We start from the raw sequence: 72,089 nt of genomic DNA, 5'->3' as shown, positions 1-72,089 counted from the left end.
ACGATATATTTGGGTCATAGCCTTAAACACGCAATTTTTTCTGTTAAATATGAATCCGCTTATAATAAATAGTGTTGAATTAATAGACAAGCTGCATATTCCTAGCTTATTAGGTCTATTTATTTCCATTTGAGTCATTATGTTGATATCTAATAATTTTAAAAATTTGCGATAGCTATTTTAAGGATACCCAGAAAAGTTAAAAATGGCAAACAGGAAATGTAAACATTTTTTGATTTAGTTGGCAAATAAGTATTATATATCCTAGGAATCTTTTTCTAAATTTATACTTATGTTTTGCATTTTATTAACTATATTGATTAACTAAAGAACTTTACATTGGGTGGTTAATAACATTAAGATTTGATAATTTATTTTTCAAGGATGATGCTATTATCTATTCGTCTATAGCCCCTGATAATGCTATGCTGGCATTGATATATTGCTTAAAAATGTTAATTAAAAACAAGCTATTTGATCTATTAGACAATGTAACTATTTTCACATCTTTTTTAGCTACATGTAGAAGATCCCTTTCTTCTTATATAGAAATATCATTCAATATTAAATTAATATAATGAGCAGCACAATAAATATAAAAGAGTTTGTCCGTTTAAAGTATATCCTCGTCATCAAGTGAGATCTTTAAATAAAAAGTGAAACCATTAATAATAAATAAAAAAAGTATAAATTAATTTTTTGTAAATTGTAAACTAAACTAGGTAACTAAAATCTTGCTAAATTATACCAATCAAACTCGTTATTTTAAGATTTAAATATTTTGTTATATCATTGGTATTGTGCCCTCCTCTGTACTAATCTCAACCTCTATCTGCAGTAGCGTCACTAGAGATTTGAATAGCCCTCTTACCGAATAATTATTTTAATGGCTCCCTGGTAGCCCTCTTAACGAAAAATAAATTTTTGATACCTCACTGAAGCATTTTTTACAGAATTCTATTATGTATTATAAATAGATTTGGCATATTTTAAAAAAAATTAATAAGACTATATAAATTTTTATTAAATGATATATAAATAAATTATATTTTCACTATTAATAATTGCGACAATTCTGTGAATATCAATATCACTCATAATGTCTAAATATCAATCAAGCATTAAAAATTGAAGTTTAATTGATTTAATAATATTTAAATTATTTTATAATCCCTTAATATTTTTATTTGTGTTAGCCGAGAAAAATCACTAATCAATTATATTATTCCTTTTTAAATTTAATTATGATTCTTCCTAAGAAAATTTATTAAACAGTATACAAAACTTCTTTGTTAAAACTCGAAATATATTTAATTAAAACATCATTTACTCATTTACTTTATATTTATCAGATAAGGAAGGAAGAAGAGATTGAGTTTGAGATGAATGTTTTGAATATTTGTAAGCAATATTGATGTTGATGATATTTTGACAGAAAAGGAGCAGACAATGAAGGAGTTATAGTTCAATAAAGTACATTTAAAATACACTTTTTAATTTCAAACTATAATTTAGATAATTAAAGAAGTTAAATTATAATTCCGAGAAATAATAATAATGGAAGTAAAACAGTTAAAAAGAAAATTAGTAAATTAATTTATATATAAGATATTTTATAACAATAGAAACTATATGTGAGGAATTTGAAGATATGAATTATGATAGTAATCATTTTTTAAAATATAAATAAAGATAAAATTATAATATGAATCTTACGAGGATGTTATGGCAAGTCTGAGTGTTGACAGCAACAATCCATATAAAGGTATTAGATAATAAATGAGTGTAGTTCAACAAATTACAACAAAATTTTTTTAAACCAATCTTATATAAATTTTTTTGTCAATGAAAAATGAAGAATAATTTTGAATGATAGAGATATAAAAAATGGTTAAAGAGTATTATTTGCATGGCTTTATCAATCTGTTTTGCTAAAAATTATATTCCCTTGTGTGATTTTTGAAAACCTTTATCAATTGAGGCAGTGTAGGAATAAATAAAATTTTTTATCACTTTTGTAATTATTTAGTTACAAATTTTTTTATATCCGCAATCACAAATATTTAATAAGTAATAAAGCGTTGTAGAAAATGGATATTTTTATACACTTTTATAATTCTTTACTTGCAAGATTTCTTTAATACTCGACTTATAAATATTTCATGCTCTTTGATGTTATAGTTATAATATATATTCTGCAATGTGCAATCATGAATAGTTAATACTGTAATAAATAGATTAATATTTTGTATTAAAAAATATTATCTTTAGCTTATCATATGTCTCGTATTGTTTTATTATCATTATTTATATGCTAATAGTGTGTATGCATAAAATGACAAATTACGAAATTTTGAATACTAATTTACAAATTTCAATTTAGAAAGTAAAATATATTAAAAGAAAACCTGCCCCCTTCGAAAAGCTACAGAAGGCCTGTAAATTAAGGGGTGAGAGCACTTCCCCTCATATTTTTTTTAGTTTACATTCCCTGAGATTGAAAAGGCTAGGGACGCCCCTGACAATCTGTGATTTAATGTTGACGTGGATGCTATCTATTTCAAATAACATATATAATTTAATACCCTATTGAAACGGGTAAGATCAGATTTTCATCTACGTCGATGTTATATTCTTCCGAGTATCAAATCTAACATGTTTTCGATATATTTTTTTTACTTCATTAATTTATTTCAGCGATAACATTCTCAGTTGTCGAAATTTTGGTATTAAAATGTTAAAATTTTATGGAGCCTTTTTTTAATGTTTACTTAAATGATAAATAAATAACGAATGAAAGTTGACAAATTTTAACCAGCCCACCCATTGTATAAATTTCCCGCATGCCCATTTTTTAAAATAATTTAGTCGCTCGCCCACTTTGATGAGCGCCCGGGCTAAAAACCTTTCTAAAAACCTGCTATTTGTAGACCTCTAATCACTTCTTCCCTCATAACGCCCCTGAAAGTCATATTTTCATATATTTTTTGGCCGAAAGAGAAATTCAACCGAACTATTACGATTCATTCAAGTAAATTTATAATAAGCCGATTCAGGATATGCCAAAAATCAAAATAGACCTTATCTAGAATCTTCCTCAACATATCGTGCCGGTCAGGCAGGTCAATATATGATCATCCACATCGAGCCAATTAATTTTGTTCTGAAAATTATAAAGGTTCGATTTCATGAATCTGTTCAGTTCGATACTCTTGGTATCCTATAAAACGTTTCATTCATCTTTCCTTTTCAAAATAATAAGCATTATGAACCTTTTATTGCATTATATATTTATTTTCTCCTGGGCTAGTTTTCAAAATAGGGGAGACCGGGCATAGTGTGTTCCCGGAGTAGGTATTTCCTTCTCGAATAAAAAGATTAACAAAATTTAAGTTTTAAAATTGAAACCAAATATGTATTTTAATAAGATGCTTAAGTAGGTCCAGAAATGTTTTAGACAAAATTGCTCATGAAAAATTTTAAATGCAAATTTAAATTTTAACATACCAAAAGTAACTTTTCAAAATTTTACATTTTCAATAATAACTTTTTTATAAACGTTGTTAAGACTTAATATTAATTCTATATGATAAAGAAATATATATTTTATCATACATAAAAATATTGACACAATTTATGGTAATTTAATATCTTAAAATTAAATTTTAATTAATTGTGAAGACCTGGAGCAGGTATTGGCGGGGTACGTATTACCCATTTTTAAGCAGGGATTATTTTGAATAAAAAAAATCCAATTAAATTTATAAAAACATGAGGATGATTGACTTATTTTTTGTAATTATATGACAGATTTAACAAGTACTTTCGGGTGATATATGTGATATAGATGAACCCTAATAAATCTAACATATTTGACAATTTATTTTTATTTATTTACTTAGAATCAGCACTTTTATATAAATTTTTTTTAAAAATCTAAAAATAAAGAAGCGCTATGACATGTAGCGTGAAAGTATAATAGGTACCCTGGGTGTTATTCATAAAACTTAAATTTTCATTTTTTAAAATTTCGTATTAATTAAAAACTAAATAATTTTTTTGGTTAAATATTAATTTCTACCCTAGAGATATATGTAAAGAATAAAATTACGTTAAAGCATTTTAGAAAAATTGCTTTGTCTATTTTTTATAACACTTCAATTTTTTATGGACAAACTGTCCCCGGTCTCCCCTGCTATATATATTAGACTTGAACTTTGCCAGAGTTGTTAAAATACTTTCTAAGTAAACTTTTATAAAAATTATCACTATCTATCTATATTTTAAAGATATCTGATTTTGATATAATTTCATTCTACTTTTTTATATTAAAATAATCAGTATTTGAATTCAATTCATAAAATATTATGTCCGAGTTTATTTGATTATAAAAACAAATTAGACAAATTTTATTTTACACAATGATGACGACAACATGGTAAATTTTAAATTTGTTGAAATAAAGTTTTCAACTAATAAAATTTCTCTTGGTTACTCTCTAAAAACCGATTAACGATTCAATACTATAACGTATAGCTTAAAATAAATCTATATATAATCTATTGCTAAATTATGTTTCTATAAGTATCAGAAACATGGGCCATAATAAAAAAAAGTATTATTAAATTAACAAATTGTATTTTTGACATAAGGCACTTCTGTAGAAAGTTTTTTTGGTCTAGTGGCTTATTTTTGGGGACAAACCAGCTTGTTCTTAAGACACCAGTTTTGAAAATAGTCACTTAAAATTATTAAACCCAATTTTTGATGAAAAGCAAATATTATATTGTTATTTACATATTTTTGTGGTGGAAGTTATTCTTTATATAAATTCTATTTCATTTTAAATTCCTTTGATTACAATTTTAAAATCGCAATTTTTTTTATTATAATAAATAATTTATGAAGTAATTAGTTACTTTTGCAAATAACATAACTAATTTTAAAGTAACTCTAACTAGTTGCAAGTACTTTTAGAACAATGTAACTAGTAACTGCAACTAGTGAAATTTTTAAAAAATTTTCAAAAGTATTTTAACTATACTAAAAAAATTCCCTCAAAATAGGGATAAATTCCTAATAAGCACTTCTATCAACAATCTCACTAAATTCGAGCAATTCTTATTACTCTCTTGCTTTATAAGAGAAACAAATAGAGGCTGGCTGCTAGCAGCCATATGCCTGCGCCTACCCCTATTTCATCATTATTTCACTCCAGAACCCTAGTGTGTGCAATAACTTTCACCCTTCTCAATGCTATTCATGAACAGGGACATCCTAAATATTGTTGATCCAAAAGACTATATCTTAGATCCATCGGCGAGTGATTTAATCTATATAATTCTATGAGAAAGAAGGTAATAAATAACGGAGATACCTAGAAAACCTGCAGATAGTTGATTATAAGCAATTTAAGGTCGAAAATGATAATGATCAAAAAAATCATGCTAACATAAATCATAATGATGTGTAATAGGTTAATTAAAATTGACTAATTTTCTTCCAGTAGAATTTTTTTCTCTTCTTCTTAGGATTAACCAAAATACCAAATTTTGTCACAAAGGTTTTTCCCAGATATGGTAATTATTATAACCTATGAGATTAGATATTGAATTATGTAATTTTATCCTTATAAATCTTATATTCACCTTAAGAATGAAATCATTATGATAATTGAATGTACATTATCAGGAAATCTAAAAATATACCTCCTTTTATTTAAAAAAAATAGAAATTTTATATAACGATATTTATTGATAACAAATAGATATTTATCAAACATGAATACTATTTGACTATCATCGAAAAAAAAAATTTTCAAGGTGAATATAATTAATTATATTTGGTTTAAATATATTCCTACCTTTTTAAATCGAATGATATGAATTTTTTTTTAATAAATAGAAGGGAGTTTAATAATAATATATTTCATTCAACAAGGTTATAAAAAGTGTTGCTAGATCTATCATTTTAGGCAATTTTAAGCCTCCGCTAATATCTAAACAAGTTTAGAGTAGAACACGCTTTAACGTCAAGCTGATAGTTTTTCAACATATAACCATGTATTATTGAATGATAAGAAGAGTTAAAAAGGAAAAGTATAAGAGATAGAAAGCTATAAAAGTATATATCTTACCTCGTTATTTGAATTTGACAATGTAGCCAAAGGGAGAGGAAGGGAGGTAAAAATGGTTTGAAAATTTATATATATTTATTTTATTAAGCTAAGAAAATTATTCCCGAACACCCCAATAAATTAATATAGTTATGTCTGAAATAATATATAAAATTTTATATTTTTTTTAAAAATTTTTTCTTTAAACGGAAAACCAAATCAAATATAAACTAGACAAAGGCTTTCAAAAAGAGGAGCTGAAGCCTTCCAATTAAATTTAACAGGGGTCTAGTCACTCAAAAACTAATCCCCCTAATTTCTGGCTACATTTGTGATAATGATCTAATAATTAAATACAACATCAATAATCCTAAATATAAAATAAGAATATTAGTATCATTGTCCAATATTCAGGAGGTCGCATATACATAAAAATTTTCTCTAGATAAAGACATTAATATTTTGACACAGTAGTAGAATCTATGTTTTAAACAAAGTGTTTAAATTATATACTGGCTATATTTGGCACGATTTTTCATCGGAGGGAGGGGGGGGGGGTTTAAGTTTATGAGAAGGCTTCCTTTCGAGCACCTTTGGTCCTGCAATCGGATTATGTCATGTCTCTTAAGTCGTGCAGTTTTAACTCACATATCTTATTTTAAAAAAAAGATTGTAATTCATATATTTTTTATTAAAATTTTGGGTTTCATTTATTTTTACCAATTAAAAACCTTCTTCGGTATTTTATATAAATTATTTATTTTGTTTTCTTTTTTACTTCCAAATTAATTAATAACTTAATAGTAATATAAACCTTTATTTTTGATGACATTTTTTTAACGGGTTTTCTTCTTTCAAGAAGGTTTTAGATGATTTAAAATAACATATTTTATTTAAAAAATTCATTTTATATTTAAGGCGAAATAAATTTCTAATAGAGGGGAAAATTTTATTAAAAAAAGGCATTAAATAATAATCCCATAGCATTTTAATTATCGGTAAAATCAGGGAATAATTTATCCAATGAGGGGAAAAGATCTCTCCCTCCTCGTGTACTCCTTTGAGTGTAGATGAAGATTAACACAAATTTTGTATTTATATTCTTTGTAATATTTTTATTCTAATGGTAATCAATATTATTAATGTAATTTATTTAAGATGTTGATATAGACATGATAAATTTATTTTTTGAGTGCAAGAAAAGTCAATTTACTTAATTAGGTTTATTAACACGATTCATTCATCTTTGTCGATTATCTTACGTTAAAAATAAGTTTTTATAATGAATTTATTAATAATTTATTTTAAATTTATTATGTTTAAAATGAGGCATTATAATTATATATATTTTACTCTAAAAATAAGGATTCTTTTAGTTATCATATAAAAAATTTTCCTTTTACTGCCCATATCATTTTTAAAAAAAACTAAGGTTCTTCTTGACATGTATTATGACTATTTTTGTTTAATTAATATCGCCTTTAAACATTTTTTAAAATTTCTTAAAAATAAGTGCTTTATTATGAATTCTCAGAATCCTGGACAGACATGGCCAACAATACCACAATTTTAGAAGGAAAAAATGAATGGAAATGGTGGGGAGGGAGTTCGGGCCATGCTCTTTGTTTTTTTATAAAAAAAATTTATTTGTTCGCCATATTTTTCTTACTTATTAATATAGAACTGTATTTTTTTAAAAAACAAAGCCACTATTATTGAAAAGTTTGGATAACTCGCATTAAGTTATCAAATTATTTAAACCTATAAATATGCAACTTTTGTCATAAACTCTTTTGTGGTTCAAAAAAATTAAGTGCAAATAGCTCTGAAATTCACATGAATAAATTCTAGGTTGACCTTAAATGATTTAATAGTATTCTGACAGGCGCATGATAATATTTTTTTTATGAAGGTGAAAGATATATATTGTCCTAATTGTAAGCTTGGCCGGGCTTTTGAGCATAGAGCAGGGAGATGAGGCTAACCTATAGTGTAAATATACTTTGTAAACTTTCTACAAGTATATATTGATTCAATATTTGAGATATATTTTTGCAAATATCACCACTATGAACAAAATCAAATATCTTTTTATAAAAAAAATCACGTTTTTTTTCCCCTGTATATAGCATAAGGCAATATAATTGAAAGACAATTCGCTTAATTGGACACTCAAGTTTGTAATTATTTTAAAAATATAATTGTCGATTCTAAACACCATAATAGGATGCATATTTTTTTTTAATAGATAAGTTATGGAGAATAAAAAAATAATTATAAAACGATTTTGTTAGATTTAAAATATCATTATTTAAACATTGCACTTTAAAAAATAGTTAAGAGAAGTAGGATTTGCCATAAAATTCCTTGTCTAGTGAATTAAATAATAATTTTTTTAAAGGTTTTAATGTAAAAAAGCATAGTGTTTTTTTTATAAATATACTATAAAATAATTTCTTTAGAAATCAATCTACTAATTGTTTTTGTTAATGCCAGAATGCTCGTTCCCGCCCGTTGAGTTAAATTTTTAAAATGATTTATTAAAAATATTTAAATAATATCAAATCCGAATTTTCAGTTTTGATAATTAATTTTATTCTTACCTTAGAAGATACTCCGCCCTGATTTCCAAACTTTCAAAAATGATGCTTTTATGAGCGTTTTTCGGTATCGGTATAGTAAAAAATAATTATATATATTTCCAAAATCGATAATAAAGGAAATTATTTTGAGACTATATATATGGATAGTGTTAATCCCAATAATATTTTAATCAATAAAAATCATCGAAAAAAATATATTATCTGAAAAGGAAATAAAATAAAATAATACCAATTAACAACCCACAAAGGATTAATAAAAGCATACTTCTTATTTGAAAAATATCAAAACAAAAATTTTGATTAAAATATAAGATGTTGTTTTTTTTTCTAAAGTATTTCAAGTTTCGGTTAATATTAAAAATATATATTTTAAAAAAAAACAGTCTTCCACTTTTTCCACCCTTTCAGTTTTAAATCAAACGACATACGAGAGTTCCGCTTGATTGAGTTGCTATATATAATTTTTTTTTTCTTAAACTCAACAATTCCTATTTTATTGGAAGATAATATGATAACTATATTTTAAAAAAGAGTAGTTAGAAGTTTTCCTTTCTTAATATTTGTCCCTACAAATTTTCTATAGGTTTAACACTTACACATAACTCATTTCCAAGGTGATGGATGTTAGCAGGGTTGTACAAGGTGAAAATAAATGGTAAAATGATGGAATTCTAGCCACTAAATTATAAGTTAAATCCATATCCCCAAATATAACTATATATTGTAAATCCTTCAAAATGCAATCTGAAAAATAAGTTAATTTTCCTTTATCTCTACACTTCTCCCTCCCTCTTCTTCTTTTCCTTCCTTCCTTCCTTCCTTCCTTCCTTCCTTCCTTCCTTCCTTCCTTCCTTCCTTCCTTCCTTCAATGATAAAACTAGCCAAATTTTGGCAGCACACTAATGCTATTATTAATATTGTATAATCTTTTAAAAACATCGATGAGATTTATAACTAAAATAAGTTCCCCTGATTCATATCGACGTCAATGTTTAGTTTTTATTTTTTTAAAAAAAGGATTATCATCCAATTTTATTTAAAAAATATATTAAAATTTTAGAAAGGATTATCAATTTATAAATATATTTTTTATTTTAAAAATATATTAAAATTTTTATATTTTCATTTTATTAAATTTATTTAATTAAGTGTCTATATTAAATGCCTTTACAAATATAATTTTGCAGACAGGTATTTTTGTAAAATTATTTTCCTGTTTTATAATTTATAGTTTTCAAACGTACAATAAAAATATTTTTTATGTAGAAAATATGCTTGATATGTTTAATTTATTCTTATTTAAAAAATACCACAAGGACTTCTGCACCCTCCTCCCTCCCTTACTCCCATCTACTTCCCTTTCCAAAATTAGAAAAAAAAAAGAAAATACAAATCAAAAGTAGAAAAATAGGAAATCTAAATCAAAACTATTTTTCACCCTTCTACCCTAAACCCCCCTTCTGATTTCAATGAAGATCTTGTGTCAGCTCCTCCAGCGACAGTCCCTTCCTATTCTTTATAAATTATTGATATATTAATTCTCATATATATTATATAAAATCTACAATATTTTTCCATATTTATTAAAAGAAACAGGAAGGGGGGTTAAGAATTTATATTATAATAACTGTACTCAAAACATTGCAATTTAACATGGGGGGCTCAAGTAAAATTTTTTAAACTCATAGATATTTTATGGTGTAGTGGGCTATAGAATCATTTGAATCTCTTTCAAATTTGAAAAATAAAATTTATTCCAGCACATGTATTAGACATACCTCTAGACCTAAAACGAGTTATTCGTTATTCGATATTCGATTCGATTTTTACGAATAACAAAATTATTCGATTCGAATTAAAAGGAAAATATATTATTTGACGTATTATTTTTTATCTTGTAGTTAATCTAAATATGGAAAATAATATATTATTTGAAGGAATTATTTATAATATTTTTATTTAATAAAATTTTCTAGTGGAAAAAGAAGCTCTAAAATTGTAACAGCTGTTTTTATTCGAATAACTTCTTAATACTAAATTTACTTCCGAAAATTGTTTTGTGAATTTGAATATGATGGAGATGGACCAAGAAAGTATATGAAAGTTGTCTTTCTGGCCAGTCAAAGCTTAGTATTATTGACTATCTATTTAACTGGCCATAATATATTATTTAAGAATTTTATTATAAATATGAAATACTTCCAAAAGGCTATCTTATATATTCCTTCATATTTTAGGTATATAAATATTCAATTATATACAAATTTAATTAGTATTAACATCTAAATTTTTTATCATCCATTTTGTTAATATTTTATAAATTAATATCTTAATTATCCTTTTGTTAAACATTCTTATTTCTATATAAAATTAATCACTATATATTTAATGATTTTATAAATTATTATCTTAATTATCTTATATATTAAAATGATTATTTTAATAATTAAATCACAGCAATTAATAAATTTATGAAGCTAAATAAACTAAATTAGACATTAAATTTTTTAAGAATTTTATAAGAGGAAACAATCCGAAAAACTTTGTGTTTAAAAAATTGGTTGTTATCAGATTTTTCTTGATATATTGATTTTTCTGCATTATATATATATATATACTGAATGTATGTTTCTATTTTATCTTACTAATAAAATTTGTTTATCTTCCTTCGTGTTAAATTTTACAAAATAAATTTTATATTCGATCTTTTTTATTTATGGATAAATAAAATTTTCGAATCGAATCGAATATTCGACGAATCGAATCGAATAATTATTTAATTATTCGTACGAATACGAATAACAAATTATTCGATTTAAACGAATACGAATAATTCTACTATTCGATTCGAAAATACGAATAGAATACGAATAATCTAATATTCGATTCGAAAATTTTGTAGGTCTACATACCTCTATGAATTCCAGTAAATTTTCGCGAAAAACTTTAGTGTATTTTTTATAAGAAAATAATATATATTATTTAATACAAATTAAGTGTATTTCAATATTAATTAAATTTCAAGGTGTTGGATACTTCATACATGCCCAGAATACATTTATCGACAAAAATAAATTATTATTTTTTAGATAGAATTTGCGTAAAATTTATATTGATCTGACCCCATGAATTCCAAATCCTGCAATGACATTACCCTGCCTTCATAGTTAACCCGACATTCTTAGAGAAGTATACAAAAAATGAGTGTAAAATTATTATATTTTATATTATATTCTATATACTTCACCGCGAATTCGCGCTAACCGTGAAATACAGTGTTATATATTTCGATGCGAAAATTCAATATTTGTTTTAGCCCAAATTTTATTTTTTTTTGAACCCGAACCTGGCTCGGTTCTGAAATTTCTAATTAAAAACAAACTAAACGCATTTTTAAAAAAATCCAGAATTTTCTTCGATTATCCTTTTTTTTTCTTTAGGTTGGAAGGATTAAAATGTGTCCAAAATATATTCCCAGAAAATTTCAAATAGTTAACATATGATTTCATTAAATTTTCTGAAAGTTTTATAACTTTTAGATTTTTTTTAGGAACAAATTTTGGACGCCTAATTTTTAACAAAATTTTATACTCGAACCCCGTCTCGCCCGAAAAAAAATTAGTCATGCTTCAAGCCGGACTTCTATCCGACTTGTAGACCTCTCTAATTTGGGGTTTCATGAAATTGAAAAAAAAAACTAAAAATCTGTTTAAGTTTTAAATATTCATGGCATATGAAATCTTTGTAACTTAGCAAAAAATTCAACAAAATTATTCCTTATAATTTTGATTATCCTCTCATGCCTCTTTAATTTAAAATATCCGCAAAGCATATTATTCAGGATTTCAAAATAATCGAAACAAACTCATCATTTATTTATTTTTTATTAATATGTAGTATAAATATCCAAATAATTAGTTATTTATTTCATTCAATTTTGGTCATTAATTCTCTATATTAATAATTTACGAATCATCAATTTTTTACTATTGAATTATTTATAATATATATATTTTTTTGAGCAGCATGGTCGATCCAAAAAGTTAAAACTTTTTAAACCAGATAACCACAAAGTAAATTTTTTAAATCAAATACCTTCCTCCCCTCAAATTAGATATATTAATTATGTAGGAAAATAAAACTAATTGTTATACAGATATTTTTATCAATTCAATTACGTCAATACAGGATTGAAAAAAAAAAGAGTTTTTTTTCCCTTGTATTTATGTTGTTGATGAAAAATAACAAAAATGGTCTTTTTTTAAATAAAAAGAAAAAAAAATATATTGATTATTTTTTTTGGATGAAAAACAAATTTTATCTTTTGATTTTTGCCATTATTAATTTTTTTTTTGTTATGTTAGTAACTCTTTAAATTCTCGAAAAGTTATACTTTTTTTTTAAATATATTTTATTGAGGGAAAGGAATGTGTATGGAATAATAATAAAATTATTTTTTTAAAAAAAAATATTTTAAAAGAAAAAATATAGACCCTTTTCCAATTCTCAAAAAGCAAAATTCGGGATTTTTGATAATTGATAGAAATTTTATTCGCTTTAGTGTTATTGGGAGACACTGGGAATTTTTATTATTAAAATAATAAAAGTAGACGGACAGACAGGTTAGAAAAGATAATTAAATAATTATTTTTTTAAAAGAGATGATTTTCATGTATTTATTATTAAGAAATTACCCTAAATTCACAGTTAGCGCGAATTCGCGGTGAAATATACAAATTTGAGATGAAGAATACAAATGTACAACATATTTTGAATACCGCAAATTGGCGCTAACTGAATTCAGGGTCAGGCGCCCTCAAGTTTGATATAAATCAAAAAATACAAATAAGCCAAAATGTCCGCCAATTCGATGTTTAATTCTTCCAACTCTAATTAAATGATCCCCATGAAATTTTAATTATAAAAAAGTTAAATATTGAACCATATTATTATGTATACTTTTCTTAAATGCATATTTATAAATAAATTATTAGAACATTAACAAATCCTAAGAACATGATTACCCGGATGAAAATCCCAGATATCAAATTTTTTAAAAATATACACACGAAATATATTCAGGAGGTGTTTTTTCATAGCTACAGATATATGTACTGTCCAAAAGGTTAAAATTTTAAACCCCAAGTCTAATTCTACCATCTGCGGCCTTGGAGGAAAATAAAACATCCTGTAAATTACTACTTCGTTAAATCTTCCAATAACTACTTACCATGTTAAATTTTTATAAATTAAATATATCTTCTTATTACAGATAAAAAAAAATATCACTATAAGATTTCTTTTAAAAAGTATTTTTGGTTAAAAAAAAGATACAATAGCTAATATAAAATAGATCTATGATAACCATGAATCTTTGAATAACTTAAAATACAAGCGATTGCCTTCAAAACTAATTCTTTTACCAAAAATGTCCTCTGCGGATAAGGAGCACTTTTAGTGTCTAAATTTAAAAAAAGAATGTTGTATTGGGAAATAAATTCCATGGGGATTCGGAGCCCCTCAATTTTGAATTATTTACTAAGGACTTTGATAAGAATTGTATTTTAGCATATATAGAGTACCCATAATGTTAATTTCAATCAATTTTGCCATGAACTTTAGAATTACTCTTCTATTTATATTAATTTTTATTTGTAACATATAAAAATAACTAAAATGTCTGGCCAAATTTGGCTGAAATTTACAGGGCTAATACTCTACACATGCTAAAATTTCCGGTTAAATCGGATTTCAAATTTTTTAAAATCGCCTTCGGCAAAGGATTCAAAATAGAGAGATTCCGAATCCCCACGCTCCCAATATGACATATATATAGTTTCCTATGCGAAAGAAAACGAGAGATTAAATGACTTGTATATATTTGAAAGTATTATTTTCCCCCATTTTGAAGAGATTTTTTTTTGTTTAGGAAATTTTAACCTTATTTTAACCATATTTGGCAAAATACCAAAGTGTAAAAAAAAAGAAGAAAACTTAATAACTTTGCATTTATAATTGCTTTTTTTTAAAATTTAACTTTTTTTGGCTTAATGAAATGTGATATAAAGCAAACAAATTTAAGTGTGTTATAATATTTATTTAATTATTTAACTATTTATAATTATATACTATAATTATATAATTTTTCAACATAACATTCCAGAATTAAGTAATTTCTAAACAAAAAAAGGTGTTTAATGTAAGGAAATGACACAGACTTAGAGTTTCTACTTGCAGATGCCATTTTTTTGTCAGCATATAACTAAATATCGAATATTATAATGTTTCAAAGGTTATCCTAAAACTGAAAAAAAATTTCAAAACTTAATAAAATTTCATTTTTCGATTATATTTTCATTATAATTATCGCCCGGGTGGCCCAGTGGTGTATGATGTAGGCTTGGAAACAGAAGGTCCCAGGCTCAATCCTGGTGAGGAACTAAAAATTTTCGAGTTTTTCTTCGATGAAGGATGTGTAGACATATGATATGATAAATTTCTGAGTTGAGAAATGCCACCCTTGTCACCGACATTGGATAGCCGGGTACTAGGATACTTGTCCAATAAACCAAATAAGACGGCCAGCTGAACTCGTGGGTCATTAAAGGATGATAACGATTTTGTGGCCAGCGCTAGAATAATGGTGACCTCGGGGGCCGTTCAAGCTCAATGTCTATCAAGATACAATGGAATTGATAACGATACTCGGTGGGAGATCCATCGGGATTGATACTCCGGTGGAAGAAGTGGAATCGATAAGAATAATCCGGTGGGATATCTGTCGATTTGATACTTCTGTGTGCGGAATACTCAGGTGGGTTATCTGTCGATATAAATATTTCGGTGCAAGATCAAGATACTATATCCTTGGCCATGATAGCGATACTCCGGTAGGAGATCCAAATGGAATCGATCAGAAATACAAATTAGATAAAAATAGATAGCATGAGTATTAAAGTGGAGAAGGAAGGATCTTACCACCTTAAAAAGGTGAAAGCTAAAAAGAAAAAAAAAATTTTCATTATAATTATCAAAATTTTAACAAAAAAATCACATAACCAATAAAAAAAATTAAATTATAAAAATCTAAAAAATATAGTATGAAAAAATAGAATGATAATTTTTTCGATCAAAAATCATAATGTTTTTGTCAAAGTACAGACCACAAAATGGCACCTACAGCTGACTCTTCTATATGTCTTTTTTAAATATATTTTAATAAATGAATCGTGTCTAGACTCTAGACTAGTATATGAATGTCATTGAGGTTAAAAATAATATAATTTAATCTAATAATAATGATTCTTTAAAATCAAATTTCATTTCTTATCTTAATTTTGATGTCATCCATTTAAGTAGATTAGAAACATCTTCTACTATTGGAATTCTTTTTTCTCCATTTATTTTCTGTTCAATGTTCTTTCCCGCTTCCGTAGAGGCATAAATAATCACTAATATAATCTGCGTTTTTATGGTTCTAAAAATGGTTTCGAATATAATAAAGAACTTCTAGAAAAATATATTGGATTTCCTTCGACGTATATAATCGATTCTAAAATATATTTAAGAAAAATATTAGATTGCTCAAATCCGAGCACCTATAGGAGGTGCAATTTATTAGATGTTATCAAATTATCTGAAAATTTTATTTCATAACCCATAAAGAACATGTGTTAAGTTTTTCTTAAATACGAATTATCCGTAATGCTCATGGAAATATTAGGAATCTCTCAATTTAAAAAAAAAATCTATGAGAACGATTTTTAAATTTAAAAAAAAATCGATTTTACTGGAAATTTATTGAAATATGTGATATGGGAATATGAATTAGCGGTATACACCGTCCTGCTCAAAACTGTAAGGCCTCTAGCGAAAAAATATTGGAAGCGACCTGTGAAAATTACATTTATAACTCGGCCTATTCGGAATTTTTTATTTAAACCTTAAATAATGCAAATTTAACGGGGGAGTAGTAGCAAAATATTATTCGCGCCAGGCAAAAATTTAGAAAAAATTTATTGAGCGATGGGTTTGAATTGGGCATGCATGCTGACTGTCAATTTCTAATAGGAAATGCCAGATTTTGGGGATTTATGAGCAATATATATTTCTCGTCATTCTGGGTGTGAAATTTGTATCTAATATTGTTGCTTAATGAAAAATTAAATATTTCATTAATGATTCTTGATCAAATCATGAACTCAATCTAAATTGATTACATATTATCTATTCTAGATACAATGAGATTGGTGAGTCATTTATTAAATGCATTTAAAAGTGTTCATACATGGAAGTCAGCCATAGCCCTGTTTTATGGTTTGTACATCTATTAAATGACATCAATCGTAGACACCTAGTCGACGTGAAAACCATAAAATGACACTACAGCCGACTCCTAAGTATTTATACTTTTAATTAAGGAATCGCCCATCTAGTAGTTTATATATATCTTTCTTCTAGGTATTTGATTGAATGAGCACAACGGTAAATTTAATTCTCAACCATTAATTTATATTATATGTCGTGAAAAATCCAATAAATTGCTATTTAAACCACAAATATTATGAATACAATAAAAATTGTTTAATTCGTATATATTCACATTTAAATAAGTATCCCATATGTGTCGTAAAAAACTATCATTCTTTATATGATTTTAAAAAAAACTCATAAAATTTATTTGGACAATATTTTTTAATTAAATGATCAAGAGAGGATATGTTTCATAAAAATTTTGGTTATAATATATTTTCTCTGCCAAGCTATATTATTATTTATAGAAAATATTTATTTTAACAAAAAGGTTCATAACTATAACTAAGTGGGATAGGGCAGGAATTTGGAGACCAAACTAACTAAGAAATCTCTGGTTATATAAACAAATTTTTTGGATATTTCAGAGTTTATAATGTATTTTAATTTTTTTTAAATAGCACAAATATTACATAAAATTATAATTATCCAATTCAGTCATTTATTACAAATTAATTATTTATATTTTACTATAATATATTGCATAGCATAATACTCAATTTTATATTCTAAGCTCCTTTATGTAATTTCCCATTTTAAAAATGAACCTAAGTTTTATTATCACGTGATAGGATAGAAAAAAAAATATGATCGAAATATGCAATTTTATTAACAAGTGCTTGCCTCTGTACTTTGTTGTAGAGGTTAGTACAGCATTTTATATCAAGGTCTCAATTCTACAGAATCCTAAAAAATGACTCCAACCCGAATTCGATATGAATGAACCCGGATACCAGAATCGGATTTGGACTCGGATCTATCCGTGCAAAAATTTCAAACTGACCGATTATCATAAAAATGTTTAAATTTAAAATGATACTTTACTACAAGTTGAAATATTTACATAGTAAAATGTATAGTTTATAGAGATTGAAATGTGCTCTTTTATAAAATATTAACTACAAATGAGAGTTTTATTTATATAATCTCCAACGATTTTTATTCTATAATAATTACCTCATAAATTTCCCCCCTTTTCATTAGGACTTTAACTATGTAATAATTTTAAATTGCTATATTACTTAATATTTTCCAAGTTTTATTTATTCAATAACCAAGATATACTTAACAAGGCTTCAAATTTTTTATTCGTAGAGATGTCACACTTTATCACAATTTGTATCCAGAAATGAAAGATTTAATTATTAAACAAGAAATGATTTGAGAATAAAATAAATAGGCTTATTAAAAATAATAATACACAAAAGAAGAGAGGACACATCTATCTAGATTTAAAGTTGTTGCAATGGATATGGTAAAAAAAACTAATTTATAGCTTATTCTTCAAAACAAAAGGAATTGAAAAAGAACATAATAGGTTTAAAATTGTAGACTTCGTGAGTTAGACAAAACAATTCTACATTATCTTTAAAAATATAGGAAATTGAAAATTATATCCTATTCTAGCTGATAAAATTAATAAAGTACACATGCGAAAATTGATTGCTAAAATCTCGAAACGGGATATTTTTCAAGATTTTATAAATAATGTTTTTAGTTTGTCCATTGTAAATATGCCAAAAAATGTATCACTTTGGGAGTTAAATAGCAGCTAAGAATGTAACATTTTGGGAGATAGATAGCTGCCAAAAATGTATCAATTGGAATGAAGAGGCCAAGGGCGACCAATAATTCCAAAAAAGACGTTTTTGAGTATTGTTTAATAAAAAGATACTCTATATAGAGTAGTTATTTTAAATATTTAATTTTTTTAATCAAATATTCTTAAAACAAGATAAAATAATTTAAGATCAAGCAAGATCTGCTCAAAAAATGCTATAATTTTAAATTTTTATATATATTTCAAATAGAAAACATAATTCTGTTTTAGAACTTCCAGGACTGATTACCATTAATTCTCTTTGAATTCATTTCACATTATTCTTCATATTAATCTATTTAGTTTCGGTTTCCGAACCTTTTTTTTTGATCGATTGCAAAAAGAGCATTTTTATTTTTAAAAAGAAGAATATTTTATTATTCTTTATGCGTATATGATTAATATAATATTTTTTTTTTATCTCTTTGTAAAAATTCATCTTTTTTTGGAATATTTATAATTTTATAATTGACTTCCTCTATTATTTTATTTTACCACATTTCATAGATTTATAAAACGAAACTCTTATAGATTGCAATGAGACGTATATGTAGTAAAGGGATTTGCCATCTATGGGGATTGAGAATCTCTCAATTCTTTAATCATTATTAACATGGCCGTGCTAAGACTTTTAGCGGTCCGAGATAAATTTGTAAAAGCCTAATTACTGAAGGTTATTTTAAAATATTAAAAAAAATCTGAAATGTATTCTAGCAAATAATTTTAGGCCCGGCTTGGGTATATTTAAAAAAGGAAAATATGGCCCGGCTCTTATACCGGGCCGGGTCTGCAGGTCTCTAGATTTTTCATATATATTATAAAATGCAAAAATATTCATGACAAAATAGTTAGAAATTTACGCGAACTCTATACATGCCATAATTCAAATTTAAAAATAGCACTCAGATATTAAGAATAAGATATTCCGATTCCCCATAGGTTTGATATATCATTACTACAAATATATGATCATCATTTTTATTGGTTGAATCCGTATCACTTCATGTTCCCGATCCTACATAACTCTTGATAGCCGGCCTTGACAATTTGAAATTATATAAAACATAGCCTTATATTTGATAATGTTATAATAAAATATTATTAATTTAAATATAATTCAGGGATATACAAACAAAGTTTCTTTTTAGAAAAAGCTATAACTATCTAAAATTAAATTCGCCACACTCGAATTGAATAATAGTTTTTTTAATTATAACAACAAAGTAACCTATTTTAAAAATTAAACAAACGAACAAGTTTACATAATTTAAGAAAGGAAAGAATTTTGGTTAATTTTCGAACCAAAGATAGAATCCGTAACGAATATCGGTTCGGTTCGGGGTTCGTAAAAACAATAATATCGGTTCGGTTTGAACCCTTAAGAACAGGTTCATACCTTTTCGCATAGAAACATTTTAGAAATATGTTTAAAAAATTTTTTTAAATTTTTTTGTACCTAATTCTCTAAAAAATATTATTTAGCCAATTAAAATATTTTTATAATTGACTTGTGTCAAATTATGTCTATAAGGAGGAAGAATAAATTTTATGACTGAGGACACTTCTATATGATAACTTGGAAGGTGGGTCAAATAGCAATATACAAAAATATCTAAAATATTTAGTAGTCAGAACCAAATTTAAAAGAATTAAAATATTAAAAGGTTCAAACCCGGTTTACGAGTATGTTGAAGGTTGGGTTCAGGATCGGAAGAAAATTTTTTTAATGGTTCAGAAGATAAATAATCATGTTTAATACCGATAAAGGTTCTGTTTGAATCCTTGTAGAACTCATTTAACAAAACCTTAAATTTGGTAAATTCTTCGATCTATCTTATAAGCTTAGGCTTTAGATATAATAATTATCGAGTGAGGAGTGAGAGGGGGATGTATAATATTGCTATGTGATATTATTTGGAATCTTAGAAATATTATATATTTATTCTTTCTTTTTTTATTCATGATTTAATAGCCTAATAATATAAGAATTGATTTTAACAATCATATTTGTTAATTCTTTATTAATTATACAAAGATATAATATTATTAGACTGACCCGACTTGCCCTGATTCTAAGAAAATAATTTAGATTATTAAAAGAGTTAGCTTACATTAAAGTTTATAATGAGGAAAGGTGATAAAATATTTTATGCCCAGCTATATATATTATAAGATCTTATTTTAGATTGAAAATCTAAACTCTACTCTGTTTTTTTTAATAAATTAAAATTAAACGATAAGCTTCTCTGGCTGACTATACGCATTTTCTACCTAGATTTTATATATTTTTTATTAAAGATTTTATAAAAATAAAAAATTTACCTATGAATATCACTAAATTTAAATAATAAATCTTTGAAAGGAAATAAAATTATTAAATCAAATCATCATATATTTAAGGCAAAAAAAATCAATTTTGGTTAAATTTATTTTTAGACAAGATATTTTTTGATTTGAACTTTAAAATAATATTGTATTTCATAATTTTATTTCAATAATTAATTATATCAATTTTTTTTTTTAAAAAAAAGAAGAATATTATTGCACAGTAAAAATTTAGGAAATCATAATGGAATTGAATTTTAATAAAATGTATATTGTTTATAAAAAATTATAAGAAATAATTCATAAATAAATAAAATGTGTAAATACTGGTTAATAAAAATAATTAGAATGTGGTAATGGGATAAGAAAGTCATTAGGATTCGGCTTCTCTCGATTTTAAATCATTTATTGAATGCGATTATTAAATTTGAACAGTGTTGTTAAACTGCTCGATTTAAGTCGATTTTTAAAAACAGCTAACTCATCAATGTAGCCGGAAAAATATTGTTAAGCCTTTGAGATTTCGCTGATACATGTCCAAACCATTGTGCCATCTATGAATAAGATCTTCAGGCTTGCGTAATATTATTCTAGATAAAAGATTAAGTCAGCCGTTTTTAAAAGTCGGCTCAAATCGAGTCCTTTGACAACACTAATTTGTGCATAGGATTTAAATGTTTTGAACATGTGCAGAGTACCCGCACTGCGAATTTCAAATGCTTTTAACGTAAACTTATGAACAACTCTATATATATTTCAAATTTTACAGAGAATCATCATATAAATGAAATAATACACATAAGTTTGAGAAAAAATTGTTTAAAATTCACAGTGTGAGCACTCTCCATAAGTTGAAATACATTTCCGATCAAATCCGAGGGTTAAAATTTAAAAATGGCCTTCAATAAATGATTTAAAATAAAGAGATTCTTGAATCCTTATGAATTCCATATTCCAATGCGACATATTATATATGTAAAAATTTCTCTTTCTTTTCATATGTTTTCATAGTTGGGAATCATATTTCGGTATATATATAAATGTAAGACTAGACCATTAATTATTGATTACGTGGAAGTTGCTTTTATGTAACTTTTCATTCAACCTCTTTGATGCGAAAAATGGCTTTTCAAGTGTGTATGTAGTGATAGAAGATCGCCAATAATAAAACATTTTTAACGTTTATCCTAAGGAGTAAAGGCTGTTAAAATTTTTTTAACACTTTAATGGAATTTTGAGGACGATTTTAAGTTAATAAAACTTAAATATTCAAACCAAAATTGATATTATACTAGTAAATTTTAAAAGTTCACGATCACTATAATATTGGGCACATAGGTTTTAACTATTTTTGTTCTCTGATCTTGATAATAAAAAAAATGAAATGTTTAATTATTATAGAAATGGCCAACAAATTTTGTAATATAAATATAAAGGTAAAAATAGAGTTTTTTTTAAAATTTTTATTAAAACTTTGATTATTGGGTTATTAACAAATAATTTAAAGTATTCCTACTTTTTTGAATAGTAACTTGTAATTTAATTTATAGATTTCTGGAAGAATCAAATAAAATGTTCAAATTTGTGTTGTTGCAGAGGCGTCACTAGCCATTACAATCTCAGGTGGCTCAAAAAATTTTTTAAATTATTTTCAAAATTACCTTTTATTATATAAAATTACCTTCTTTTTTTTTAGCTAACTTACTTTTTTTTTAGTAGTGTAAAAAATTCAAAATTTTGAGGGGGTTATTCAAATTTTTCAGGGTTCTAGCCCCAACGCCTCTTCCCCTCCTATGACGCTACTGTCAATATGTTGAAAGTGATTTAAAATATACCTCATTTAAATCTTGAATTATGAACAGATTTATCGTTTCAAGATAACGGTATACGAGCAATCCCAAATAAATGAATAAAATATTATAACCTAGTAATGTTAACTAATATAAATTGTTCGCAAGGAAAATAAAAAAATGTACATCATTATATAATCCCTAAACTCATTTAATAATTATCCAATATATTTTTATACATTATATTACATCATGTAAACATTTAATTAGGGGGTATCCTGAGAGAGAATCATCTCAGTTTCAAAGCATGCTACAAACCCATTTTCTAATCTGTAAAATTGTAAAAATTGAATAACATTGTGAGTTGTCATTATAATTTATCGAGTTAGTAAACTCTTACCCAAAATTAAATCTTATAGAAATGAAGAAAATAAACAATTAAAACAATGACTTTAATTGCTTTTAGCACTAAATAAGGTTTAACTCACCCTTTATAATCTAAATTTTATAGACTAACCTTAGCTATTAATAAAAAAACAAGCGATGTATTTTTTAAATTTTTTATATTTATTACTAATATAAAATGCTAGATGAACATCTCTTTACCATTAACGGATTCAAATGCAAGCATAAAAGGGCAAAAAGATAATAGCAAACTATCTGATTCTCCCGATGATGGAGAACCCAAGAAAAGGAGTAAGAAAAAAATCAATGTCCCCGAGCAACTACCAATCATGTTGGAACAAATCGCTAAGGCTTCACTGATAAACCAGCCTAAGGATGTTTACACCTTCACGAAGCATTTTTTGGATGTCTACATAGCTAATAGAGAACAAGGGTCATTCTTTACCAATCAGCAGTATTACGGTATAAATCATTATATATTTTTGTTTATGAAAAATGTAATTTCTTTTAAATACAATACTGAATAACTTAAAGGAGTTATTAACTTTTTGATTATATTAGTTTATAAACTACCTTATTTATCAATGATTTCTCAAGAGATCAGAAATTTAAAAGGTTCTCAAAATTTAAAAACTATTAGGGGCAAAACAGAGAACATTCCAAATGGGAACGTTTTTAAGTTAATTATTTTTGTGTATATTTTTATTTTACATTATTATCGTTCTCATTTTACTTTTAAATTAAATATTTGCATTATTTATTATATTATTCATATTTGAATCGATATTGTTGCCATAAAATGGTAAAAACAAAAATATCTTAAAATAACAAAAAAAAGGCCGCTCCCCTGGACAAGTTTTTAATAAGAACCACAGTCTGAACCGTCGTTTATTTAAGGGTCGTGGCCAGGTCTGATATATACATTTTTATAATTGAAAATATACTATGACTGTTTTGGTTATTTCTATTTTCAATAATAATGTTATAAAAGTCACCATGTTTTTGGATCATCTTATTAATTTTATGTTATTAAAATATATGTTCTTATTCGGATGATCAGATTATTGCGTATTCGTAATAACTAATTTATCATGAGTTCCCTTATTAAAAACCTAATAATGTTGTAATTTATAATAAATTATGAATTTTATCCCCGAAATTAAGAAAGTTAAATATATTTTTCTTACATTATAAATAATAATCAAAATAAATCATTTTTAAAAATGGATTCAAGGTCCAAAAATATGGTATAAATTGGAATTTACAAAAATGAATATTTAAATGATTTATAATTTACATTTTGTAAACATAATTTATAAAAAAAAAGATTATGACCGTCGTCCCTTTTGATGTCTTATATTTTAGATTTATGGATATATAAATAAATAGTTATATAGATTTCCACATTTTAATATACAGATAAACATTATATTTCTTATAACTTTAAAAAGGAAAGACCTTCTGTTTGATTCCCACATGATTTTGTAAATATTTTAAATAATGTATTTGTATGTTATAAATATTAAATATAACTAACTTACATAACAGATACATTTATTTTATGTTACAAGACTTTTTGCGACACTTTTTTATAAAACCAATTTTTTCAGGATAGTTGAAAATTTATTTTTTGTAAAAATCGATATTATATATATATATATTTTTTTTAATAAAAGATATGTTTTATAATTTTATTATAAATAATTTTAAAAAAATATCCAAAAAATTTATACTTACATTATTTACATTTAAATACATATTCATTATATTTTAAACACCGCGTGACATTTTAAGATGTACATTTTTTAAAAGATTTTTGTCTAGACTGGACTAGATCTGACGCATTATTTTTAAAATATATTTAAAATGAGTAAGTTAACTTTAATAAAATGTAAATATAAATATGACTAAAATAACTTGTCACTAACTGTGCGATCACTTACCAAATTAACTATTAAGAGTCGTTATAGACTACTAAATAGGATGTGATTTAATTCAGCCTCAAATAAGTACAAAAATATGACAAATTGAATCTAAGGGTCATTATTTAAAAAAATATTACCGAAAATTTGAATGAATAACATATTTTATTCATTTTTGGGGGATAGGGGCTTGGTAAATTTTTTTTAGCTTAAAATGATATTTACGAAAACAATCCTCGCCCCCCCCCCTGTTTACGCCAATATTCGATATTAGCCATTAAATCAAAATTTGAATAAAGTATAAAAAAACCATACTTTTTCCACCTCCATCGCATCAATCTTCTAATATATATTTTAATCGCAAATAAAATAAAATGACTCTGAGTTAATTGAAGTAATGAATTTATAAAATATTAATAATATAAAATATTAATAATATAAAATAAAATATATAAAAGATTAACAACCCTAAACCTAACTAAATAAAAATCAAAGATTCACATAATATAGGGAAAAATTCGCAAAAGTTTTAATGTAATAATCTTATTAAGAAATAAATTCAAAAAGAATTTTATGTAAATCTTTCCAACCCGGCGCCTGAAGGCCTGGCCCATCGGGTCAAGCCAAAAAATTCGGGCTGAATCAGAATGTAAAATATTTGTTGATCTGGACCAGAATTGTGCAAAATATTTTTACAGGTCGGGGTGGGATTTTTTTATTTTGTAAACATAAAAAGAAAAATTTTCATTCAAGCAAAAAATTATTCCGGGCAACATGATAACACTTTTTTATGGGTTAGACTAAAAGAAATATTAAGAGTTAGAACAAAAACAAGCCAGTTTGGGGCGGAATGGGTTGCGTAGATTTCCAAAATAAACATAGATATAGGGTAGACTGGGTCTAATCGAACCGATTTTTACAAATTCTGCTATAGCCCCTGTGTTTTCTTAGATATTATAAAAACAATATATGAATAATTACCTAAAACTATACTCTATAATAGGTACCTTATAAAAAATTTTTACGAATATAATCATATTTTTCATATTTTATTTTTTTTTGTAATAGTGGAAATTTTGTCCAACAAGTCCCAATAATAAAGGCTATATTAATATAAAATTTATACCTTATGGTATATTTAATTTTAAAATGAGATTAAGTGGTTAGCTTATATTCTTGTAAATACATGGATCATTATTATTGAGCTGTTGCTTCTTTTCTTTTTTTGAAAAAAAAACGACTTTTTTGGGAAATGTCATAAGGCTCGCCACCATTTTTGGCAAAATCAATCTTTTTTTTAGGTCTTTAATATTCTACAAGAAAAAGGTTATATTTACATTAAAAGGAAGAAAAAAAAATAGTTTCTATTATATACTATAATTAAGTTTTAGAGTAGACAATTTATTTATAGCATAATTTATCGATTATTCACCATATAATATGTTCCAAAAAACGATATTTTTCGGATTTAGATAGGGATTAAAAAATTTATATATATTCAAAACAAAAAAAAACAAATATTATATTATATAATTTTGAATAACACCATATTAACAACTCGTCAACATGCGATTGATATTAGATTAGTTTAGTAAAAATTACATTTGATATGGTTAATATATTTTTATCAGTTTAAAAAGAATTGTAATTTCATCTTGAAAAATTTTTTATGCGTGAAAATTACAAATGGCATTTTTAGGTGAAATATGTTAAAAAAAGTTTCTTCTTTAAAAAAAAATAAGTTGTTTCCGGTAATTTTTAGAAGAGGTTCTGGCTCTCCTTTCGGTTTTTAATATAATGCGAATGATCCAATTCCAAATTGTTTCAAAATGAGTTACATAATATTTCGAATAATAATAAATTTGTGTTTTTATCAAAAACTGGTTTTGGTTCCTGAAAGTTTAAAATGTTGTTCTGGTTTCCTTTCACGTGAACTCTAAGAAAGGAATTCCTGATTATGGTTCCCTCATATATTTGTCCCGGTTTTAGGGTTGAAATTCGTCCTCAAATAAGCTTTATACGCTTATAAACCCCTTTATAAATTTTTCATTTATAACTGCCCGCTCTAACATTTTCCTTGAAGAATTTTTATGCAGATTATATAATACATATATTTTAATAATAAAAAAAAATCTAGAAATATATGGTTCATTTGCTTAGTTTTGGTATTCATATAAGTCTTTTCGTTCATTCTTAATACACAAGACAGATTTTTTGAATTACTTATGTCCGGAATTTTTTTAAATATATTATATCTATTTTTAATTTTTTTTAGATAATAATTGCGATTTAAATATTCGGTTTTAAAATATATAGCCCGACTCGGGTATGTAAAAAAAATTTATAGACCTGGCCCGCGTACATTAAAAAGAATTAAAATGCGGACCGGGTTTAAGGCTGAACCAGGAGGTCTGTGCTATTTATATTGATATCATATTTCGTAATAAATAGAATAAGGCATCATTAGATTTATCAAAGTTATTGCTGAATATTAATTCAATACATAAAATTTAAATAGACAATGAAATAAAATTTTGAGTTTTAGATTTCTTACCTGTAAATTATTTTAACAAAAATTCGGGCCGTAATAGGCCACGAATCGAAAAATAAATTCTTCTCAGGTGGGCTCGGGCCAATATTAAGAAATGGAATTAAGTTTGCCTCATTATATTGATCAAATATATTTGTTCAAATAGTATCCATCTTAAAACAAGGTTAATTATAATGAATATGGCATTGGGTTATAGAACTTACAAATTTTACTCAAACATTAATATTTTTAAAATCTAACCCAGTGCTCAAATTAATTACTACTGCCTATAAATATGGTCATCTCTGCATACATATCTCTTAAATAAATTGACTACTTTAACCGTATTTATATTTCTTCAACAGAATTAGGCTCTTACTTAAAGAACGATACTATTTTGAGCCCCGTAAGTCAAGAATCAATCATAAATAGATATGTTTTGCCAACTTACACGAGGCATCATGATACGAATTCAGATTTACCCATGACAAGAAGCGTGGAGTCTAGTGTAAATTTTATAATGTATTTTTTAAGCAGTGGGATGATAAATTTTTGTTTCCAGAACTTTTAAGAATAATAAAAATCGGTTCCTTAACTTAAAACATGATTGAGGGAAGTTTTTAAATCCTTCAAAGAATAAACACCTTTAAAAGTTTTCCAAAAAGACAATCTAAGTTCCCAGAATGATAATGGAAAGGTCTTCAGAAGACATTTCTAAGTTAGCAAGTTATATTTTAAGTTAAGTTCATGGTTTCCATTGATATGAGTATTTCTTTTTACTTATAACCAAGATGGACGATTAGAAATAATTATTAATTTTAGTTAGTATTGAAATATAAATTCGCAACTTTTCTTTTACTGGTTGAAATAAATAGGAGATAACGGAGAAGATTATACCTACCAAACTAATATCGCCATCCTTAAGAGAAAAGGGAGAAAGTTTAGATTCTGGTTTAAGTAAATCGCACGATTTTGCAGCTAAAATTGGAGATGATACGCATCAGCCATCTAATCTGGATTCGGAATCCTTTCAGTCTTACTGTAAATCCACACCAACCTTGGATCATTCTTTGGTACTGAATAGATACGGTAATCAAAATATATTAACCACACTAATTATTATATTAAATTAAATGACTAACTTATTTAACATTAAATTGTAAACCTAAATATTTTAAGAGTTTAAAGAATCAGCAAATCTCAATAAAGCACTTGATTCTGAAAAGAGACAACAAGATATGAACATAGATGAATCTCAACTTTGTGACAGTTACAAAGATATACAATGTGAGAATATCATCAATGTCGATAGTGATAAGGGGGATATTAACATGATATTTTCCGACACTTATCCAATGGGTCTTAGTCGGAGAAAATCATCTGGGGGCACTATGGAATCAAATTTTGAAATAAGCTCTGAAAATGGACAAGTATGCTATGTTCCGGAAATAGAGCAACATTTAGATTTGAAAAATTTATCGAGTGAAAGATATTTAAACAAAATACCAAGGTTTAATGGTAATGATCGTTTGTTGTCGCAATTCGGAGAAGATAAAGGTTTATTTGAGATTAAATGAATATATTATAAATATGTCTTTTATATTTAATATTTATGATATAACATAAAATAATTTCATATTAGGTGAATATAAAAATGCGAATGACCAGTCGGGAACCAAGAGTAATATGCCTTTGGTCGAAAATGAAAAGCCCACATATAACAATTACGATAGAAAGTCAATACAAAAGATAGAAAATATGGCAAATCCTTTGGGGCGAGACTCCCTTTCTTTTGAAATATCTCGCTATACTCAAGAAGAATCTTCTAGTGAAGATAGTCAAGGGGAAAACATTCAAAGAGATCTATTAGCTGATGATGTTTCTGCGGACGCTTTCAATCAAGGTTTTACTAAGTATGAAGAAGATGAAACATTTTTTGACGATTCAAAAAAACCATTTACCGAGGAATATATTAGTCTAAATCTAAAATCTGTGAATAAGAGGGATGCCAATTTAACCGGTCATGATATCAAGGTATACATAATGTGAGATTTTTTAACAGTTCATATACATATATAAAATAATCACATTATTCTGTTCTAAATATTGGGCTAAGCAATATTTATTTTTAATTTCTTCAAGTTACCCTCTACAATAGACAGTGTTGATAAACACCGTAGCGTATACCGAAGATTGTCACCCCAATCATCAGAATCGGATAAGAGCGAAACCGCCGAAGAAAATACTACATTTAATACAAAACAAGATACTAAATTTTTATCCGAACAATGCAAATCACCTATGGAATTGTTAGAAAATACCCCGGTTGGATCCCCTACAAAAATGAGGAGTCCTTCAAAGAATAGCGACAAATTTCAAACAGACATATTGCACTCTTCTCGAGATTCCCAATCTCAACACAAGAAAGGAAATTATTTTTTCGATAATTTTGGGTTTAAAGATTCTCTTGATCTTATAGACACAACTAAAGAGATAAATCAAGAATCTATTGACAGAAAAATCAACAATATAGATATTAAAGATAAAGATAATTTTTCAAGATATACAAACGATGAAAATATAGCAGCGACATTAATACAATCCCTTTACAAAGGATATCGAACAAGAAAAGAATTATTTGGCGATAACAAAGGTTTGCCATTAGTATTTTAAATAAAATATGCATTTTTCCTCTAAAATACAACCTTAATATTACAAATTTAATGTAGATAACAATGACAAATATCCTATTGATAATATGAACATAGTGGATAACACTGTTGCAATTGATTCTAACAGAAAAGAAAAAGAAAGCATCTCAGACCAGAGTATGATTGATCAGGCGGCAGCTAGAATCCAGGCTATGATAAAGGGTTATTTAACACGTAAAGATGTTAAAGACTTTCTTACAACTTTGCCAGCAGACGACCATCGTTTTGATATTTTGAAGAAAGATTTATTACAGGATGCATCGGTAAATTATTTATTTATATTATCATTCACTTTTTAGAAAGTTAGGAATTAGGAAGATATACAATTAGTAGTTTTAATGAAATGTTCTAAAATAATTAAACTGTATATCATAAAATTTTTTGTAAAGAACAAAGCTAATTCTGTAAGAGCACACCGTCTTAGCAAATCTTTGTCCGAAAATTCGTTTGAATCAAACGACAAGGCCTCTGTTGAACCAGGAAAATCTTATAGACAAGACTCACATGGCTCAAGTAACTTCGATTTAAATATTTTAACAAATTTCCACCCGATCTCAAAATCATTAACAGAGGAAAGCCTTCCTAAACCAGAAAATAGGATTAACGATTCCATAAAACAATATCAAAACATAAAAGCGCCTGAAATGGATGATTATGAAAAACAGGATGAACAAAGTTCAAATTTTGATTACCCCGACTTTCTCGATTCAGCGGCCAGTGTTATTCAATCTGCCTTTAAAAGCTTTCTGACCAAAAAAAGGAAAAGTTTAGCAGAACCGATCTCGCCTGTCGCTAGCACAAGCAGTCCTTCAACGCCTTCGAACATACTTAATGAATATATGGAATCCCAATCTAACAATATAAAGTCTAATTTAAACCCACCATTTATTAAACAAAATTCCCGTACAAATGAAGATGTAACTCTCTTATAATTAGTTGGCAACTTTTAAACCTATTTTATTATTTAATAAACTTATTTTATTTGCTTAACTTTTAACAAATAATTTTTACATCGCTTGGACGCAAATCATGACATTTACATATATTCTTTATTATTATCTAAGTCAAATTTATGTGATATTTAATTAACAAAATATTCGATTTCATTTTTTTCCCTATAATTTAATCTAATTTTTTTTGTTTTAAATTGTCATTTATATATTTGTGTATATTTATAAATTAGATAAAATATTAATTAACTTCAAATAAATCGTATAGATTAAATAAGATTTAATCGATGATAATTCACCTCGAATTCGTTATTTCTGCATCTAAAAATTTAAGTGTCAGGGAAATGAAAATCCTTAAAAATTATTTTAAATCATGGCCGTTATTTAGTGTAGAACAAGATTCCAAATAATAGTTTCAATTTGCCTGCCATTGATCCCAATAATTTTCAAATTTATTGTATTTGTTGAAAAGCTTTATGAACAGAACGGACATATTGTAGTATACAATATAATGAATAAAAGAGTAATAGAATTTATATTATTAAAAATATATAGGGGACAATATGATTGGTAGGAGTATTACATTACAAATATACGTTGCGATGTCATTTTTGAAATAATCATATATAACGTTATAAATAAATAAAAAACTTAGTTTACAACTAGTTTAAATTACTTTTTATTATACATCTATAACATTTTATCATAAACAGAAATGTTAGTGAATATTATTCTTCTGTGATATATGATATTAAAAGTAATTCGGTATATAATAAAATTAATTTAAATAATATGTTTTAATACATTTACAAAAACATTATTATATGTAGTTACGAGGAGGAACAAGTCGTTTTTCGCTAAATATGTGATTCCACGTTTAGAGATAGATTTGTAAAAAAATGTAGCAAGATCAACCACCAACACATGCTAAATATATATTTTGTTAATGATGTAATCTTATTTAAAAAATGTTTTAAATTTATTCTAATGAAAATTTATTTTTTTCTCTTTAATTTTGTTTTGCATATTTAAATTTTTTCTAATGCCATATGTATGCCCATCTTAGATAATAAATTAACTTATTTTTCCATTATAAACAAACTCTGGCTAATTATAATTTCATTTCTTTGACAATGATAGGCCTATTTTTATTTCGGTCGGTGACTGAAGTTTTTTGCGTTCTTATAACTTTCCACAAAGGCATAAAAGATGATCAGATTAACCGGTCTCACCCCCTTTATAAAATAAAATTTTAAGAGATATCCTTTCAAAATCCTCGTCTAGGCTGAGTAATCCAATCGTCTGGACCCCTCCCCCTCCAACATTCCCTTTTTTAAAAGCCAGATGGTACTGTACAACTGGGTGGGAACATGAAAAATCTAAACATGTGATTTTTCTTATGTATATATTTTTAAACCAAATCTCATACTTGCTATCACTGGAAGTCAACAGGAGGTCAAAGCGTTCCTATTCACCTCATAATAACTATTTTATTCCAGTGATAGCAAGTACACTTTGCCATCTTTTCAGAGTCTTGTACTTCTGAGTTCATCATTTCAAACTTTATAAATCAAGTTTAGAAAATCCCCTTTAGAATCCAAATTAAAATTAACAAGATGAGACTCATTTGTCATGCATACACCCCCCCCCCCCAATTTTCACATAGTTCATTATTTTTAATTACATATTTGTTATTTTGCCTTTAAAATTGTTTTAAGTTAATTTTTAAAAATATAAATTCGTAAATTAAAATTGATGATAATAATTAATTTATTTGTTAAATCACTTTTATTATAAAATATTTAAGTTTTATTAAAACCGGAAAGAGCCTCAGAAGCATAATATTTGACGTCAAAATCTGTATCTTGAGCCAATTTATCCAAGCAAGGTTTGACTTGATTTTGCATGGTGCTAGTATTAAGAAATATAATTTTTTTTATAATATCATGAGAGGAGTAATCCTTAGAAAAAAGTGAATCAGTTTATTTTCTTCTATAAACATTTATAATAATTGACAGGTTTCCAAAATAATATAATTGGGTATCATGTGATCAAGTGTCCCTGAGCGTTTTAAGAATACATAAACTCGAAAATCGATAATAACCAAATATCTTGTTAAATTTTAAGTATCAATTTTATAAACATAAATATATTTTTAAATACTCGGGCTGGATAGATGAGTGAATCTTCTGAAAAGTCTTGGCCACATTGAAACGTACGTTAGCCACTTTGTCAGTTGATAATTGAAGGCAAAGGGGAACTAAATTTTTGCCCACAAAATCGGCATCTAAAGAGGAGGCTAGGACCTATAAAAATATATAAAAATTTTATATATTTTTTCACACTTCGGTTTAAATCTTTGTGCCGGTTATGAGAAAAATCTCCAGGCTTGCATAATAATTATTGGTTAAAATATTGGGTCAGCCGTTTTTTAAAAATCGAGCTGTTTAACAACACTATAATTATAGGCAAAGATATTGTGAGTTTTATAAATGTTCATGGATATATGCAATTTTTTTACATTCTTGCAGCAAAAAGGTACATTAAATTTTTTTAACACATATATTTTTTAATTTTAGAAGGATAATAATCATTTATAAGTATTCACCATTGGAAATCAATTAAAACTTAAAGTATCAGCGGATACTGATAAGACTGCTACCAACATTGAAATAAAAATTATATTAGGCTTAAAAGATAACAAGTTCCTGAATGGTTATAATATGTGGAAAGATGAAAAGTCCTCAGGTGCAATTGCAACATCGGACCAAGGTATAGTATGACCGTTGTCAATAGCCGCGAATGACTTAGTTCAGAAAATTCACTTCCTCGTAAGTTATTATATTCAATAAAAAAATATTGATTATTTTTTAATACAGTGATATCTTTGAGTTGTTGATAAAGTAATTGTCCCACCTACTTTTCTTCTTCTCAATAATCCTGTTAGGTTCTTGAATTACAAAAATTATTGCCAAATACATGTTAAATTTACCATTTTCACCCATTTTATAAATATCACCTGGCAAATAACTTGTCATTTATTTCATATTAAGATAAATTACTCTGGTTAAAGTTATGGCTTCTAGTGTTTTTAATGTTATAATTTTAAGATAATTTTGTTGGATATCATATATATATATAATATTATTAAATTAATTTTTTTTTAAAATTACATTTATAGCGAACAAAGCCGTCATCCTATGTAGATAATTCTTATCCTGGGCCAAGGCGTTAAGCTTGGGCAAAATGGCCGTCTGAGCCCATTCTTTCCCGAAATTTTCGACCAAATTTTTAAGATTTTGAGTGGCAGCTTCCCTTATGGCATATACTTTTTTTAAAATGACATATAGACGCGTGCAAAATTTTGAAAATACAATGAAAAATCGATAATAAATTTTTAAAAAATAAGTGTATATTTTCTTATAAAAATGACCTTAAGCTTATTCCTTTTTTTTTAATTTAAGAAAAGAAAGCACTTAAATCAATTATTTGTTTTAAAAAAATCCATTCAAGTAATAAATCAAATTTGTATGCATATACCATGGTCAACGAGCCAAGACATAGAAAGATTGTTTAACTTTTCGTCGAAAAACTCTTTACCCTAAAAATAAATATGAGAATATTGTGTCAATTTTTTCATAAATGTTTAGCTGGTGCTGCAATCAGGGTTGGTTCAGGAATTTTAAACTCCATTTCACGAAAATTTTGATAACAGGAACTTAATCGAAACCGATCTTCTAAAAGGAGTCCGAAGGTCCATATTACCATGGGTTAAATGGGTTGCTCATAAATTGGTCTCTACTTGGTCTGTGGTCTCAAAATTCCCAAACAATTTTAAATTTCTTAACCCGAATTCGGATTCACAACCCTGTCTGCAATTATACTTTGGCAGTTATAATCAAATCTAAATTATTACAAATTTTCTTTAGAATATATCTCTTTTCTAGGGTTCTGGACCCTAACAGCAATATCTGGAAAACCAGTCAAACCCGGGGAATTTCGGACCGAAACGGGTTTAAACCCACTTTAAAAAAAATCGGACAAAATTACTGGAATATTTAAAATTATTGAACACTGAAATTACAAAAATCATTGGATAATTTAAAAAAAAATTATTGTTTTGATTTTTTTTCCTTTATAATAATTAAGAAAATTCAGCAATTATTTTGAAATTTTAAAAAGGCTTAAAAATAATTTTAGTATCATGCAGACCCCTAAATTTTTAAAAACGTTACTTCTTAAAATCTATTAGCAATTTTGATCTAGGTTTTTTCCCAGTAGTTGAATGATTTTATGTAAAGTAAAGGGAGTGCAAAATTAATTTTTGGGTTTAACTAGATTTGTTAGGATTAATCTTTTAAGAGCGATGGGTCTGTGTTATTTTCCCAACCAAATAATTGACCTAAATTTTTAAAAATCAATAATTAATTCTATTATTACTTTACAGTTTGAACATCTTAATTCTGATAAAATTTTGCATAATGAGAAGAAATCGTTAGAAAGCATCGATTCAACCTCCTAGTACTTAATAGTTACTGAAATTTCAGTGATCAAAAATGACCCTTTCGAAAAATATGATTTATAAAAGATTTAAATTGGTTAAAAAAAATTATGAAGTTAAAATAAAAATTATGCTCTACAAGGCCTTTTAATATATTAAAGATCCTTTTATATAATAATAGTGTAGTTTTATTTACGTTATGAATTTTGAACATAAAAAGCTTCATGTGTTTTGCCATCCGAATTTCTTTTAATTTAAAATTGGGATAGTCATAGGTGGTTATTGTGATCTTTTTTAAAGTATGAAAAAATATTAAATTCAAAGAAATTCGGAAAGCTTAAATAATTTACATATTTTTTTAAAATGGCGGTTAAAAATTTGTAATTAATTTTTAAAAATTTTGGTATAATTTTTTCCCCACAAATTTCAGATATTTTGAAGAGAATACCAAGAACTGTTCATATAAAAATTTTCAGAGTGGTAAAAAAAATGCTTAAAATAAAATTACCGCTAATAATTTTAATTAGCCTAAAATTTAAAATATAATATATTTGTAATATCTCACTAAATTTCATTTAAAATAATTTAGTAATCATCTTTCCCACGCTTAAAGAATCAAAAATTCAAAACTTTATTGAAAAACATAACATGTGATAAGCCTTTTTCAGTGGAAAATAAAAATATGTGGTCAAAAGATTAATTTTTATTTTTAAATTTTTCATAATTAACATTTTTTGTCCTCTTTCAAAGTTTGAAAACTACTTTTTAAACAATTTTTGGATCCAACCTTATAAAAAAACTAGTTCTATATAGTTATAATAATTATCAATGCTAAATTCATAAGTAATTGATAGAACAAATTAAAATCGCTAGTGTTTATTTTTGGTCATGCATTTATTTGCTTGATTCCTATGATGTGTATTATAAGCCTATGGCTAGGACCAAAATATATGGCCCAAAATGGAAAAACCGTTAAACATTCAAAATTTTATATCCTGGGAATTTAAATTGATTGTGTTATTTTTTTGAATTTTATGATAATTTTTAAAGCATAAAAATGGAAATGAGTAGGTCATTAGGTTAAAATTAAAAATTATATTATAATCCAAATTATGATAGTAAGAAATTTGTGATATAGATACCAAATGGTTAGCGAGCAATGGCATATGTTCAACTATAGCAAGCCTAACTCTCCACTTCGTATCCTCCGCCAATTCGACCACAGCTGGCAACAATGATTGAGTCAATTGTTTAACTCCTATAACCTGAATATGTATACAAATTATTATATCAAGCTGGCTATTACAGATGTCTAAAATTAAAATTCAAGTCTTTTTAATAAATCATAAGAAAAATACTTATTAGTGCCTCGTTTCGGTATAGAACCTATTTTATCAGGTCCAGCCCAAGAAAAGTTTTTGTCCATTGACAAAATATTTCCAATCTCACAGTTAAAATAAAATTTAAGTCAACCCACCCCCCTCCTCCCAGTAAAAAATAATTAATATATACCCAATATAGGAAAATAAGAAAGTAACGTTGTTAAAAATTACTTTCGAAAAGTAACTCGATGCCGTTACAAGTTACATTAATAAAAAGGTTATCAATTACAAAGAAAATTTTAAAAAATTTTACATAACTTACCATTTTTAATTATAATCCCTTTATTTAACAAAATTATTTTGCGAATTAAGGAAATTAAATTAAATAAAGAATTGATTGCATTGGAAAAAATATTATGAACAACAAATTATTTAAGAATAATAAATTTAAAGTACTCATGCCAATTATCCTTTTTTGAAAATCGAATGCTACTAAGTTAGGACTATGCCATTTCTTTTGAATTTATAATTTTTTTATATCATAATATAAAATGTTGAGTAGAAATAGAGATATATCAAATATTAAATAATTAAGCAATTTATTTAAATAATCAGATATATAATCAATTATACTATAATATTGATAGATATAATTTTAAGGAAAAACAAAAATGGTCTATATAAACTTAACATGTTTAATATTACTAAAATAAGAATATTAACATATATATATGCGGCCAGAAAATTTTCCGTTGTAGGAATGCTCTCTTAGAGATCCCCCCATAAACCCTCAATACTTTGAGCATGAGTCAATCTATCCTCTGGCTTTATAAAGTTCTTATTGTGATTGATCGAGTAATGATCATATCCATTCTGAATAAGATTGTTATAATCTGAAAAAATATTAAATTTTAAGATTTATCAATATTTAATTTATTCCTTCCATTTGTCTGTCATTATAGATGAAATCTTGAAGGGTCTTTTATTTCTTTTTTTAGAGTCAGCTATAAATAATTTACCATCATTTCTATTTGATTCCAAATCCTCCTAGTGTTATTTTTTTTTTAAATATGGGATCTATATATTTTGATCATATGTCCAGGGCCCCCTATTTTTCAAAAGAGATGACCTGTGTATGGCAGCAAATTTTACTATTATCTAAAAAAACCTATTGACATATTTTATAGATATATTTTACTATTTTCCAAAAGTAATTTGTGCCAACCGTATTAAACTAAAAAGTCACTATAGAAGTTACAATTTCATGCTATTATGGCAACAAGTGTGATTAATATGAAAATCACGATCTTTTAAAAACCATGGTTCTTCTATATGAAATTACGATCACGATAAAATTTATAAAGTAAAGGGTCCTGGACATGTGATCATAGATGAATTCCATATTTTTAAAAGAAAAAATAATACAGGGAGGATTTTAAAATCAATTGTCATTTGGGTTGTAGGTGGGATATCATGGAACGATGGGAAATATTTTATAGCTGAAACTGAAAAAAGAGATAGAGACCCTTCTGCATATAATCAGTAAGCATGTACATACAGATTCCACTATAATGACGGACAAATGGAAGGGGTAAATTAAATATTCATAAATCTTAAAATTTAATATTTTCTCAAATTATAACAATCTTATTGAAAGTGGATATGGTCATTACTCAGTTAATCACAACAAAAACTTTATAAACTCAAATGGTTAGATAGACCCATACTCAAAGTATTGAGCGTTTATGGAGAGATTTTAATGCGAGTATCCTTAAAACAGGAAAAAAATCATCTTGTCACTTATACATATATGTCAATATTCTTATTTTCGTAATAATAAACATAAATCAAATTTAAATAAATAAATTAAATTTTTAAATTATATAAATTTATATATAACGATTTTTGTTTTTCCTTAAAATTATATCTATCTATATTATAATTATCATGATTATTCAAATAAATTGCTTAATTATTTAGTATTTTATTTTAGGAGTTAAAAAGAAATGGCATAATCCTAACTTAGTGGCATCTAATATAATACGCCTGTCTTTTATGAAACTCTAAATCATTATAACTTCAAAAAACCATTAATAACCACATTCAATGCCTTACCAATTAGTTGATTCGTACAAAAAAGAATAGGAAAAATATAATTATGTGATTCATACAAAAATGTTAAATTATTTGATTGAAGTTTCTGGAAGCCTATTTTTATAATTAATAAACAGTAATTTTAAATTGAGGAAAATCATCATAAAAAGATAGTGAGTGATACTAAGGTAAATATTTAATAATATTGTTAATAAGTATGAAAATTTTTTGGGGTTACCAAAATATCTATATTACACAATAAATTAATTGCATGTGTTAGCGGTGATAGTTTTCATAATTATATTTTATGAGATTTTAGTTTGGTAAAAAAAAAAGTGTTAAGAAATTATATGAAGTGAGATGTGAATTATGTTTTAAGATAGGGCATAAAACTGAAGTGCGTGTAATGAAACGTTTTAATATAGTAAAGTGTTTTAGATGGGGCCATACTGAACATTTAAGTTATAAAACCAGGGCCATAGTCACGGGGGTTGGGGGCAAGATATAGGAAAGAATGAGAATTGATAAGTTAGTGTTGTTAAACGGCTCGTTTGGAGCCAATTTTTAAAAACGGCTAACTCATATCTTAGTCAGATAAGCCTCAAGATTTCGTTAATATACTTTTAGACCTTTGTGCGTTGTATGACTAACTCTTCATGCTTGCAATTTTTCTGAATAAAATACTGAGTTAGCCGTTTTTGAAAATCGGCCCAAAACTGACTGATTAACAACACTAGTCAAGGTCATATGTAGAAAGAGATGACCAATTGATATATGAAAATAGGGATAGTGATTTAGGAAAAGGAACAGGATAAGCAAGAAAATAGTGCCGACCAAAAGATTAGTTGAGCAGGAGATTGGCTGCTTAGAGAATAGAGTAGAACAGTAAGGCCAAAGAAGCCAAAAACAATAAATTGGGAGGTGATAAAAGAGGCGATTTGGCAAGATCTATAAATGATAAGAGTGAAATGTAGTTTAAAAGAACAAAAAAAGAAGTTGAACCTGGTAGAAGAAAATGTTTTGCGAGTACTTAAGTCTCTAAGGGGTGTAGTGTAGGAAATTTTGCGTGGTAGAGAAAATGAATAAAGAGTCTAGGGAATATATATATGGTGCGTCCATGAATACAAATTATGAGTAGCACGGATTTATGAGACATGTAATTTGTGGGAATTGTATCGGGCAAAAATAAAGAAGATATATGGGAAAAAGAGCACCATGGTGGTGATAAACCAAATTTATGCATAAAATTAATAACATAATTTTAATCAGAACCTTTAAAAAGTTTATTTAAAAAAAACAGATCCATTAATCTCAAAATTCAAAATATGACTATAGACTTCTATATGTTCAACTTAACAATTGTTTATAACAAACCGATTTATTTCAATTTCTATTCGTCTATCTATAATAATATGACGTATCAGGTAATTAAAAAAATGATTAAACTTTATTAGTAAATTTCAAACCCTAACCCATATATTTCAAGCCTTTAAATAGCCCAAACCCAGAACTCTCTACTCTAACCTTTAATTCAATTCCTTACTTCAGATATTAACATATTTCATCTAATTAAAGAAAATTCTTCCGTTGATATTCCTTACATCAGATATTATTTAATCATAAATATATTTTATCTAATACATTCCTTAATTTGTGCCATTATCAAACTAGACCTATCACCCATGATGCAAATTATAACCAGTAAATGAAGAAGAAAAAAAGTGATTAAAATATAGATGAAAATTAAAATATTTTTATTTTGATGGAGGATCATAAAAGATCAAATATTAGTTGTGAAATTGAATAATACACAGAAACTGGAGCCTTGATCACAAAAAAGTAAAACACTTTGGAATAATAATCATTAAGTTTAAAATAAGTAATAGGGAATAAAAGGTATGATATAATATGATCTGGTAATAGTACAGATCTTCCCTCTATGGATCCTGCTGGTTCCTTATTTTATATATATTGAGGGCATTTATTTTAAATAAAAGATTTATAAATCAATAAATTTCCTTTACAATTTTTTTTGTATAAAAATATATCACATAAATATAAAATGTAGCATACAACACAAAAAAAAATCATCTTTAAGAAGAAAGAAAGATTGAATGATGTCGATTAATATATTTATTCCACTCTGAAGATATACTAATAAACTTTAATTGAATTAAATTTTTATTTTACATTAAAGAGTTAATAAATATTTTTTTAAAATCCAGAACCAAAATGGATCAAAAAAATATGCCGGGACATCTCAAAATATAGGAGGAATTCGTATTAATATTGTCATTACAAAGTTCTTATGCATCAAGAATCGGTAGTCGAATCCCATCCAATTGGTGTTTTTAAATCAATCAACATTTTCCCAATAAGGCTATGGCTATGATTTTAGCCTAAAAAATTGATTTAAACCTTTAAACTCAACAAAATGATTAAGACAAATTATTAGGATAAAAACTTGGCTAAGCTACAGTGTCAAACCTAACTACAAACGCAAATTAAAATATTATAAGTTTTCGAGCTATAACACCATCATTATAAGAAAATTTTGGGAAAGAACTGAAAAGTTATATAATATCTTCGAACCAGTTTTAACCGTTTTATAACGGTTTTTTAAATTATATTTATTTATTTTAAATGATTGGCATAATTCAAAACAATTTTTAAATATATTAATAAAAATTCATGTGGTTATGTTACTTTTTATGCAAATTTTATAGTAAATTAAGGAATTCTTTAATTTTCAATAATTTAAAACTTGTAAAACCAGAACGATCTGATATGTATTATAAACTAGAACAAATATAAATTCGTTTAAAAATAGGAATGGAACTAATATGCTTATAATTTCAAACTTAAAACTTGAATGAAACCCAGCTGATATACCTATCGGTTTGAGCCCCACTTTAAATTAGTCAAAAAGTATAAGTATATTATACAAAACCAAATTATTTAGATGTATAAGAGTAAATATTAATGACATTTAAATATAATATAAAGATAATAATTAGTTAATATAGCAAAAATAAATAAACAAATTATTATGAGAGAAATAGTCAAAGGAATCAAAACTGGTAACATTTAAAAATAAAACCTTATTGACGGATTCGATGTTGGATATAATGTTGAGTCTGACTTCCGGGCATTCGTCCTTCAGCTGAGCCAAGAATAAAGGCAACAGATGTTCTATAGTGCTGTTTTTGTGTGTAAAAATTAAATTATCTAATATTTTACCAATCCTTTGTATTGGGCTGCATGCATCCTAACATGACTTCTCCTCTTTTTCAAGTCAACATTTGACTTGTATTCTAATTTTAAGAGATAAGAAGTCAGATTTTAGCTTGAAAAAAAGTCATAACTAGAATGCAAGAACCTTCTTTTAATCCTTATCTTTTATGTTATAAAATAAAAATAATAATGAAAGAATAATCTTATTAAAGCTTCAAGAGAAGTGTATTCGTTTTCCCATAATAATTTTGTTGGTGCCAAAAAAACATTGACAGGAAATCATAAAGGATACATTTAAAAACCTTGAGAGATTTCTTATAATATACATATTTTTTAATTTTTTCCTTAAAACCAGTCACGTGCATAGAGCATGCTTAATATTTATTTATAATGAGAAAAATTTTGTTCAATATTTTTTAAAAAAATCCTAAACTGTTCTTTCCCAAGGATGGGAGCCAATCCCATTATAACAGAAGCAAGGGCTGTTTTAACTGCAGTATGTGGATCATTAACTAATTCTTGTATGCAAGGTATGACTTGACTTATCACAAACGTCTCTCTTTCGGCTGGGTCAATGTTTTGACAAAAATCTGCGAAATTAAAGACGTTTTAAAAATCATTTATATAAAAAAGGGTAATATAAAATAAATTGACATCATAATTATTGTTAGTCTAATTTTGATCTTTTTGTTCTCTAAATAATACAATTAAAGTGGTCGCTTTTTATTATTATATAGTTATCTTTTTTCGTTTTAGTAATCTTTTTTCGTTTTAGTAATCTTTTTTATAATTATTATTCATATTATCTGAACTGTTTTTTAGTTATTAAATTATTAAATTTAATGAAAACCTTTTATTTGATTAGTGGCTGAGGCTCTGACCTCAGTTTCACCATCTTTAATCAGATTCAAAAATAGAGGGGTTATGCTATTCAAACCACTACTTGCATTAATGTGACACTCTTCCGAACCTTTTGGCTTAGAACCAGTCTCAGCACCTATATGCATAATTAAGAAATATTTAGAAATTCTTATTGAATCAGTTATTTTTTTAAAAAATTAATCTAAACGAATCTAGTTCATATTATGAAGGCTAGAGTGAAACTTTTTTAAATGAATGAACCTAATTCCTAAAATTAATAATAAAAAAAACCTGAAATAGGAAAGCCAGAAAGAGCCTTCTGAATGTCAGTTATCTTATCGGCAGCCACGTACCTCACCCTCCAACTTTTATCATCGCAGGCTTGCTTAAGCAAGGGAACCACAAGCTTGTCCCGATCTGCAGGGCTGAGCAAGCCAGCCACCACCAGGCTAGGCTCTACAGTTAACAATCGCACTGAATCCTTTATATTATAAAGTATATATTAAGAATATGGAATCAAGCATCAAATAAGGAAAACTAATAGTAATTCCATTATAAATCGAATGAAAAGTGATTTTCAAACAACCATTTTTTAAATGGATAAATCTTGTCATGGAGCTTAAACAGATTGTATATTTTATACAAATTAAAATTATAATGTTCTAGTTATAAACCTAATGAGAGCTATTCTTTTTACAAATCTCAAATTACTAGGGTTGGCAAAAATCTGATTTAAACCAAATAAAAATAAAATTTTAATTGAAGAATTATGGTCTAAGATTGTAAAATATTGTTTTTTTAAATTTCAGTTTAATATTATCTTGCAAATAAAAAACTAATGCTAATGGGAACAAGTCAGGAAATTGTTGAAAAATTAAATAATGATTTATGTTGTAATATTTTTCCAAATAAATAGCAGCAGTCTTAAATATATTTAATGTCATAAAGATTCAAATAGGCCATTGTATTTATCTTCATATTAATAGCAAACTCTTTGTTTTATAGCTCTGTTTTTCCTTTTATAATATTAACATTTTTAATCATAAAAAGGTAACCTGATCATCTTGTGATAATGCAGTAAGTATTGGTATAATATCTGTTGTCAAGAACTCCGGTTCTATAACTTTAGCAAATTCACTTAATTTTCCTGCTGCAGCTCTTCTAACCATTGGTGTGTCATCAGATGCTAGAGATCTAAAATTTCTAAATATAATATAATTTTATTATCATGAAAAATGATCTTTACAGTCTTAATTCTGTTTTAGTAGTGGTTGAAACTTTAGGATATGTGCATGCATATAATCCACAACCAGATGTTCTTGATGTAAACCAATCTCCTATGATAATATTGTAAATTGTTTATAATATAAAATTACCTGTTGATAATCTCTTCACCAAAGGAACAAAATATGTTTCTAGAGCTTGAGGAGTATGTAAGGCTGCTAAAATTTTTAATGAGTCTACTGCCTTATCTCTAACAATAGTTTCTTCAACTGTGGCTAAGCCTTCTAGTGGTGGCTAAAAATATTATTGATAATATCAGTTATAAATTTAAATACCAAAAGGCATTGAACATATTCTGGACCACCAACAAGACTTGTGAATTGGCCCAATTGTTCTGCCAAAGCTAGTAAAACTTCATCTTCATCATATATAGCCTCTGTTATTTATTTCTAATATATTGTACGTTCATATAATTACCTGTCAAAAATGGGACCAACTCGCTTCTTGTTCGCTCTGGACCCAGAGCTAATGCTATAGTAGATAACTTTTTGATACTATTTAATCGACACTATTAGAAAATATATAAGTGATATTGAAAGGTAAACAAACTTGAACATCTTCATTTCTAAGCTCATCGATTAATACGGCTATTGGATATAATGAATCATCATTAAGATTAGGGTTAGTTGAACTAGTTTGATCGCTTTGTTGAATTTCGGCCATTTTAACAAATAGGATAAATTCTAATCAAAACAAATGTTACATCTACAAAATGTTAAGTAAAATAGAGGCATTTGATTATTACTTTACTAAGTTATAGATGTTTGTATATAAAATTCTAAATTTAATTTATTTTGATTGTGATTATAATTAACTATTCACAATATATATATTGTTCATATTTTTATTAAATATTTAATGTGGTATTTTTTTATTTATTTAATAGAATATAAATAAACAAATATCATCACAAAATGAATAAATTATATTTAAAAATTAAAATACTAGTAACGTAGAGATTTAAATTTTAACTACCATTAAATAATTTTTATGTTTAGTCAGCGCATACATCCAGTGTTGTTAAATGACCCGATTTTGGTCGATTTCATAAATGGCCCGTTTATGATTTTAGCCAAAATAATATTGTGTAAAGCTGAAGAAATTTCTCATATAAATGCTTTGACTATATTTGCCAAATCTCAAGGCATACATAATATTATTTTTATAAATTTTATTCAGAACCTTTTTAGAACCAAATCGGGCCTTTAACAGCACAATTTACATTGATAATATTCACTAAACTCTACCCTCCCCCTTCAAAGATCTATGCATATCACAGTTGATGGCGATATTTACACGTTATTAAATACAAGTTTTTAAATGGAATGGTAATCCTTTCATATATTGTAAAAAGTATATATAAATTATTAATATTCTTGTTCTACAAACTTTCAAAAAATTCTAAATGTAAGAGTGTTATTTTTTAAAATTAAATAAATAAAAAAACCTTTCCCTCATTTACGCTGGATGCTTTACAATGCTGGAGTATAAAGTTTACTACTAGGGAAGTAATTGAAAATCATTATTTTATATTAATCAAACCATACAAAAAATTAAGATTTATAAATAGGCATAATTCTATTTGTTTTTGAGTAAAGTTTCTATTGTTATTTTGAATATTAAATCTATCATATTCAATTGAATCATCGACTGAAAATGAGCTTTTTTTCATGGCATTAAACTGACTTCAAAATTTTATTTATATCCTAAAATCCTTTATCATTCCAAATATATTTTTTATTTGGGAACAATAATCATGACCAACAATATAGAGAATTAAAAAATTCACAATAGGGCCACTCATATTTTTCAAATTATAAATAGAAAAATTATAAAATGCATGTCATTGGTTCTGATCTCTTTTTTCAAGTTTTTAAAATAAATTTTGGTTTCCCTTTTTAATAATTAATTTATTCACATCAAAATTTCTAGAGCTAAATAATATTTTTAATACTATAATTGCAATTATTAGGCTTTTAAATAAATAAATTCTTCAAAAAAGAAAAAAAAATTTATTTAAAAAGATAAATATAAGATTACAATATAATAATTTTTATTCTTTTAGTTATTAAAAATATAAGCATTTATTTATTTGCTTCATAAATGTTTAATCTTTAAAAGTAAAATTGCATAAAACATTCATTTGCATGATTTTATACTTTATTTATTTAAAAAAGCGCTTTTTATTTGATACCCTAAAGCTTATATTTTTTAAAGTAATAAAAAAATTACACCAATATTAAATTGTTTGCGCATGATTTTCATAAATTATAATATAAAAAATAAGTATAAATTTTTTAAGGTAGTAAAAATATTATAACTTTTTTAACGTAAATATAAAATTATTTTTAACTTAATAAAGATAAAATTCATTATTTTTAAAACTGTCAGATTATTATTCATTTTTTTAACATTAATATAGTATTAAGATTATATTAATTTTATATAAGAAATTTTTTTGAAAAATATCAAGAAAGCAATACTTTTTTTGCTTCTTTTTCTTCTGGATGCATTAGTAAAGTAGATATATTGATTTGCAAGAATGTGATGTTGATAGAATGTCTAAACCTAAAATTATATTTAAGAATTATAGCATAAAATTATCCTGAAACCGAATCGATGCTAGCTTTTTATAAAAGGGGATGCAAAGAGGTCGTAATTTATATTTTTTAAGTGTCCTATATATATTTACTCCATTTATATGTTATTATATGGAGGGCTTCGCGCCTCCATACCTATGATGGGCCTTCGGTCTGTTTTAGTCACGCCCTCGGCAGGATTTATGGGCATAGATTTATATATTTTACAATAATTAATTATAATTTAACCGTTTCCTAATTGAACTGATATCCATTTTCTTTTAACAATAAATCTATCAATTCTAACTATAAAAATTTTTTAGATTGACAGGGGAATAAATTATTAATGTTTTGTGCAATTCATTAAATCTATTAAATGAGTCAAAAGTTATTCACATAATAAAAGTTGGACAAATAAATTCGAAATTTACAATGTCAATTTTTATTAAGCAGAACGCTATGGTGGTGGTAAGACTGGCACATCGTGTACTATGGAGAATATTTATTCTGTTGAAACACTAGTATTGAGCCGAGAAGACCGATCTGGCATCCATATAACAAATCCTCAACTATCCCGAGAAATAGGTATTTTACCAACTTCAGTGTGGATTAAAGGAAATAAATCCAGGATCTAACCAATGCAAATAGGATTGTCCGTCTGGTACCCAAACAACTTCTACGAAAATACCCTCAGAAGTTAGCTTATTTCATGTAAATCCACGGATGAAAAGCTGTTTACAGTAACTCCACCATATCTAAATAATAGTGTACGTTGCAGATTCAATGAGAAAAAAAAGATTTCCAGTAAATCGATTGCTTCGTATTCGTTCAATTATCTCTAAATGCGCCATGGTATGGTATCTAGTCTTGGCTACATAGAGTTCATCTTTATCAATTTTAATGGTTCATACTATCATGACGTATTAGTCGGTGGGCACCTAATGTATGCTATTAAAGAACGGTCGGGCAGAGCATTTTTTATATTCAGCAGGACAGTGCTCCAGCTTACCGAGCAAAAGAAATTGTGGATCTGCTTTCAATTGAAACTCTAAATTTTATTTCACCAAACTTTAAACCCCCCCCCTCACACTCTATAATTGCCCTAATTTTTGGTCAATTACAAGATATGAAACGTTCTTCAAGAACGTGTTTATCAAAAGCGCATTTGCGAGGTGTACAAACATGGAACAGAATGTATTAGAGCATGTAATAGTGCTATTGGCTTTTAAACATATGCTTGACAACATTTTACTCAAATTTATTTTATATGTTGATGTTATTATGTTTTTGTCTCAGTAAAGTTAATAAAAACTAAAAGATGAGTTTTTGAATTTTGGAGCAAATTTTGTTTTCCAAACTTTAATATAACTTTAGACCCAGCTTCTAGAATTTAATGAAATTTGCAGAAAAAATTGATAATCTTTTATCTCTCTCTCATAATCTATAAAATTTTATAGAATTTTATTGAGAATTGGCTTTTTGCCAAAGCAAAAAGGTTATCACTTCAATTGGGACACAATGTAAATGCATTTACTAATCATAATTAAAAAATATATTTTTCACAAGTTAGTACTTAGTTGCTTTTTCAGAATAAAATGGGACTATCACATGCGATTAAATGTGAAATATAACAAAACCTTTTTGTATATTCAAAAATTTGAATTTAAACAATTTAACTTATTTTATGTATTAGGTTTTATTTTATTTTGATATATAGGATCTATCAATTAAATAATCACTTATAAAATAATTTTAAATTGGTTAAATACTTATTTTTCAAATAATTTAACATCTTATGATTTCACACCATTTTAATTTTACATAAGGCGAAAGGAAGAATATTATATTAATAAAATGATTTTACCACATTGAAAATAATATTTATCTAAAATATTCCAAGATAGCTATTAAATTGATGATTATTTAAAAATTAAGTGCTATTTTCTAAGAAAAAAGGCTACTAATCCATTTTTCAAAATTGATTATAATTTTCAAGGAAAGCTTTAGAATCCAAAGAACCCAGTTAGCGACGCCCTTATCTAGAAATATGTTTAATTAAAAAAAATTATGATTATGAATGTGCAAATGGTCGATGTTTAGCAATATATAGATTAATAGGTCTATAGTAGTGTTGTTAAATGGCTCGTTTTAAGCCGATTTTTAAAAACGGCTAACTCAATATTTCGTCCAGAAAAATATTACTTAAGCCTCAAGATTTTGCTCATAGAAGGAACAAAGGTCTAGGCTTATATTATCGAAATCTCGAGACTTAGACAATATTTTTCTGGCTAAAATATTGAGTTAGCCGTTTTAAAAAATCGGCTCAAAATGAGCCGTTTAACAACACTAGTCTATAGTAAAATTATTAAATGAATTTGCCCTACTTCATCAATTTTTTGATAGATGGTAATAGAGTATTGATCATTTTTTTAAAATATATGAAGGGATTACCATTATAATCATAAACATGTAATTAATAATGTGATAACATAGCCGGCTAAATTTTTTTTAGGTGGATAGGTTATAGGTTTTTAATGGGGTTGATCCCTCTTCAAAAAATTTGTAAGCAATGCTTCATTCCACTCCTCCCCCCCCCCTCCCACCACCCTCGCTCATGTAAACGCTGTATTTTGGTATATACGTATTAAATAAATTTATTTGTAAAAAAATAATTTTAAAAGTAATTTGACATGTTGCTAGATACAGGATAATTCGAATATGAGATAAAAATATATAAATTACCATTATATATTTTAGTTAAATCTATGAGTAATCTAAGTGTTAAATATTGTTTTTATATTTGTTTACATTTTTGCCCTTAGGGTTATTTTTCTTATATTTTATTGTATGTTAATTTGTTTCGGTTTTAAAATACATGGGAAAAGACATAGGGCTTTTGTGTTTTCTTTTAATCGCGATTTTTTTTAAACTTGTGGACTATTTACTAAGGTTTTTTCATTTAATTATAAACTATATAGTACGAGATCGTCCCGAATCCAGGGTTATAATTAGAATGCAGGGAAGTATAGGAGGGTTTGTTTTATCCCCAATATGTAGGGTAAAACTACTGTTAATTAACTTTGAAAAATGATCCCTTTTTATGATTGAGCCAAAATAAATTATATTTATCAATGCGTTTATTATTTTCCCTATTAATGGGGCCAAATTTTATGTTCTATGATGCTACATTTTTTTTATATATTTAATTTTTAAAAAATAGATTCCTATAAGTTTTGTGATTTAACTTTTATAAAAGTTTTTTTTTTGTAATTATATATTATTTAACATTTGAGTTAGTTGTTTTTGAAAATCGGCTCAAAACGAGCCGTTTAACAAAACTAGTCTGGAAATGGCCTAAAAATGATATTTATTTAATTTATGTGTATAAAAAATTTTTATTTGACCTAAACAAAAAGGTATTAAATAATTAAAAGTAATTTTTAATTTGGTTATCATCAGTGTGATAATGAGTCAAATATATTATAAGATTTAACATGAAAAATTAAGTTATTTTTATCGTTATCTTTTAAAATATACAACTAAATATAGTTACTACTTGCATTTTATAAAAAGTATAGTTATAATTATTTTTTGCAAAATTATATTTCTGATAACGTTAGCTAGTTGTATTAACAGCACAGCACTAATTAAATTAAATTTTTTAACATTCCCATATTAATTTTTTTGTATCAAATTTATTTAAAAAAAACATATAAATTGTCAATCCAGATTTAAACCCCAGACCTTCGGAATACTAGTCCTACATTAATAGTACTGGACTAGATATGCTATTTTAAAAAAGTGGTTTTAATTTACATATACTATAAGTTAATCAGATTGAATACCATTACCGTGTCAGAGCGTGGTATAGAAACCACTATTATATTTAAAAAAACAAGCAATTATGAATGATGAGCATAGCAATTAAATTTATTAAAATATATATTATGTATACTGTACTTATTTCTTAGTTCTAAATAGAACAACATTATTATTTTTAAAACTATACTATAAAAAGGTAAACTATTCTATGGTTATTAAATAAAATACCAAATTACACAAAATATAATTAAATTGCATCGTTTGAATATTATAAAACTGAATTATTATAATTAGTTATATATAAAAAAGTAATAAATATCTTGTCTGCCCAAATTGATATTTTATAAAAAAACTTTTTTTTACGAAATAAACTAGGTAGATCAATTTATTATAAGTTTTATGCTTGAACAGATAGGGTTTTTTTTTAAATATAATACTAAAAATTATATTTTATTATAATATTGTCTTGTAGTGTTGTTATAAAAAGCCCGTTTCGGGTCGATTTTAAAAATGGCCAGATTTAGATTATACAAAAGTAATATTGTAAGCTTGGAGATTTTGCTCATAGATGGCAGAAAGTTTTGGACATCTATTTTTTAAATCTCGATGCTTACTTAATATTATTTTGGCTAAAATCTTAATCAGGCCATTTTTTAAAATTGACCCTAAATCGGGCTTTCATCAACACAATTGACATGCTCATCTATATACAATGTTTATGTCCAAGCTAACAGTGACAGTTATGCATATTAATAGTTTATTGATAAGGAAACGAATCATAAATTTGGTTTTATTGAATTGTTGCATTGCGAAGTGTAGATTTTCATATTGTTATATTTTTTATAAATTAATAAAATACAAAATGCGTAATATAATTATAAATAGTTATAACATCAAAAAAAATATATAGATATCTTGTTATTTTTTATATATAATTAGAATACCTTATATAATAAATGTATCCTCCTGTATTGGAGAATTGTGATCTTCCTCTAAATTATCTATATCTTCAGCTGTTTCTTTCTTAGTATCCGATATGATTTGATTGTTAAAAGAATCTATTTCGGTATCTTTTAAAATATCATTTTTAGGTAATTTGCCTTGACCAATAGGAGGGACATCCTTATCTTTTGCAAAATTTTTAACCATTCTTGGTTTTTTAATAAAAGATTCATATATTTTTTGATATCGTTTATTTGTTTTTTGCATCTCTCTGACGAATTTTTCATCATCTAATTTTATCGATCTCCGAATAGCTTGTATTTTTTTTAACATACATTGCACTCCCCAGTCCGACTGCTTTTTCCTTTCTTCCAGGTCCATGGTTTCTTCAGCCTTTTTTGTTTCTTCCCGCTTTTTCCTTTCATCTATCCAAGGAAATGGGTCGCGTGATAAGGTTTGAGGGGGCACATAACTTTCTTGGCCTTGAGGGATATTTTGTTGGAAGGATGATTTAGTTGGTATTAACTCCTCCGACACCCTTTCTAACGATTTATCACCATTAGGGTTGTAATTATCCGTAAATCCAGCATCCCTTTTAACCCTTTTCGAGTGTATTTCTGGGCCGCCTAGGGAAACTCCGATATCTCTTCTAACTCTGTTCATATGTAATTCAGGATCGACCAAGAAATCTTCCATATCTTTTTTAACACTTTTTGAGTGCATTTCGTTGCCAACTACGAATTTTCTTTTCTTGTTTAAATTCAGAAATATTTCTTCTACAACACGATATATCAAACTACCCAAATGTCTGGCATACATTCTGATTCTCTCGTTTAAGTTTGGACCGTAATTAGAATTATCCGGATATATCGCATCTTTTAAGCTAATCATTTTTTTAAAAAAGCATAATATTATTATTTTAATATTTATCATTACAAATTTTTGATTAAATTCATTAAAATAGTTTACTCCTTATCTTCAGAAACGTTTCTTCCCACATCGTCAAACGAGATTCCACCTATAAAATAATTTCAACGAATTAATTTGGAAATATTCTAAAACACTGCTTTGATTTATTATAATATAATTTATATAAATTTATGCGTTTTCTTTATAAATATATCAATATAGCATATACATAATAAAAATTTCAATCATTTTAATAAGCATTAAAATTCTTTTGATGAAACTTGTATCGATATATAACTGATTATTGAATTTTATAAGATCGAATAGATCAGAAAAAGAAGGCAACAAAATGTATCATTTTGAATAAAAAAATATCTCTCCTTTTAAGATATTTTGAAAAGTAAGCATAACAACTACTGTATTGTAAAATTTTCAATTAGGTACAATAAATATTTGTAAATTCGATAATTCTGGAACTCGAAATCAAAACGTGAAAGTTATAATCAGGGTATTATATATAGTAGTTTATTTTTGAAATCTTTACTTATTAAAGTCAAATTCAATTGCAGAAATACGAAGAAAAGAACATACCAAATGAATCTCATTAGAACTTTAAAAGATTATAAGATTTCTATTTTTTAAAATTCCAATTTAAAAAAAGAAGAGAATATATATTATATATTTATCAAAATTTTGTTTTTTTATAAAAAAAAGTCATATAAATTTTTAAAGTTTTTTTTCCCATAAATTTCATTTATATAACACAGGAAATTTTTAATATCTTCACTTAATGAGGTTAATGATTAAGGTTTCTTTATAAAGAGAAGGAGAAAAAAATGAAATTCATAAATGAGGAAGTGGCGCAAATAATTATTAAATTTTTTTTAAAATGATGATACAGTTTATTTACATTTTTACAAATTTTTAAATGAGTTTAAATAATTTGTAGGAAGATTTAAGTAAAAATTTAATTTTTTTAAAAGATTTTAATTGAAGTTTATTAAATTTATTAATTTTTTTAAGGTGATATCACTGGAATATGCAAGACATAAAAAATTATGGTAATTTTTGTATTTTTAAAAATCGGTAGTTCCTCTAACAAAATTTTTAATTATTTTTTTTAAAAACAAACCAAGAAAGATAATGCTACCTAGGAGTGTCTTGTTTAAAAATATTCTTTCTGGGGGTTAAAAATTTATAGGATTGAGATTTTGATTTACAAATACTGGATCTCGATTTTTAAATTAAAATAAAACATAATAATTTTGTTTCTTTTAAGTGCGTTTTATAAATTTGAAAAATATCAGATTTTGTGGAAATGTCTATTTTCCATTAAACGTGAAATACCTACCTTATAGATTTCGCACTACTTTTAGCAAAATATTATACGTAGGGCCGGCCTATTTCTGGTAACGTAAATAATAAATTTTAAGAGAAAAATGCCACTTTTTTTAAAGTTAAATTGTCTATCATTGATAGGATTATAATATCTTTTATCAATCTACCATTTTCAGTCTTCATCTATTCAAACCTATTCAAATATATATATATATAAATCTACAGAGTACCATACTGTTAAATATATCAAAACAAATACTAATACAAATTTAATTCTGAAAAAGATCTGTCGATACCGATACAAATGCTCTATTAAATGTATTCGATAAGATTCATTCAAATGTCGCAGCATTTCCTAAAAAAGCAACACTGAATTAGGTCTATATGGAATAATAGTGTTATTCATATTTATAAATTATTGTTTAATATTTGCAAAAAAAATTGTAAAATCTCTGATATAGCCAAAAAAATTGTAAAAGTTTTGTTTTACATTTGAATTTAAGTTTTCATCAAAATCGGCTCATCAAAATGTGAGAAATATTATTTTGGTAATTTTAATTTTGAAAAATAGAGAAGATAGCTTTATTTGTTTCTGCTCCTTATTTTGATCTATTATGTGAGTTTTGTATTTAACCTTTTTAAGTTAGAAATATTGGTTGAGCTTTAAGCTAACAATTCTATGTATACTTTAAGAATTTTGTTCTCAAGTACATTCGAATCTTGAATTGTTATTAACTCCCCCCGCCCCCCCTCCCATACCAGCGTTAGTTAGGGTCCTGTCTATTTTGTCAATTTCCTTAATTCTATGTTTCCAAAGTAACCCAAATGTGTAGGATCACAAATCACGCTTCGTGTTTGTTACCAATTAAGGTGATAAGATCTTAACATTTAACCATATTAAAAAACTTAAGATATTAGAGGAAGATGCTTAAAAACATTTTTTCTCATATATAAAATATTAAGGATGATTTAGTCACCTATTAACTATACCAACGTGTAAGAAATCTGGCAAAATTCATTGTTAATGTATTTCACTTGAAAATAAGGTTTATTATATATAACTTCAAAATTTCAAATAAATAAATATAAGTTATAAGCTAAAAAAAAATACAGAATTTCTATTTATAATATATTCGATTTTTAATTTTGCTTTTTTTTTACTAATGACCTATTCCATTATTTTATAATTAAAAAATTAAAGAGTGTTTTCTTATTATATAAGTTTTTGAGATTTGTGAAAATATAATTAAATAAATTCAAATTATTATACAATTGCTTTTTATTGTGTCAGGTCATTACGAAAACGTATAAAGCCATGGATCCAGCTTTATATACTATTTTTTTATATTATAATTTAGAATTTCGGGATGCTTTAAAAATAGATTACCTTTTTCTTTAACAAACAAAAATAAAATTCGAAAATATAAATTTGAAATACTAATTCTTAAAATATTTTTTTTTCAAATTTTTTTTTTATAAGTTTAAAAACTGAATGCATGCCTCAAAATATAACAAATATCTATTTTTTCTTTATTTGGTAACCAAGTTAATTGATGCATACTCGGGTAAATTTACTTCTATTATGAAATTATATAAAATTGAAGGATCACGGGCAAAATTATTATATTTTATGAAATAAAACTTTAAAGCTCAATCGTGTTACCTTAAAATCGGTGTTACATACAATTCCGGTCAATCTTGGTCAAACTCCGATGGTGTGTGTCAATGTAATGAAGGATCTATAACATGCACCAGGTCAATTTTTTTTTATAATTTATACTACCATTTTGCCCTCAATAAAAAAAAACAACCACCTTCAATTCCGCGTGATTTATAACAAAGAATAATTGAAATTAAATTAACACATCAATTATAAATTAGCCTTTAGGATGTTATACAATCCTTTATGTATGTAAAAAAAACTTAATAACTATTTATTTCTTTTAGATTAGTAACTTAAAAAGTGGGGTATGTTTCAATGTTCAATGTAAAAAAAACTAACTTTACATAAATATATTACATTTTAAAACTTTCATAAAGTTCAATACTTTAGTAGTTCTTTGCTTAAATGACTCACAATTTTTCTAGCTAGAATAGAGTTAAGCTAGACTTGGCAAATCTGCCTTTGTGCGAAGAAGATGCTTTCATAACTTCTCCTCATAATTCCTATTCCGATATGGTTTAAGTAAGGACTTCGTTTTATTGCTCAAGCGATGTGAAATCAATCGCTAGCTAAATTTCGGCTGATTAGCCAGAATTATAACTTTACGTAAACAGCTATCGCAATTATTTGTTTTTTGTATTACGCAGTGAAAAAATCGCATATACTATAAATAAGGCGTTAATGACAGGTACCTTTATCATTATTATCTAATAATAATTTTTTCACGATTTTATGGTGCAGCACCTGTTGTTTTAAAATAAGGAACTCACCCACTAAAATCTCGTTTTTTAAATCGTGCCACTTTTATACTGGCCATAATTTCTGAGATGGCAAGGAAAATAGATTTTTCAAAGTTTAGTAATGTATTGATATAATATCCTAAAATCTCCTTTTTTAAAATAAATTAAGGCCTTCACATATTTTTTTAAAAATTTTAAAAAATATGGGAAAGGAACCATCCCATTTCGTGATGCTAACCTATCTTTAAAATCCTGCCTTAAAAAATTACCCATCCCTCATCCCCAGGACACTCCGTTCTAAGAAGAAATAAAGTTTGAAAGACCTATTTTTATAAAAAATATTTTGGGTAAAATACATTATAATTTTTGGGTATACGCTTAAAGATATAATGTATATATTTTTTTAATGAGCTTATTTTTGAAAATTTACTAGATCGAGTGTTTGAACATATAATAATAAATGTCAGTTATTTTTTTGAAAATTTTTTTGACATAGGACGTATTTCTCAATTTTTTTTGAAACTTTATATTAATGAAAATAGTAAATTAAATATTATCTAAAGCTTTTTTATTATCAGTTATTTATTAGAGCTAGGTTTATTGCAATTTTCTCAAAATGTTTTAATGGATAAATAGAAGGGGAGAAATTGATATCGCACCAGAAAATGAACATAATAAAAAAAAATAATTAATTCGATTAAAAAAAATGTTTTAGTAAAAAAAGGCAAATCAACTACTTGCAAAAATTGTGGCTTTCATAATCCTAATCTAGTATGCAGCAAATTTTAAATATTTTTGATTACTATATAATTTAGCGTTAAATGTTAACATATTTTATTGTGCGGAGTACTCATAAAAATGACAAAGATTATATTACACTCATTTCCATATTTTTTATATTTATTATTATAAATTATTTCAGCCATCTACTTGTTTTTTAAACATTGAATTTTATTAGTAAACACACGAATTGGTAAAAAATAAAATAAATAAAGAATAATTTAATTATAATAAAATTTGACGAGTTACTCTCTTACAATTTATATCCAATTAACCCATTAATGGTCAAGATTTTTCTAGTGGATAAAAATGCTTAATCTTTCCAAAATATATTGATTAATGCCCAAATATGATATTGTAAATCAGCCAAAAAATATTCTAAATAGAAAATCTAGCCAGGTGCAAATCTGCAACCGTTAACCATTAAGAGGTTTAATAACGAAATCATTTTACCATGAATGGAAACCTAATGAATGCCGGTTTTATGCTTTCTTCTTTTAGCCAGAATGGGGAGAGACAAACTCAGTGTCACGTGAAAGAGGTTTTTCAAAAGCAGGAGACTTGATAATAAAAAAACAAAAAAAGATTGAATTGAATATCATCAAAAATGTTGTAATACACACTAGAGTCTTGGCTGAAGAATGATTTAACAGATAGATCACAGTGGTTTGAGAACCAAAGATTTATTATTTATATTACATATCATATTTTTTATCTTTATATTTTTAATTTCATTATAATAAATATACGAATTATTATTCGTATAATTTTTTATATATTAGTTTATTTGAAGAAAGAAAAGACACTTTACCAAGCGTCTGCTTTCAAAATTGGTGTTATGTACCTTTTGTTCATAATATCTTTATGAAACGCTTGGGTTTTTAAAATTTTTGTAAGGACGTCTAAACGTTCATACTTCATATTCCTATAAAATAAGTCCTAAAAGCGGTTTGCCATAAAATAATAAAAAGACCTGACTAGACGGAAGGACAATGATGCACGAAAAAAATAAATACAGCCATTTTTGTACTGAGGTAAAATAATATAATATAGGATAGAATTAAATCGGTTATAGGTCAATATTATAAAATTTGATCCGATATAAGGCTTCTTTAACAAAAATAAAATGTTATAAAATTGAGTTGTTTATATAAAATAACGTGGAAACGCAGGGTTTGATCTAGCCACAGTTAAATTAATTAGAAAATATCCAAAATCTTTTATATAATACACCAATAATTTCCGGAAAAAAATTATTCTTAGTCACCTCGCAATTACACCTTTCCCTCCTTTATAAATAATATGTATTCATTTTTTTATATAAAAATATCTAAACTAAATTTGAAGATCTCAAGAGATAAAACAAACGAAATATATGCAAATCATAGAGGGATTGAATTCAAAGGAAAATGAGGAAGACCTTATAGGGGGAGATCAATTGAATAATGAGGACGAAGATGATTATGATGATAATATTGACTCATTGGCGTTCGATCAGGATGACGAGAAATTAGATCCTGAAGACTCAGGGGAGCTATCTCATCGATATGATTATAATTTATTGTCTTCAGATGACGATGAAGCCAATCTTAACGCAGATGAGGATGAAACCTACTTTAACTCAAATGATGAAGCGTTATGGAACACATTTGATGATATAAATGACTCAAATGAAGATGAAAATGGAACTATTACTAACCACCAAATAAATAAACGACAAGCCATATCTAGAGCAACAGCAGCAAGGAGAGCACTAGCAGCAAGGAGAGCACTAGCAGCAAGGAGAGCAGCGGCAGCAAGGAAAGCATTAAGGGTTAAAAAAGCTCGAGTGGCCCAAAGACGTCAGAAAGCCATAGTCAAAAGGAGAAAGTTAGCACAAGCGAAAAAGATGGCCCAATTGAAGACACTAGAAGTTAGGAAACGCAAAATGGCGGCTCTCAAAAGGCGTAGAATACAGGCTGCTAGGTTTTAGCATTAATAAATAATTTAAAATGAAGTTTGTATTTTAAATGTATCGTCTTATATTAACTAAGAAGGAATTGTTTATACTTATAAATTGATTTAATTTTATCCTAGGAAACGAAATTTGCAAAGGCTTAGAAAGATAAATAATGCTAAAAAACAAAGAAATTTAAAGAAAATTCAGACGTTACAATATACGATACGGAGGTGTAAAAGAAACCAAACATGTGGAATAGTCCCAGTAATAGATAATATAGTCACTAAAGTGACTGCTTAAGTTTGAGTTCTACCTATATTCCTGGAACAAATTTAGAAATTCGATTTTATCCTCAATTATTGGGAGATGGTTTTAGTATAATTTTTTATAAATTATAAAGGTCATTGATTATTATTGTAGAATCATATTTAAAGCACATTAGATAAATATATTTTTATAAAGTAAAATATAAAATGTTATAAATCTGATTTCATATTTTTTGTTTTTAAAAACCTATAAATTTTACAAAATATCTTCAAGTGATTTAAATAAGTTTAATAAATTTCAATGCAATTTGGATTAAATTATTTAAATAACCCATATGATCATATTATAGCGTTTGAAAAACCTGAGTGCCTGAAATATTTGTTACAATATATCGATAAATAGCATGCAGATATAATTTTAGAAAAAATATACACTAAAAATTAATCATTAAGTAATTCAAACTTGATTATCTTGAGCAATCAATATAATGATTGTATATTATCATGTATATATATATAAAATTTAATAAATTTAAACCATCCATTTTTTATGGCGGAGGAAATATATTGAAAAACTAACTTTAGTGACGAATGATATATTAAATGCCAAATATAAAATTATCACTTAATACATCTCGCCCCCCCCCATCCCCCATTTAAAAAATACAGATGATTAGATTTAGATGTTAGTATATAAGACGCTAAGACGAGATACCACCACGATGACGAAAGACTAAAATAATTGATTTAAAATTCTGGATAGGAATATGAAAATCTTTATAGAGATTGCCCGTCAATAAATGATTGATGAATTTTAAAGAATTTTTCGTGTTATTTCAGAACCCTAAATTAGAAATTTATTTGGGACCATTAGTAGAGGCACTTTTGTTTTAATTCGCGTATTAGTGCTTACTTCTATCTTTAATAAAATAAATTTAATTGTGAATAAATCATAGGTCTGACAGAATTTTGCTAGTTTTCCTATAAATTTTCTTGGAGGGCTTCACGTTCTCTAATCTTTTGAAGCTGGCGGTTTTTGAAAAACATTTATATTTATTTAAAATATTTTAACGCCGACTTAAAAGGATAGGAGAATATTTTATCGTGAGATATGGTTTTAATCGTTATATTCGTTTTGTTGTTTTATATTCCTCCCCGTAGGAGATTACATAAATAAATTAGTGACATAATGCTTATTTTTAAAATAGAGGGCACCGTGAGAAAAAAAAACGCGTTTATCAAGAAAGGGACTTATAATCATTATTTTAAAATTTTATTTTATATTTATTTAGTGATATAATGTATTCATTTTTGGTGAGAGAGGGTGATAGAAGTGTAGGAGATTTTTATTGGCTTAAAATGATATTTACAAAGGTAGGCAAAATTAAGAAAGAGGAAAATGCCACGTCCCTTGCCCATCTGTAGAATAAACAAAATTTATAATTTGTATCATAGTTAGATGATAGGCATAAAAATGCAATATAAGGACTGTTTGATGCTCTTATTTATAGAAATTTAAAATATTTTAGACTACTTTGTGATCTATGGTATAAGGTTTTTTTTAGCATCACTCGCAAAATAGTTATTGGATCAAAATAATATCCTCATCTGACAAAATTTAAATTCTTACATCAGAAATTATATATTAACCATAAGCATAATTGTAATTTAAAAACATTAAATATTTCTCTAAGTTGTGTCAACTAAAAAAGATCTTATATCTAAAAATTGAATTATTGTCCAGTGCATAATTCCTTAGCTTAGGTGAAGTGACAAATTTGTTGCCTATAACTACGCAACTATTGAAAAAATTGTTTAAAATAAATTGTCGGCCTGGCCTGGTGTATAAATTTTTTTTTTACCACACGGGTTTTAAAAGGGTTTTTTAGGCCCTATAAAATATAACAATTCGACATTTAAAAGTTCGTTTTTTCAACTAATCAGGCCCGTCTCTAGAAATTCTGTGGGAGGGGGGGGGGCAATCTTTTTTAAAATTAAACAAATAGTCAGATCTGAAAGAAATTAATTGCTCTTTTTATTGAAAATTTGTAAATTTAAATTAATTTGAATACACAAATTAATGTTATAATTATAATACGATGATTATTTTTAAATTTAAGCATAAATGGATTAAAAGCTACTTTGTTTCGTTTATCTTTCATCAATTTTCTGATGCTCGGTAAAACCCTCTTGAGTATAGAGAATGAGGATTCACAAGAGGCTGTTGATACCCTACACTGAATTGCATTTTTTAAAATTTCTCTTTCTTTCTATAAGATAAGTTTTAAAATATTTTTTATTTGAAAATATTATAAAAAATATATAATAAATTAAAAATTATATTAAAATATTTTTTTATTTACTTAGGAATTAATTTAAGCCTGCATTAAAATCCGTATGCATTTGTTTATAGTAGCAACAGTAGATTAGGGAACTATTTTAGGAGGTGAATTTATTTTATGGTCTACACAGGGAAAATTTTTAATAAAATTACATTATATATCTATTATATTATATCAATAAAAATTCTTTACCTTGACACTTATATATAAAATTCTATGTCAAGAATTATAATAAAATAAATAACAAAAGTTAATTTAAAAAATTAAATGTTAAGGTCTAAAATGTTAAAGTCTATGTGAAAGTTAATATATATAATTTGAATGCGCGATATCAATATATAAATGCCGCCTACCTGAATCCTATCCAAACTCGTTTTACTGAACCCGAAGAAAATATAAAATCGGAATTTTAAGTAAAACCCATTAGATAAGAAGAGTTTAAAAATAATGTAACTGACATTATAAGAAATTTAAAATCATTAAATATATTTTTATAAGGTATTAAACATATTGGTCACTAAGAGCTAGTAGAATCATGGTTCAATTAAAATGCTTACAAATATGATGTATTAAAATATATTTATATAATAATAAATAAAATATATGGACATTCATTTTTGAATTCATTTTCATATAATCATTTGACGCTTCGATGATGTGAATTATTATAATGCATTATGTACATTCATCCACTTCTTATATGCTATTGTTAAAGTTATGAATAAATATACAGAAAACTACCACGACCACCAAATTACTAACATTAGCTTTACAGATTATAGATTATTATCAATAATTATCACTGTAATATCTTTAATCATATTAGTCATCTACATGTTGATAGTTTTCAATGGAGAAAATAATCTTCCCACACTTTGCATGACTAGCATTGTTAAAATTCCAAAAATGTTCGATTTAATATCAACCCGGGTAGGGTACAAAGTAATAAAGTTTGGTCCATAATCGAACACGAGTTCCCCTTTAAGACCCAGAGTGTTAATTTTAATAGAATTAGAAAAAATCTTTCATTAGTTATCATACCTTTGTAGAAATATTTTTTACTCCCCTCCCCACCTCCCGAACTAGTGAAGAAGAGAAGAGAAGAGAAGAGAAGAGAAGAGAAGAGAAGAGAAGAGAAGAGAAGAGAAGAGAAGAGAAGAGAAGAGAAGAGAAGAGAAGAGATTCTTTCTTTCTTTCTTTCTTTCTTTCTTTCTTTCTTTCTTTCTTTCTTTCTTTCTTTCTTTCTTTCTTTCTTTCTTTCTTTCTTTCTTTCTTTCTTTCTTTCTTTCTTTCTTTCTTTCTTTACCTTCTCCATCTTAGTGTTATTTCAATATCATGCGAAAATTACTTTTATTAGCTTTTATTTCCTTTGTGTCGAGGTACTTCTTTTTTAAAGGATTTTACTCCCCTCCCCCGCCCCCTCCCACTTCCAACTCCGTCTTAGATTTGAGGACCTGTAAGGTAAAAAAAAAGAAGTAAAAATAAACACTTAAATTATTTCTGAGCGATTTAGTATATCTTTAGGAAATTCAATAAAAGATTTCTGAGAAAAATCAAAACTTTTACTTAGCAAAATTGGATTAGATTTAAAAAAATAAATATCTGTTAAATTTAGTAAATAACTTTAAATAGTTTGCAATTAATGAAAAAACATTCTGACGGCATTAATTATCAATCTAAAATATGCAGTTAAGTTTTTATGTTTTTTCACTGTGTTAACCAGTCATGTTTTAAATTCTTTTGCCTAAATTCAAAGAATTGCTTATTCGATTAATGAATAATTAGAATCGAATCGAGACGAATATAAAAAGAGTTAGTTATTTGTATTTTTTGAAAACAAACAAACAGTTAGTCGGTCTGAATAACTCAAATTTTCCAATAATTTGTTTTATAAAAATTAAATTAAATATTTTCAAAAATTTTTTATCACCTTGATGATCAAGTTCATAAAAAGTCACATCAGGAGCCATTTGAGAACAATGTAAATACAGTAACGAATCAAAATGATTGTTAAACTTCGGGTTATCCTTGAAAAGGATTTTACTTTCCTCAAAGGATAGACATAAACAGATTACACTGCATATCAATTTACGGTGCCTCAGCTAAATAACCCTCTTATGTTTTTTATATTGCTTTTTTTCTATTATTAAGATATAGCATTAATTATTATATAGCATTTTAATTATTTTGATTCCGGTCCTAAGCCCTGGTCGGGTACACGAGTCGGGCCGTATTTTAAATTTTTTAAATATACCCGGGAGGAAGTAAAATATTTTAAATCGCCATAATGATTAAAAATAAATATAAAATATTTTAAAAAATCCGGCCTGATCTAGCCTAAAATTATATAAGAAGGGCCGGGCCGAAAAAATATTATTAAAAAAAAGTGTGCCGACCCACACTATTCTAATTGTACGATATCCTTTTTGTTTTAGAAAGAATCTGTCAATTCTATGAATAATTTAATAAAATTTTATAGATTAAGGGAAGGATACATTATCAATGTTTTCTGCAAATTTAACATTTTTGGGCAGACGATAAAAAAAATTGGTTCTCAGTAAAGAATATATGAGTTTAATTAAATTTGAGACAAGAAAAATCACGCCAAAAAGGTTTAAGGATTGCAAAAAATTGATGCTACGGGGTCAGCAGAAGTATGGTGCTGATAGATCATTCATTGCTAGTACTATAAATGTTGATTCTGTTAAAACACTCGTATTGAGCCAGACCTGGCACCCATGGAACAATTTATCAATTATCCCGAGAAACTATTTGGCAAACATCAGTGCGGGTTATCTACAAAGAGCGCTCAACTGAAATGTTTTAAAAATAACAAGTCCAGGGTCTAACTGATGCAAATAGAATTGGGCGTCTGGTACGTACCAAACAACCTCTACGAAAATGCCCTCAGCGATTAGCTTATTTCATATGGTTTATGTGAAAGCTGTTTACAGTAATCACCAGTAAATCTGCAAAATGATAGTGTGTACATTGCAGTTTTAATAAGAAAGAAACAAGTTGTAGCCAATCGATTGTTTGTACTATATTAAATCTTGGCTACTCTAATCTTATCTTTGTCGATTCAGGGGTCAAAATTAATGGTGCATTTTATCATGACGGATTTAATCGGTGGGCATTTGCCTGACATATTTATGGCTAAAATAAAAAGGGTATATCACTAATTTTTAAATATATTTTTAAAAAAATGATATATATTTTTTTAAATACACTAATCGATTCGTATTTTGATGAATGGAAGGCCTGCTATGGAAGGATGAATGTTTATAATGTACATCTCTAACGAATAGATACTTTAGCCAGATAAATATAAAATGTTAAATATTATTTATTCACCTTTACAAAATTGTTCCTAATAGTTTCAGAACTTATTAATATATCATTGATTGCCCTCAATTAATCTTGTTAAATAATAATTTGTTCGAATTCGCTATTTATTAACGGAAGTCTTATAGCATCATTAATACTATCCCAAACTGAAGATTAGTTTGTTGTGTATATTCATTGAATTAAGTTCTAATCAATATCATTGATGTATTGAAATGCATTTTAACATTTTGTCTAAATTTCGCTCAATGGCGATCTTCATCTATGTACCTTACAAACCCATCTATTATATCTAATGCCCATATTACTCTTAAAAAGTTATGGAAGTGTAAAAATTCTTAGTTTTTTTTAGTTAAATAAACCTGGGTTTTGTTATGACAGGAAATATCATTAATTCCAAAATTGAAAATTATAATGAGATGAGATAATGCAACAAATTATAAATGAAATTAACAAATTATTCGCGCATTTTAAAAATCAAATTATTACAGGAAAAAAATGAAAAATAAATTTAATGACTTCAAACTTCTTCTTTTTTCAAAAAAAAGAAAATGCTTTTATGGATTTAAAATAAATAAATAAAATTATAATTTATTTGAAATTTAAATATAAAATTATGCGACATTCATTCCTCAAAATTTAACGTTCAAATTAGTCAACAATTCTTAAAACTCAGGGATAAATGTTTATAATACATATATTATTTTTTGTTCCTTTGTTTTATATATTTTTAAATGTTATTACTAGTGCAAAGTAATGTCAAAAAGCGTCGTTATGAACGGCGTTACCTTTTCAAGAAAAGGAAAAATTTATCAAAGTTTATTAAACTTTATTAAACTTTAATAAGGCCATAAAGATTTATGAAGATTGTAAATCAACTAGAATCACCATACCATTAAAACTAATGCATAATCTGATTTTTAAAGATATATTCTAATCATAACAATATATAAAATAATGAGGAATATGTTTATACCTTATTGAAAGAACATAAAGTGTAACAAAGTGACGAACAGCACTATAAAAAATAAAATTAGATGATAAAAGTTTATTACTAAAAAATATATCAAATTTTAAAGTATATATATGTCGTAATTTTTAAAGGGATCATGACTATCCGGGATCTTCATGGAATTTAAAGGGATCCCTTTAAAATTTCAATTTTTTAAAGGATAAAGAACTATACGGTATTATTACTGGGGCAGAGATTGATCTCCAGTTGAATAAATCTTTTGATTAGCTCTCGAATGATACCCTATACTAGACATATCTTATATCATAAGGCCAAAAAAAACAAAATTGAAAATTAAAAACGCAACGAAACTCGTGGAAAACGCTTTTAAAATAAGATACTCTTTATCACGATTAAAACGTGATAATCCCGTATTATCATTCCTTAATTATCAACCCTAATTTTTTAGTTATCCCTTTAAATCCCGTGAAGATCCCGGATAGTCATGATCCCTTTAAAAATTACGACATATATATAAAAAAATAATTAGTTAATTTGAATACATTAATATAAAATTATTTACAAGATAAATTGATATAACAAAAATGAAAAAATACTTTTAACTTGAAGTTTGTATACAAATTTAAGTTTAGATTTTTTCTTTATTTAAAAATTTAATTTAAATCAACATAAAGTATTTTACTTGCTTATATCAAATAATTAGCAATAATGCTAACTCTACTTAGAAAGATGGCTCGCTATTGCTGACTACAACTAAGTTTCCAAGAAATATATAGCCAGATACTTTTCCAAAAATAGCGTGCTATGGCTGTGGCTCCATTTTAAATGTAACGCAATAATTTTTTTAAAATATTGTTTCTTCCCTTAATAAATGATTAATAAATTTAAATACATATTAATCCCAATTATATATATTTTTTTAAATTTAATCTGTATTGAAATTTGGAATATAATAAAACACATAAGAATAGGTTTAATAATAAGATTTTTATTAATATATATTATAATAGCTTTTAAGCCAAGATGATCTCAAAGTTTTTATCTTAACATCATCTTTTTATCAAAAACATCTTTTGCTAGACTAAATATTCTCTCAACTGAAGAAGTGGGTAGAATAGAAGATGGTATAACATGAAGAGTGGTTTTAAGAGAAGGAACTCTTTGAATATTATGAAATATAATATGGAGGTTCTCAAAGAATTTGTTATATAATCAATATAATCAATATTATTTATATTATTATTTTTATATTAAATGCTAAAAAACATCTAGATTACAAGTTCTCATTTTGTTATTTTTTTTAAAATGTTGAAATTGAAGATGATGAAAAAAAAGGCCCGATTAAGATTTTAGTCAAAATAATACAGCCTGGAGATTTTGCTAATAAATGGCAGAAAGGTTTAGACCTCTTTTTGCCAAATCTCGCTTACACAATATTATTTTGGCTAAAATATTTATTGGGCTATTTAAAAACATCACATAGCTCAAAAGCTAATCTACTGGTTAATTTTATTATTGTGTCTCTCTCTAGTTTAAAGAATGTCAAATTTCCTTCAAAAATGGCAGGGGCCAAGATGTCATCATTTAGATTTCAAAGTTTAAATAAAGGATGTAAGAAGTAAAAGGATTTGAATAAATTTAATATTTTTAAAATATATTCATTTTATTTATTCAAATCATAAGTAAAATAAGTAACTAAAATAAATTATATTCATTATATTCATTATTTTATTAATTAAAATATTTTTTTTTAAATATACGTAAATAAGTAACTAATTTTAGGTATCCCTAGAGGTATGCGAAGTAATTGGTTCGCTGCCCGACCCCGAGCATTTTTAGATCCAACTCGACCCGAGTCCCACCCAAGCCAGAATTCTTAGATCCAACTCGATCAGTACCGGATCCGAGCCGAAAAAATTATGTGTATTTATTCACATATTGCCAAAAGTATATTTAAACTCATATCTAATAAATATTCATATTAAGTTTTATTTTATTTAATTTGTATATGTTAGAGTCAATTTAAATCATTTTCTGAGCGCGTTTTTTTTTAAATTTACAAATATTTTACCGAAAATAATCTTGTAAATTTTAGTCAATTTTCCCTTAATCTTATAGCATTTATAATTTATATAAAAATCTATATAAAAACGAATATAAATTATATTAAATTCAAAAGTTCATACAAAAATTGTATGAAGTTCATAGAGTAGGTGTTCCAAACACGATGGAATACATTACTGGTAAAATCAGATTCTTAAATTTAAAAAACGAGCTCAAAAAATGATTTAGAAAAAAAAAATGACACATTGCCGCTAACATATACATATAAATTTTATTCAGTTTTGTAATTATATAAAAATAATTTGCATGATTGATGTCGAAAAAAGATGATATAGATGCTCATATATAGAAAAAATTTCTAAAACATATAATAATGAACATATAAAAAGACATATCAATATCAGTTCCGATTGACATTTTTGTGAAACAAAGATATTTGTATAAGAATATTTGTATTATTAAGGATATTTGTATTTTTAATATTTATTTATCGGGTCGATTCGGGCTTCTGGTCGGACGACATATCTTACAGCCCGACCCGATCCCAAAGGAAATTTTTATATAATGTTTAAAAATCATTTAAAAGAATTGAGATGCTATCGAAATGCCAATTTTATTTTTTCAGGCGATAATTTAAATTTAATTTTTTTTCCGCTTGAACTAAAATTCTCTATTTAAATAATGTATAATATTATCTCTAGTTTAATTACATTCATACATACATTCATTCATATATTCATTCATACATTCATTCATACATTCATTCATACATTCATTCATACATTCATTCATACATTCATTCATACATTCATTCATACATTCATTCATACATTCATTCATACATTCATTCATACATTCATTCATACATTCATTCATACATTCATTCATACATTCATTCATTCATTAATTTATTCTTTCATTAATTAATTAATTTATTCATTCATTTATTCATTCATTTATTCATTCATTTATTCATTCATTTATTCATTCATTTATTCATTCATTTATTCATTCATTTATTCATTCATTTATTCATTCATTTATTCATTCATTTATTCATTCATTTATTTATTCATTCATTTATTCATTCATTTATTCATTCATTTATTCATTCATTTATTCATTCATTTATTCATTCATTTATTCATTCATTTATTCATTCATTTATTCATTCATTTATTCATTCATTTATTCATTCATTTATTCATTCATTTATTCATTCATTTATTCATTCATTTATTCATTCATTTATTCATTCATTTATTCATTCATTTATTCATTCATTTATTCATTCATTTATTCATTCATTTATTCATTCATTTATTCATTCATTTATTCATTCATTTATTCATTCATTTATTCATTCATTTATTCATTCATTTATTCATTCATTTATTCATTCATTTATTCATTCATTTATTCATTCATTTATTCATTCATTTATTCATTCATTTATTCATTCATTTATTCATTCATTTATTCATTCATTTATTCATTCATTTATTCATTCATTCATTCATTTATTCATGCGTTTATTTATTAATTTATTTATTCATGTATTTATTTATTTATTCATTCATTCATTCATTTATTTATTCATTCATTTATTCATTCAGCAAGTTGGAACCCGTCTTAAGGAGAACTCACGTAAATTGAGAAGGCGCCTTATTTTTCTTTCGCAAGGAATCCAACAAAACCTTGTTTAAGATAAGTTGAAAAGGAAAGACGCTAAAATCTTTTCCTAGTTTTTCAATTATATCTAAAAATAATATTATATAATATATAACAAATAAATAAATGCTTTTCTTTTAAAATGGAATATGTGGAACCATATTAATACATAAACAAAACATCATATAAACATTCTTTTTCTAGTTTAATTTCTTTTCGTACCCAAATTAGAGACTAAATACCAAAAATAATTTTTAAAGCATAAAACTGTTCATAAAACTCTACTAAAATAATATAAGTAGGAAGATGTACAGTTTATCCAAGATATTCTATAATAAAAATTGGAAGAAAGTTTAGTGGGATCAAAAAAAGTTGTCGCCTAATGTCCTTTTTAAGCAAAATTTATTTAAATACAATAAAATGATGAGTTATTTTATAATTGATTTAATACAACGTGTGAATAGCTAAATAATCCACCTAGCTCTGACTGAAGATGGTAAAAACCTAATCAGACAATTATTTTTATTTATTAGACCCCGTTAGCCCTGTTTGGTTAGTATCGTATAAAATCGAACCCCTGATTTTCACTACACATGGATACTTTACATTTTATTTCGGCTAGTTTAGCATTTAGCGTAATGTCTCTTAATTTTATATTTTATTCTACAGGAAATAACGATAAAGTCGGGTCATATACCGGCTCTATTTTATATAAACCGATTATTTATGTGTTCTAATCTCATTAAAAATTAATACTATTTAACAACTTACTTGAGGAACATTCAAAAATTAAACAATTATATGCTAAAAAAAATTAAAGATTTTAGACTAAAAAGATTTATTCAATTATGTATAAATATCACACTTTTACTGATGACCTCTCTCATTATTTATGTATATAAATAAAGAAAAAGTGTTTCTTGTCTATACATACTTTGAGAATTTAAATTTTTTTTATAATTTCTTTTAATGTGTCAGGTCATTATGAAAATATATAAAGTCTTAAATCTTCACCATATTTTTTTTTCTAAATTGAATTAATTTTAGATTTATTTTATATGCTTTTTTTTTAAATGTAAATTATAACAGAATGTACGTGCACAGTATATTAAAATATAACAATTTTTTCGTTTTTCTTTATTGGGTAACGAAGTTGACTGATGTATATTCAGGTATATATGTATATATATATATAATCCTTTTTAGTGATGCAAAATAGCTCCTGAGCCGAATTTTAAAATTGGTGGACTCGATATTATATATGGAAAAATATTACGCAAACCTGACGATTTTGTTCATAGATAGCATAAAGGTTTGGATATAGATTGGCGAAATCTCGAAGCTTAGGCAATATTTTTCTAGCTAAAATATTGAGTTAGCTGTTTTTAACCGGGTCAAATAGAGCTATTTTGCATCACTAATCCTTTTTATTACTAAAACTGCTTAAAATTTGAAATAAGACTCGGACATTTAAACTTAAAATCTAGTGAGTTTCGAAAATTTTTTTTATAAACATTTAAAGCACAATCGTGTCATTCCAAAACCGGTATTATTTATCATTCGGGTCAATCTTGGTCAAGCTCTGAAGGTGTATGTCAATGCAATAGAGGATCTATAACATGTACTAGGTCAATTTTTTTTTTTAAAAATAATAACTTTGCGAAAAAAAATTATAAAAGATTTTCTAAATACAAAATTTTATAATTAATGTAATGATGTAATTTTTTTTTTCTATATAAAAATATATAATCTAATCTAAGTTCTCCCGAGATTAAACAAACGAAATACATTCAAAATGGGTTTAGCGATATAGCAGATGGATCTCTTTTTAAGAATGATCCATTTGACCTAGATCGATCGATGCTAATAGGAAATGGGCAATATTTAACATCGGTTCAATTGGCTAATGAGCATAAAGATGATAATAATGAGAACAT

At 26.1% G+C, this 72,089-nt stretch overlaps 3 protein-coding genes across 6 annotated transcripts in view; 2 read left to right on the top strand and 1 right to left on the bottom strand.

The window, feature by feature from the left end:
* Positions 1 to 13,090: 13,090 nt before the first annotated feature.
* LOC135929937 (uncharacterized) lies at positions 13,091 to 31,635 on the top strand. Of its 4 annotated transcripts, none has more exons than XM_065466690.1 (10): positions 13,091 to 13,340; positions 23,556 to 23,832; positions 28,188 to 28,330; positions 28,698 to 28,911; positions 29,002 to 29,379; positions 29,465 to 29,856; positions 29,965 to 30,475; positions 30,552 to 30,796; positions 30,923 to 31,046; positions 31,104 to 31,635. In XM_065466690.1, the coding sequence occupies exons 2-10, from the start codon at positions 23,556 to 23,558 to the stop codon at positions 31,463 to 31,465; spliced, it is 2,646 nt and encodes an 881-aa protein (XP_065322762.1). In that variant the 5' UTR covers positions 13,091 to 13,340; the 3' UTR covers positions 31,466 to 31,635. The 4 variants fall into 4 exon arrangements, with proteins under 4 accessions (XP_065322762.1, XP_065322763.1, XP_065322760.1 ...); XM_065466691.1 differs by having other exon boundaries at positions 13,092 to 13,340; positions 31,170 to 31,634; XM_065466688.1 differs by having other exon boundaries at positions 13,092 to 13,340; positions 30,923 to 31,633.
* Positions 31,636 to 31,910: 275 nt separating this feature from the next.
* LOC135929939 (serine/threonine-protein phosphatase 2A 65 kDa regulatory subunit A alpha isoform-like) lies at positions 31,911 to 45,476 on the bottom strand. The gene is made up of 16 exons (XM_065466692.1): positions 45,329 to 45,476; positions 45,197 to 45,287; positions 45,055 to 45,155; positions 44,872 to 45,013; positions 44,742 to 44,832; positions 44,551 to 44,698; positions 43,787 to 43,976; positions 43,485 to 43,631; positions 43,068 to 43,224; positions 42,501 to 42,600; positions 37,127 to 37,249; positions 35,024 to 35,084; positions 34,657 to 34,811; positions 33,647 to 33,789; positions 33,303 to 33,394; positions 31,911 to 32,410 (listed from the first exon to the last, which is right to left on the bottom strand). The coding sequence occupies exons 1-16, from the start codon at positions 45,440 to 45,442 to the stop codon at positions 32,394 to 32,396; spliced, it is 1,872 nt and encodes a 623-aa protein (XP_065322764.1). The 5' UTR covers positions 45,443 to 45,476; the 3' UTR covers positions 31,911 to 32,393.
* Positions 45,477 to 71,864: 26,388 nt separating this feature from the next.
* The window catches only part of LOC135930130 (uncharacterized), a 1,046-nt gene continuing 821 nt past the window's right edge, over positions 71,865 to 72,089 (top strand). The window contains exons 1-2 of the mRNA XM_065466915.1: positions 71,865 to 71,869; positions 71,913 to 72,089. The exon at positions 71,913 to 72,089 is cut by the window's right edge and continues 516 nt beyond it. Coding sequence (XP_065322987.1) covers positions 71,865 to 71,869; positions 71,913 to 72,089 — 182 coding nt within the window. The remainder of the gene's footprint in view (positions 71,870 to 71,912) is intronic.

The sequence above is a fragment of the Gordionus sp. m RMFG-2023 genome, chromosome 5, assembly GCF_954871325.1.
Source record: "Gordionus sp. m RMFG-2023 chromosome 5, tfGorSpeb1-WG-v2, whole genome shotgun sequence".
Classification (NCBI taxonomy): domain Eukaryota; kingdom Metazoa; phylum Nematomorpha; class Gordioida; order Chordodea; family Parachordodidae; genus Gordionus; species Gordionus sp. m RMFG-2023.
This window is presented reverse-complemented; position numbering and strand designations above follow the sequence as displayed.

Coding starts and splice junctions, on each gene's coding strand:
- LOC135929937 (XM_065466689.1), top strand. CDS start 23,556: ATGAACATCTCTTTACCATTAACGGATTCAAATGCAAGCATAAAAGGG. Junction 29,857..29,964: donor TAACCGGTCATGATATCAAG/GTATACATAATG, acceptor AATTTCTTCAAG/TTACCCTCTACAATAGACAG. Junction 30,797..30,922: donor ATTTATTACAGGATGCATCG/GTAAATTATTTA, acceptor TTTTTTGTAAAG/AACAAAGCTAATTCTGTAAG.
- LOC135929939 (XM_065466692.1), bottom strand. CDS start 45,442: ATGGCCGAAATTCAACAAAGCGATCAAACTAGTTCAACTAACCCTAAT. Junction 45,014..45,054: donor AATATGTTCAATGCCTTTTG/GTATTTAAATTT, acceptor TAATATTTTTAG/CCACCACTAGAAGGCTTAGC. Junction 43,977..44,550: donor CATTATCACAAGATGATCAG/GTTACCTTTTTA, acceptor TATAATATAAAG/GATTCAGTGCGATTGTTAAC.